This window comes from Myotis lucifugus, unplaced genomic scaffold (assembly GCF_000147115.1).
Source record: "Myotis lucifugus unplaced genomic scaffold, Myoluc2.0 scaffold_204, whole genome shotgun sequence".
Taxonomy (NCBI): Eukaryota; Metazoa; Chordata; class Mammalia; order Chiroptera; family Vespertilionidae; genus Myotis; species Myotis lucifugus.
The window spans coordinates 1,849,183-1,921,271 of record NW_005871252.1 but is presented as its reverse complement, the minus strand read 5'-3'; the positions used below and the strand labels follow the sequence as shown (position 1 = coordinate 1,921,271).

Genomic DNA, 72,089 nt, shown 5'->3' with positions numbered 1-72,089 from the left:
TTTAAATTTTTCCATTGTTTAACGTATTATAGATAGTAGTACATGTCTCCTTTTTTTGCCTCCCCCCCCAACCTTTTTTTACTTTTTTTTTTACTCTATTTTGTTTATTTCTGCACTGGTCTTTATTATTTTCTTTTTTCTATTTACTTTGGGCTTTGTTTGTTACTATGCTTAAATTTTAATTCATTGCAAGCAAACAAACCAACAAAAACAGTAGTGATTTTCACACAATCCAGAATAAATGGAGTTGTGAAATATATAGCTGATTTAATATACTGTCATGTTTAATGTTGTAACATATGCCACAGTAATGAAAATTTGCCCCCTATAACACCAAGGACTAGGCATATAACATGGAGGACTCCTGCCTGACTCTCCCAGGCCTTGGGAGAAAGTGTGTGTGTGTGTGTGTGTGTGTGTGTGTGTGTGTGTACACTGCAGGATTCTATACTTTTCCTAAAAGGTGAATTCTGTCTAAAACATTTGCTCCTTAGATTCTCTCCTGTCTTAAGAGTTTTCTATCTTCAAGGCCAAAGTCGACGCTCTCTAACCAATGCCCCTTCCTTCATAAATTCCCTCCTGAAGGGACTTTACTGTCTTTGTCTTTTGTGGGTGTACGTGCGCGCGCGCACACACACACACACACACACACACAGCAGTTCCTCTCCTGTGCTATAGACAAAACAAAATCTTTGTAGTTCTCTTTAGTCAGCAGCTGATAACATCTGGTTGGGCAGAAAGATGGGTGAGTAAAAACAATACATGGAGGTTATGAAAAGACCTCAGTGACTGGAGCCAGAGTTCTCAAAGCTTGCTTCCATAGCACTCCTGTTCCACAAACTGAACAGAAATATTGGGCTAATGAAAAAAATAAATGGTGACTTTCAACATATGGTGCTGGAGCAATTGAATGTTCATATATGAAAAAGATGAACCTAGACACAGACATTACACCTTAAACAAAACTTAACTCAGAATGCGTGGTAATCCTAAATGTAAAATGGAAAACAATAAAAATTTCTTGAAGAAAACAGAAAATCTGTATGACCTTGGTTTTGTTGATGAGCTTTAAAATGCAACACTAATAGCATCATCTGTGAAAGAAAAAGTAAGTTGGTAAGTTGGACTTCATTAAAATTAAAAGGTTTGCTTTGTGAAAGACACTGTTAAGAGAATGAAAAGACAAGGCACAGACTAAAAGAAAATACAGGATGGGGCAAAATTAGGTTTATAGTTGTTTGTATGGAAAATATTACAATAATTAATAAGTAATAATACAAAAATAAACTCTGTGTTTCATGTTCTCACAACTGTAAACCTACGTTTACCCCACCCTGTGTTTACAGAATACATATCTGATAAAGGACTTACATATAAAATATGAGAGAACCCGTTAGTGGAGTGATCATGTTATAAGGTATATAAATGTCTAATCGCTATGTTATACATATTTTATGTCAACTGTAATTGATAAATAAATTTATAATGAACACACAAAAAAGAACTATTAAAAGTCAACAATAAAAACACACAAACAGAATACCAAGGGAGCAAAAGATCTGAATAGACATCTCACCAAATCAGATATACAGATGGCAAAGAAGTATATGAAAAGCTCAACATCATTTGTCATTAGAGAACTACAAATGAAAACAACAATGAGATACTACTATACAACTGTGAGAATGACTACATTCAGAAAAACTGACACCAAATGCTGGCACGGATGCAGAGTAGTGGGAGCATTCATTCATTGCTAATGGGAATGCAAAATGGTACAGCCACTTTGAAAGACAGTTTGGCAGTTTCTTACAAAACTAAACAGTCTTACCATATGACTCAGCAATTGTACTCCTCTGTATTTATCCAAATGAGCTGCAACTTATGTCCCCAAAAAATCTGCAGAGACTTTTATAACAGTTTTATTCATAGTTGCCAAAACTAGGAGCAGCCAGCATGTCCTTTAATGGTGAATGGATAAACAAACTGGTTCATCCAGAAAATGGAACACTACCCAGTGACAAAAAGAAACAAGCTATCCAGCCAGTGAAAGACATGGATGAATATTAAATGCATATTGTTAAATGAAAGATGCCAGTCTGCAAAAGCTGCCTACTGTGTGGTTCCAATTATTAACATTCTGGAAAGGCAAAACTGTAAAGCTGACAAACAAATCAGCGGTTGCCAGGAGTTAGGGGGATGGGGTTGAGTAGGTGAAGTGCAATGGATTTGGGGATGGAGAAACTATTCTGTATGATACTGTAAATTATATATATCACACATATCAGAATGGCTATCATCAATAAAAATATGTGTGTGTGTGTGTGTGTGTGTGTGTGTGTGTGTGGAAAGGGGATCCTAGGAAGGCATACAAAATATGACAACCCAACTGTATTACAAATAGTATATGGAAGGCAGTGGGTGAAAATGGTGCTGATCTAAGCATCTCTCACACCAAAGGGAAAATGAACTGCTTGTAGTGTAGAACTCGAGTTGATAAGTTTGCTTCCTTGGGGATACAGGTTAGCACGGGTATTGCTATACATGTGTACTGGAATTGAGCAAGTAAGCAATGGGTGGCAAATGGAAGGACCCAGGTTTCTCACTGTTGGAGTGGGAATTCACAGATAAACAGGGGAGGAGGCTAGAGTGACCCAATAATGGATAGAGTTGGAGATCTCAGTATGAACTCATGTTTAACTTAATATAGACATAGGTGGTTACATAGGGACAATTTTATAGATATGTGTACACACACAGGTTAGCATACACATACATATGTACCTGTTCCTCCAGCTGATAGGACCTAGAAGCAATGACATCCCAGCAGCAAGGAGCAGATTTTTAATGCTGTCCTCCAGGGAAAGGAATTCAGGCTTCTTGGAGAAATGTCAGGTTCAAAGACTGGGACAGGAGATATACAAGATGAACTTGGAGCATCTTGTAGCACCAGGAAGTAGGGATGTACTAAAAATATATACATCTAAGTTGATGCATCAAAGGGACACAGGAGCCAACTGAAAGAGCTCCCAGTGGCTGGGACAAATTGTGTAACAAAATAAAATGGTGCAGGCATAAACACAGACATGTAGATCAATGGGACAGAATAGAGAGCCCAGAAATAAGCCCACTGCTTTACAGTCAATATTTGACAAAGGAGGCAGAAACATACAATGGGCTAAAGATAGTCTATTCAATAGATGGTGTTGGGAAAATTGGACAGTTACATGCAAAAAAAGAAAGAAAGAAAGAAATTAGACCATCTTTTTACACTGCACACAAGAATAAACTCAAAATGGTTTAAATGTTAGACTCAAAACCATAAAAATCCTAGAAGAAAACATAGGCAGTAAAATCTCAGTATTTTTTTCTGATATATCTCCTTGGGCAAGGGAAACAAAAGAAAAAAATAAACTAATGGGACTACATCAAACTAAAAAGTTTTTGCACAGCAGGGGAAACCATCAACAAAGTGAAAAGACAACCCGCTGAATGGGAGAACATATTTGCCTATACACCTGATAAGGGGTTAATATCCAAAATTTATAAAGAGCTTATAAAAGGCAACATAAAAACAATCCAATTTATAAATGGACATAGGACCTGAATAGACACTTCTCCAGAGGACATACAGATGGCCAATAGACATTAGAAAAGATTCTCAACATCACTAATCATCAGAGAAATGCAAATTGAAATCACAATGAGTTATCACCTCACACATGTCAGAATGGCTATCATCAATAAATCAACAAATAACAAATGTTGGTGAGGGTGTGGAGAAAAGGGAGCCCTTGTACACTGTTGGTGGGAATGCAGATTGGTGCAGCCAGTATGGAGTTACCTCAAAAAATTACAAATGGAACTGCCTTATGACCCAGTGATTCCACTTCTGGGAATATATCGCCAGAAACACTGATTTGAAAGAATATATGCACCCCTGTGTTCATTGCAGTGTTATTTACAATAGCCAAGATTTGGAAGCAGCCCAAGTATCCATCAATAGATGAGTGGATAAAAAAGCCATGGTAGAAAGCCCATTGCATGGGAGAACATATTTGCCAATGTTATCACTGATAAGTGTTTAATCTCCAACATTTACAGGGAACACATACAACTTAACAAAAGAAAGATAAACAACCCAATCAAAAAATGGGCAATGGACCTAAATATGTACTTTTTGAAAGAAGACAGAAGGAAGGCCAAGAGACATATGAAAACATGCTCAAAGTCACTAATCATCCGAGAGATGCAAATCAAAATGACAATGCGGTACCATCTCACACCTGTCAGAATGGCTATCATCAACAAATCAACAAACGACAAGTGCTGGCGAGGATGCAGAGAAAAAGGAACCCTCGTGCAGTGCTAGTGGGAATGCAGACTGGTTCAGCCACTATGGAAGGCAGTATGGAGTTTCCTCAAAAAGTTAAAAATGGAACTCCCATTTGACCCAGTGATCCCACTTCTAGGAATATATCCCAAGAAACCAGAAACACCAATCAGAAAGGATATATGCATCCAGCACAGTTCATACCAGCACAATTTACCATAGCTAAGATCTGGAAACAACCCAAGTGCCCATCAACAGATGAATGGATTAGAAAACAGTGGTACATCTACATAATGGAATACTATGCTGCTGTAAAAAAAGAAGGAATTCTTACCATTTGAAACAGCATGGATGGAACTGGAGAGCATTATGCTAAGTGAAATAAGCCAGTCAATGAAAGAAAAATACCACATGATCTCACTCATTTATGGATAATAAAGACCATTATAAACTGATGAGCAAAAATAGATATAGAGGCAGAGCAGCATCAAACAGACTGTCAAACTACAGTGAGAAGGCTGGGGAGGGTTGATGGGGAGGGTAAGAGATCAACCAAAGGACTTGAATGCATGCATATAAGCATAACCAATGGACACAAGACAATGGGGGGTAGGAGAGGCCAGGGGAAGGTCAAGGGGGAAAAAAAAGGAGACATATGTACTACTCTTTGTAATATTTTAAGCAATAAAACAAAACAAAAGGCTCAACTGGGTGTGGGGAATATAGGAACTCTCTGTACCAAATTCACAATGATTTTGTAAATCTAAAAACTATTATAAAATTAAACTAAACTGTTTAAGGGATGTTGATAGTCTTTTACCAGTTCACATACACACAATTGATGGACACATTTTTCTTCCATTTTTTTAATTAAAATTCTGATGCTGAACCAGTAGAGTGAGCTGATTGTCAACAAAGGTGTTGGAGTAAGATATATGGGTTCTGCCCCTTACTAGCTGTGTGACTTTGGGAAGGTGCTTAACCTGGCTGAGCCTCAGTTCTCTCATCAGTCAAATGGGCTCATGATACCTACTTCCTAGGTATGCCTTCATAGGTAATACTTCATAGGAATTAAACATCATAATGTGTGTCAGGCATTTAACACAGTGCCCATACTAGCTAGAATGTTATTTCATAGTTAGTATGGACTGATTGACAAAGCAAATGTCCTGGTAGTAAATAGATTTAAGGAGAAAAACTCAGAATCTATAAAATCTCTACCTTGAGTCCTTTATTGTAGATGAAAGAATGATAAAGTCTTAATCTTAACCCATCAAGCACCAACATCAATTCCAGAAAAATATTCACACAGATATTTACTACAGATTCAACCGATACATTATAACTAACAGAAAGCCTTTCTAGTTGGAGAAATTTGGGGTTTCTTCTCTAATCTGCTCAATTTGACTCCTGGGCTCAGCCCATACAAATGAGACTTTAGTCCCTGGCTCTGGGTGCACCCTGGAAAAGGTGCTATCTCTCCCTTCTCCCCACCCTACCCCTTTGCTTCTTTCTCTCTGCCTTTTTTTTTTTTTGCTCCTTCACTGCCCCCGCTCCCCAAACCCTCCATGCCTCTCCCCTTTATTATGCATGGAGTGGGCATTCTCTGCTAATCTCTGCTCTGTCTTCAACTCCTAAAAATAGAGAAGATGGAGAAGACTAAAAGACCACCAAACCTTATGCCCAGAATAGGTTAACTCCCACCAGCAAACCTCCTTATGTTACTAGAGGCCCGGTGCACAAAATTCGTGCACTTGGGGGGGTCCCTCAGCCCTGCCTGCACCCTCTCACAGTCCGAGACCCCTTGGGGAATGTCGGACTGCTGTGGAGGTGGGAGAGGGTCCTGCCACCGCGGCTGTGCTCGCCAGCTGTGAGCCAGGCTTCTGGCTGAGCAGTGCTCCCCCTGTGGGAAGGCACTGACCACCAAGAGGCAGCTCCTGTGTTGAGCATCTGCCCCCTGGTGGTCAGTACGCATTATAGTGACCAGTCATTCTGTTTGGTCAATTTGCATAATAGCCTTTTATTATATAGGATTAGGCTAACAGGGGAGTCTCACCCACTCAGCAAGGGCCAGTCTCCAGGAAAGGAGGTGAGGAGAGGTGCAAAAAGGATCAGCACTATACATGTCATTTCCTAGACATATTTTTTGCATATGTTTTTGAGGCATGGAGGCTGTACTTGTATGATTATAAAATTTGCCATCAATAAAACTGCTCCTGGCTTATACCGTAAATATAAAATGGATCATTATTCTGAGATGTCTCTTGCAGGGACTTGGCTACAGGACCAAGGGTGAGAAGCACTACCTACTAGTAAGTCTCACCATGTTGGTTTAACATGTCCAAAAGGCTTCCTGGCCTTTCCCATATTTTCTGATCTCTTGGGACCAAAACTCCTCTGAATCTAGGCAGCTTGGTATTTCCTACAGTTTTTACTACCATCATTTCATTGCAGTAATTGTCACACAGTTCCAGGAAGTGAGCCATTAACTCTTCTCCCTAAAGTAACTGGTCTCTGTTAGGTCATCAAATTAAACAATTGGCCTGGCTGGATGGCTCAGTTTGTTGGAGCATCGTCCCATATACCAAAAGGTCATGGGTTCAAGTCCCAGCCAGGGCATATACCTAGGTTTCAGGTTTGATCCCTGATCCCTGGACTCGTGCAGAAGGCAACCAATCAATGTTTCTCTCTCACATCTCTCTCTCACATCTCTCTCTCTCTCTCTCTCTCTCTCTCTCTCCCTCTCCCTCTAAAAATCAGTAAAAACACATCCTCAATTGAGGATTAAAAAATGTAAACAATTTTCAAGAACAGGAGGGAATGCCATCCATCATGAAACATTATTTCCTACCCATAATAAAAATATCCTGTTTCACAGCCAAGAAGATGAATGACATCAGCTGTGAAATAAAATCAAGGACACCCACACTAAGAACCAAACCCTGTATGTTTCCCTCATGGGCCTACAAAGTCAGGTCCTGTGATCCACTGACAGACAGGAAGGAGTGGGAGGCACCTCCCAGGTTATTGAGAACTAAGCCAAGAGAACCAAGGAGGCCAATTCCCAAATGGAAGCAGGCCATAGAAGGACAAGCTACATGGGGCTCTTGAGACTACTGTCCACTACCCTCTACAAACACCACACAGTGGGAACGGTGTCTCCTTGGTCCCTGAGGGCCAGCTTTCTAATGCTACTATACAATATTACTTACTTACATATTATCTATCAGATTACATATGGAATATATTTATTTGATGTATCAAGTGTTGCCATTATACTAAGGACTGTGCTAGAGACATTACATGAATTATCTCTTTTAATCCTCACAACAATGTTATCCTGTATAATAAAAGGTTAATATGAAAATCGACCGAACAGTGGAACGACCGGTCGCTATGATGCGTACTGACCACCAGGGGGCAGACGCTCAATGCAGGAGCTGCCCCCTGGTTGTAAGTGGGCTCCCCCAGGGGGACTGGGGCCTAAGCCCTCAGTTGGACATCCCCCAAGGGCTCCCCGACTAGGAGAGGGCACAGGCTGGGCTGAGGGACCCTTCCCACCCACCCCCCCACCCTCCCAGTGCACGAATCTCATGCACCAGGCCTCTAGTAAGATAAATAATATTATTCCCAGGGCACACTGACTGGGGAGACTCTAGGCAAAAAATTCAACCTAAGTGGAACTTGCAGGCTGGCAGTGGGGTTCAAGGGAAACCAACCGGTGCTGGGGTGAGCCCATCATCCTCACTGTCCCATGGCCCTCTCACCTTGCAGCCGCACAGCTGGACCCCCACACAGGCAAACCCCTGGGCACCCTCAAATCTGTATTCTTTATTTGGGGGAGAATGGGGAATGACTGAGTGAGGTCACTCCTCTCTGAGCAGGAGCCCTCACACACTCCTGATACCTGCGCCAGAGTTCCATTAGAAAAGACATCAAAACTCCTAGCATAGGAGGGACCCATCTGACCTGGCCCCTCCTGACCCATGTGATCTTATCCTCAGTTTCCAGTTATGCTGCGCGTTTTTGTTAGCCTCACACCCCACTCAAACCTTCTGGCCCAGCTGCAGGGGCAACGAGCGTGAGCGTGCAGGGCGAGAAAGGGGGCTGAGCCTCCTGTAGGCTGGGTGTGCGGGCTCCACTGCACCCTCCCTGGCCTTCAGGGTGGTGGTGGCTGGGCTCCCTGAGGAGGGGTGCGGAGGAGGGAGCCAGCATCCCGCTTACTGCCTGCCTGCCTCCGTCGGCTTCCTCAAACCAGGATATGAGACCCTGCACTCAGAATATCCTGAGCACTGAGTGCCTATAAGCCCCACTTCCCCGGAGAAGACTGAAACCCAGAGACCCCGCATCAGCCGGAGCGGGAAACCTGTGCTCGGCCTCAGCCAAAGCCCGCCTAACAGCTTAGCAGGAGGGTGGCGGAGCTGAAACCCTCCTTCCGGTCCTCCCCTCTCCCCCCAACCCCCAGAAGTGCCAAGCACGCGCGTCCAGGTGCGAGGTCCTATCTCCTGCACAGCTCGGCCCTGCTGGATGCTCCGGAGGCCCTCTGAGGCCTGCACCAGCCTCCTGCACCACACACGGGTCCCGGGAAGAAGCCGCACAGCTGACATGCGCTCCCACTTTAAAGAAGCAATGCACGTCACTGCCTGTGGCAGGGAACAGGAGGCAAGGTCCTGGTCTACTGCGAGCCGGGATCTCCCGTTGCCAGCCAACCAGCTGCATGAAGACCGAGCAGTTCTGAGGGAGGCCTTGCAGCGGAGGAGCTGTGTGATCTCGCCCGGCTGTGGCTTCCGGGTCGGCCCCTACAGTGTGAATTGCAGATCCTGCCTCCCAGCCCACCCCTGGGCTCCCTCCTGCCAGGAGGAGGCAGCCAGCTCTGCCTTTCCCACCCATCTCAGACACTGAACCCTGGTGCACAGGGTTCCTGCTGCACATTCCCGACCTGGGCGCGGGCACCGGTGCCCACCCACCCCAAGGTCTCAGAGCTCAGCAGGCAGAGCTCGCTGCTTCCCAGAGCAGTACAGAGCCCATCAGCGCCCAGGAGCAGTGGGAGACACGCTGGTTAAATATTCCATGCTCAGGCCAGCGTCAGTCTGAAGCCAGGGCCAGGCCAGGCCTGAATTTCCAGGCAGGGATTTGGGGGCCTCACCCAAGGGGAGAAACAAAGGATCCAGAGTTTAGGAATAAGACTGGCATATCTGTATACCTTGCTCTGTATCTGTTCATTTTAGAAGCCAGATGTTAACTCCAAGGAAACCTCCTATTAAAACAGAGCTAGCAGTTATCCCACTGGAGAGCTGAAAAGTTTTGATTCTGCCTCTTCCGTTTTGTCTATGTTCTGAAATCATTTTGTTTGTTATTTCTTTGTGTTGCCCGCAACTTGGAATACAATATCAGGAGGGCATCCTTCATTTTCCTCCTCCTGTTTTATGACTCTAAACTGTTTTCCCTGCTGATACACAAAGTTTAGCTAACTTAGACTTCTTCAAAGCAGAGTTAGATCTAAAGCTCTGAGGTGTTCTGGAATACTTATTATTATAATGTATCTGGGATAGATTTTATATATCATAAAATGTCAAAAAGTAAAATAAATCAGTAGGTAAACATAAAAATATTCCCTCCTAGCCATTCATGGTGGGACAGGGGCTGTTCTGGTGATGGGGGAAGAAGTGGTATAGAATCAGGTCAGGGTTGGGAATTAGGTTTTAACATTGGCAAAGCCTCATTCCCCATTCACCACGCCCAGTCACCACGTTGTTCCCAGAGGTAGGCGACGCTGCTGTGGGCAGTTTTTTATCCCCTGCAAGCGCCCAGAGTTTCCCATCAAAGGACACTCAGGCACTTCGTGGAGGCGGGGCACTGGCCCCATCACCTGGGCACTGCCCGCTCGGTCCCTGGAAACCCAGCTGCCCCACGGATAGGTGACCTGCTTCTATAGAGCCCTCCTTTTTGGCGCATGCATGCAGGAGGCCTTCTTCTTGGACCAGACTTTGAAAAATCAAAAGCCACTTACCTCTTCTGTGGGGCAAAGGAAGCCTGACTTTTACCGCCTAACGCTCGGCCTGTCCTCTTGAGGAGGGGGAGGGAAACCCGCCTCTCGCTCTTCCCTGATGAGCTCACTCCAAGGAAACAAGGGCTAATTCTCAAACAGGTCAACCTGCCAACGTGCTAACCGTGATTGGTTTTGGTTGGCGTTCCAGATGATTCAGATTTTCTTCTTTATACTTTATTGCATTTTTCTACCAATGATTATTCCTCTTGCACGTCAGAAAAAATACAACAAATAAAAATCTTGCTTTAAGTATTGCCTCTCCCAGAAACCTTCCAGATGCTTCACCCTGGGTGAGAATCGCCTACTCTGCACCCTGAAGCGCCTCACCTGTGCCTTCCTCAATCTCAGCCCTTATCTTTCTTCAGTGTTGCCTTGTTCTTTGAATCCCCAGTAGTTCAGGGGCCAGCAGAGTAGGCCTGTCCACTGATAAATTAGTACATCAGTGAATGAATAAGAGAATGACTGAGGTGCTATATTACCTGCTCAACTCCAGATTTTAAAATTTTTCCTAGTCATACATGAGTTCATATCTCTTAGGACAAAGGTCATCCATTAAGACCAAGGTGCTTCCTCAAAGCTCAAGAATCCATGGTTAAATTTGAAATCTGGCACCGTCCCTGACATAGAAACCTAAACCTTACTTGAAACATTTCTCTACTCCTGATTCAATTAATTAATCTTTAGAAATGATAGCCTTGGGCTACAATGGATTATAGCTGGGGAAGTCCTGATTTGTTCTCACCTAGTGTTTAAAAATAACAGCCCTAGACAGTTTGGCTCAGTGGATAGAGCATCAGCCTGCAGACTAAAGGGTCCCAGGTTCAATTCCAGCCAAGGGAACATGCCCAAGTTACAGGCTCAACTCCCAACCCCCCCCCAACGCCCCTGAGTAGGGGGCATGCAGGAGGCAGCCAATCAATGATTCTCTCTCATCATTGATGTTTCTATCTATCTCTCTCCCTTCCTCTCTGAAATCAATTAAAAATATATTTTAAAAAATAACAGGCATCCCCACAGCCAGGTTCCATTGACATATGGCTTTTCTGGTTCATTGCCTAATAGAAAGCTGATGGTTCAACTATACAGAACAGCAAAGGGGAGGATCCTCTTGTTCATCAGGATGCCCTCCTGATATTGCAATGGGTAGGCTGGTGATCATCTTAAAAACTTAGCTCATTTCTTTATGGTGATTTCAGGGGTCCAAGAAAGCCCTCTTGTGCCCCAACCATTCTCCATTTCCTCAGTCCCAATTTTGCTCAGAGCTCACCTAGCTTTCAGACCAAACACAGGCTATTTAAAGTTGGAATTGCTGGGTTTGGATTTCCGTAAGGCCTAAATAAAGTGGCTTCTGATTCACTCTCCCCTTACCCTCCTCTGTGGAGAACAAGACTGAGCAGCCTGATTAGGGACGCAGAGCTAGGAACAGCACAAATGCAAAAGAGGACTTGCAAAGGGGGAAAGTGTGCTTTTCTGTTTTCGAAAACCTGCTGACATAGGGAATGCTTCTGTTTTTCTGCAGAAATGCTGCCTTCCATGGACAAAATTCAGCCACAATCAAGCTAATTGAATGCACAAATGTAATATTTTTTTTCCAGGGCACCTCCAATTTAATGCTTGATGAAATTGTGTCTTTCGCATATATTTACAAAAGCTTTTCTTCATCCAGAAATGTCTGTTAAAATTGCTTATAGATGCTGAGATAGCAAATCACTCTTCTAATGTAATGAGATAAGTCATCTCTATAAACTTTGCTTGCTCAAATGTACTCGCATAAAAGAAATCAGGCTACAGGCTTTCTTCAATAAATAGAATGAACAACTAAAACTTGATGGCTATAGCATGTTCTGCCTCATTGCTATGAGATGTTTAAAATTGCTCCCTCTCTCTCCCGCAGCGGAGCTTTCATTTTGGTAGTTGATGGAAAAAGGAGGTCAAATAAACGGATGTGGATAAGAAGCCAAAGCCGTTTGTCAAAATGTGGGGAGAGGCCTGGAGTCATTTAAACACTAAAAATTGATTTAAAAGATTTCTGTCCTCAAATCATTTTTCTTGCTAAATGTAGCCACTTTGTGAACCTGGCTTTCCCTGCCTTAGCTATCTTTACTAATAGTTTATACCATAGGAGCACCGCATACTGGGTAGACTCCTACGCATAGCCATTTGTACACAGCCCCCAAAAATGGGCCCAAAGATCACGAGTCCATGGAAAAGATGAGGCCTTGTGAGGTTTATCCATCTGTTCCCAAGTAAGACTTGTCTTCCAGCTTCAATCTAGAAGCCTACTCTGTGACAAAATGCCTAACAGGCCATCTCACACACGCACAGGGTCACCATACGGGCCCTCACGCATGGCTGCTCAGGTTGTGCACGGTCCAACTCCAAGGGAGACACCATTCCCAGAGACTACAGTGTGGAGGGGACCATTTGGAATTAGTGCAAGGTGACAGCCCCGCCCAGCACCACCACACAGATGGCAGGGGGCGGGGGTGGTGGTGGGGGTGTCCTCTTGTTCAGTCATGGTTCAGTAAACTTTCATGGCTCTACTGCATGCATTGCCTACCTACCTCCTCAAAGAATAAAATCACAGTTCATTAGCGGACAAAATGTGTGTCCCGTTCCTTTCCTTTCCAAAGTAAAATTGTTTGGGAGAATACTCCAACCTCCAGATGGTTCTTCAAGAAAAGGTTTGGACAGCTTGACTGAGGAAGCCTGGCTGGAATCCAGGAGAGTATGAGACCAAATTGCACGTGCCCTTTCTGTCAGTTTTGGAAAACACCAACCATTGCTCTGCAGGCGGGGTGGGGGGCTGGGGGAGGGGGAGACAGCAGGCAACATTGGGAACGGTTCTCCAGGAGCCTCTCTTGGGCCAGCCTGCCTTTTGGACTTTGCCTCATGCCTGCTGGAGGGTCCACATCGGCCAGACCAGAGGCCGGGCTGTGCTGGGCCAGCAGGAGCAGAAGCCTGCCCTCATGCCGGCTGCATAGCCCTGCCTTCTCCTCCACCACCTTTCCTCTGCCGCCTGAAGCACACTGCATGGTGGGAGCAAACAAAGCCTAGATCCTCCCTGATCTGAAACACTGCTCCTGACAGCCTCTGCCCAGCGCTAGCAAAGCTGAGTTCAATTCAACCATTTGGGTTAAACAAAGGTCTTGCTTTTTACGCAGTTCCTTGAACTCTGCCCCACGCACATGGAAAAGTACATTTTGGGATTTGAGGCACCGACTCTAATATGCATAGGAGGGTACATTTGAAAAAACATCCTATTTTTGCATCATCTGCTTTTTAAAGACTTAGACACCATGGGCCACTAGGGGCTCAGGAGCCATGCTCCACCGGAGTTCCTATCTACAGCTTGCCAAAGGATCAAAAGAGCAAATCAATCAGCCCAGTTACGTTTGGTCAACACGGTATCACTTTAATTGAATTTGAATGTTTGAAGTGGGGCAGGCATCTTCCATTTCTCCAGACTTCCTAGTTCTGTCCAACCAGCCCATTTCACACATTTATTTGTATCACCTGCCTAGCCCCTGCCCTAGAATTTATTGGAATTTGCCAAGAAAGGTACAGGCGAACTGCTCGGGGTCTAGAGTCACTGATTCTCACCCAGGATCAGCCAGGTGTCAAGAATTAGCGGTTGATACAGCACCCTCTAATGAGGAGAAGATGCAGTGTAATGGTGTGGGACAGGCAACTCAACCAAACCCCCCTGTCTCCCCCCTATCCCTGCACCTTCACCCAGCCGTACACCCTGCTCAGGGGAAGTACCTGTATAAGCAAGCTGTCTGCAGTACCTGTATAAGCACTGTCCTAGGCTGGCAAGTCTATGAACACCACCTTTACATAATGAACATAGATACATAAGTAATACACACATACTTGTTGTGCAGTCTATCCATGAAAGGACAATAAACCATGTGTCTAGGGAAGGCCCCTGGCTGGTAGGAGAGCGTGGGAGACATAATTTTCACTGTATATAATCTTTGTGTCTTTTGAAATGCATACCAGTTGTATGAATTGCCTTTTCTCCATTATCAGAGCCCTAAGACTCTGTGTGGAGAGCTCCCTCTCAGCTATAAAACTTCACCTTACACTTCAGGGCACAGCTCAAATCTTTCCTTCCCCTCTGGGTCATCTTTCTTCCTAGCCAAAGCAATGACGTTCTCTGTGATTTGGTCCTGATCCGGGAACTTCCGTTAGACGTCCTTTACAAGAATGCTGTGGCCTGGCTCACTGAAGGTGGCCTGGGAGGTTGGGGCAGGATGTTACTTATTTCTATAAATCTAAGGGCTTGAAAAATATTTGCTAAACAGAACCCACCAACCCCTCTCCTCTTCCTAGTTTGAGGCCACCACCGATGCTTATTTTCACCTTATTTCGCTGTAGAAAGATGAGCAGATGAGGGGTAACTCTGGGCTATTCCCCATAGGCAGCATCATCTCCTGGGCATGGAGAGCTGCCCAGTAGAACTTTCTATTATAATGGGCACATTCTCTCCCTCGCTGTGCAGCCACTAGCTGCTCACCACACGTGGTACTGAGCATCTGAAATGTGGATAGCATGACTGAGGACATAAATTTGTTTTCTTTCATTTTGTTTTATTTCATTAGTCACATCTGTATAGTGGCCATTATATCGGACTGCTCAGTTCTAGAGGCTTCAGTCTCTAGGGCAGCGGTTCTCAACCTGTGGGTCGCGACCCCTTTGGGGGTCAAACGACCCTTTCACATGGGTCGCCTAAGACCATTGGAAAACACATATATAATTACATATTGTTTTTGTGATTAATCACTATGCTTTAATTATGTTCAATTTGTAACAATGAAATTGGGGGTCACCACAACATGAGGAACTGTATTACAGGGTCGTGGCATTAGGAAGGTTGAGAACCACTGCTCTAGGTACAGGCTTACCAGCTGAACCACACGGCCCTCAGGGATGTTTGATTTTTAAACAATTAAATTAAAAGCAAGGTCAACAAAGTGATTGGTTCTAAAGTAAAAATTCAGTTTATTCATCTGTTTACGACACAGTACACAAGAGGCAAAGTGTTTCACATCATAGATTTCACTTCCAACTCTTGGAATGTTCATTTCTTTGGCTAAAAGGAGAGATCAAATGGGAAAGCCAGGCAATGCTTAGGCAACTGAGATAAGGTGAGGCAGAAGCAATGCTAACGGCATCCTCACAGGGACGGGCACAGGGACGGGCACTAGCCGCAAGCAGATTTCCTAGAACTGTTAGCTAGAAGCATAGGAGCACCACTCCTGGATGCATGGGCCCCCGCGGGCTCAGTCATCCCCACCACACAGGTACAGCAGCGCTTTCTGGTAGTCACCCTTGGTGTCTTGCTGCAAATGGTCAAAGAGAAAAAGGAAATTCAGTATTAAAAAAAGATCCAAACTTCGCCATAATATACAGGCAGAGCCAGTGCACACAGAGCTTCTCCCAAATTAACAGAGAAGACTCTGCAGGACCTGCCTAGATACAAAGGCCCGGAAGGCCACACCCAAACCATCATCACCACCACGACCACCGCCATCATCATCATCACCATCACCATTACCACCACCACCACCATCATCATCATCACCGGAGGACCCTCAGGGAATGTGGCCTGGGGGAGACTTTCAAGTCACATTATTACCACAAGGGTTGAGCAAATGTGAGGTACTGGGGGCTCATATGGTACGTGACTGCTCTAACTGCCCTGACACCACCACTTTCTCCCTGGTCCTCCCCCTTCCAGAGAAGGTGGCGTCCTTTCCTGCCTCATAGTACTGTTTCCTAAATTCTTAAGGTCACACGGAAATAAGCTGGTGAAGTAAAGAAACAATGACTAGGAGTCTAACTGGGACCTAAACTTTTACACATATGCCCTAATACACCTGGGCACAGCTAACCCACTTCTAAATTCATCCTTGTAACCAGACCTGCCTCTGGAAACGTCAGGATCTAAAAAGGGATTGCAATGCCTGTCTGTACTACACACAGTGGGACCACTGTGAAGGCCATTACTGGTTACATATGAATTCTCCATCTCTCCAAAACAGAGACTAAACTGGCGGGAGAGATGGGCGTTCTGGGTCAATGCCCCAGGCCAATCACAGAGGATTTTCCAAGAAATGGAAATATAATAAATGTAAAATGTAATTGATCTAAATCTCTTGAGGATGTCAGCAGCTCTTACAGGGTCATCATCAGGAACACCAATTACATTGTAGAATAACACATGTGGGAAACACAAAACATCTGCCTGTTCTATAGGATTCCAGGACAAATGGCACTTTCAAAATAAATCCCTGATATTTGGTGACTATCTCTTCCCCAGTGAATTAGCAAACACAGACCCTCCCCGGGGTCCCGGGCCCCCCAAGGGCAGTGGGGGCGACGCGGCACCGTGGGCTCACCTGGATGTAATAGTACAGGGACTTGCCGTACTTCCTCTTGAATTCAGACCTGATCTTCAACATGTCCACTTCACTGCGGGAGATCATGATTCTGATCAGGACCTTGTCGCGTGTCCCCTTGCCCTGAAAGTCAAGGCAACATTCCAAGTTACATTCCCTGAGAGCAATGCTAACCACAAACCGATCAGCACGTTTTCTTGCCCCTGGAACTGATCTGGATTCCTGATGCCGCTCCCTAAGAGATCACAAATGGAGCAGTGTGACTATTCCCTGAAGAGAAAATGAGCATGAAACACAGCAGGGTGATGTCAGCACGGACTCCCACGTGTGCATTCACTGAACGCGGGCTGAGCACTAAGCACTGCAAGGCTTGGCTCAACGAGTGCGAGTTTGCACATGTAACAAATAGGTTCTGGCTCTCCGGGGCTCAGAGAGGCCACACTGTCACGTTTCCATCGTTGCCCTGTGCCAGGGTGCATGGCATGAGCAGAAAGACCACTGAGTTTACTGGCAGAGCCTCAGACCATGGGCGCCAAGGTAAGGGTCATATTTTACATGAGCCTGAGGAGAGAGGGGGAGAGGCAGTTTGGACAAGGGGGTGAGCCAGGAAGAAGTGGGTGGGCCTGGAAGATGGAAAGAACCGGGCACATGTGAGGCATGGACAATGGGATGGGACTGTGGGAAGAGATGCTTCATTCAAGGGACAGTGGCTGGGCTGGCTTTGGAGTCCGTAGACCCAAGTTCTAATCTGGCTATGGAACCTCCCGCAAGCTGAAGCTCTCTGAGCTCCAGCCTCCTCACCTATAAAGAAAATAATAACAATAAAACAATAAGCCTCAGGCTCTTTGGTAATTATTTAAGTTCATGTAAGTTACACAATGTCTATCACATCGTGGTTGCTTAACAGTCTCTCCCTCCCTTGCTGGTTTTCTCTCAGAGGTGATAGGAGGGAATCACTGAGAAACCTGAGCAGGAGTCAGGCGCAACCATCCCCTGGCTCTCTCTCTCCCAGGTGCTTTGTTTTCTGCCTGTACACAAACACGTGTTCGAGTGGTTGGAGAGTGAGAAGATGGATTGGTGGCTTCCTCGCCTGTCGAATGCAGCCACAGCTGGCTGGTGCGCTTTGCACCGAGACCTCGGGGCTCCTCCCTCCATCACTAGGCAGGGGACTTAGTTTGGGGACATGGAAGAAGAGCCTGGTGTGGAAACCTAGACCTCTCAGCCCGCTGCCCTTACCTTCATGGAGTCGTACAGTCGGTCAGCAAAATACAGGGGCTTGTTCTGGACACACTGGACTGTGGGGAGAAGCAAAGGGGTCAGTTACTCCTCTGTCCACTAGGGGGGAATTAGGCTCTGACCTGGGCACACACCAGACGACCTGAATGGGCTGCAAAACGGGAGGGTCTGAGAAACATCAGGGACCCTGTGCGGCACTCAGCCCCCTGAGGGAACACCGGGGACCCTGTGGGCACTCAGCCCCCTGAGGGAACACTGGGACCCTGTGGGCACTCAGCCCCCTGAGGGAACACCGGGGACCCTGTGGGGCACTCAGCCCCCTGAGGGAACACCGGGGACCCTGTGCGGCACTCAGCCCCCTGAGGGAACACCGGGGACCCTGTGCGGCACTCAGCCCCCTGAGGGAACACCGGGGACCCTGTGCGGCACTCAGCCCCCTGAGGGAACACCGGGGACCCTGTGTGGCACTCAGCCCCCTGAGGGAACACCGGGACCCTGTGGGCACTCAGCCCCCTGAGGGAACACCGGGACCCTGTGGGCACTCAGCCCCCTGAGGGAACACCGGGGACCCTGTGCAGCACTCAGCTCCCTGAGGCTGTATACTGGGGACCCTGTGTGGCACTCAGCCCCCTGAGGGAACACCGGGGACCCTGTGTGGCACTCAGCCCCCTGAGGGAACACCGGGGACCCTGTGTGGCACTCAGCCCCCTGAGGGAACACCGGGACCCTGTGGGCACTCAGCCCCCTGAGGGAACACCGGGACCCTGTGTGGCACTCAGCTCCCTGAGGCTGTACACTGGGGACCCTGTGTGGCACTCAGCCCCTGAGGCTGTACACTGGGGACTCTGAGGCCACAGAAACCCAGGGACAATGAGAACGTCTCCAACAGAGCCCTTTCTCTTGTTACTTTTGCGTCAGCAGTTTACTGAGAGCAGATGTCCACCGGGGATGGGGGACCAACCACACTTACTCACCCAGGTTCAGGAAAGCATTTTCCAGGTCTCCCTTGACCTCCTTCTTGATGCTCTCCAACATGTCATAAGGGCTGTAGCTCTTGTACCTGTCAAATACTAAGGAAAAGCAACAAGTAATTACTAAAACGGAGCCACCAAAGCTGTCAATGAGCACCCACATGGTTATATACCACAATTGAAAAAAAACAAAAAAGAAAATAATCATCGCAGCATCCTAAGGGCTAAGGGGTTACCATGGTAACCAGAGCTGACATTGTACCAGTTGCCCTGGGACAACTATCCCGGGCACGTGGCCTGAATGGCACGGCCTGGGCCATGTTTGAACATCTCCATCTCCCCTGAGTGGAACCCATTCTATCTGGAAGCCACAGGAAGTAATAGGTAGCACCCAGCCAAGTCCATTACTTCAACACACGTAGCAGAACAGAAGGATCCTCAGACAAGAAGGGGCAGCAAGCTAAAGCACCGGACCATGGGAACTACTTAGGGGAAACACGGATCCACAATGGGAGAGAAGGGCAAATGGATCTGGGGAGGGAAACAGGGGGTGCCATGTGGAGAGTGGACTTGGCTCTGGCAGATGTGAGCCCCAACACCGACACCCGGGGCTCCCGGAGCGCACAGCACCCACCTTTCTGGAGGTGGAACACACTGCGCTCGGTCATGATGCTGATCCACTTGGGAACATCAGTTCCTTTCCTCTTCACTCCAGCATCATAGAGATCCTACGAGCACAACCCACCAGGAAAGGTAACTACAGGATCCACAGCCAGTCATAGAAACGTCATGTGAAAACACTAAAACCTATACATTCAAAACGCCAAGTGAGAAAGGATGACTGTGCTACAGACGTGGGGAAAAGGATGAAAAGGGCGGAAGTTTTCATCAAGAGCAGGCTTCCCTAGACACAGACAGATCGTCATGAGACTAGATTGTTCGTGAGGCCAGCACTGCCCAAATCTCCTTCCTTGAACACTGGAAGGACTGAGGGCTTCTATGCACATAGAGAAGGACACACAAGCATTCCTAGCACACCCAGCCCTCCTTCCCTGTTGGCACCATAACAGCAAGTAAGCCAGTGGCCAAATACTGAAGGTCCAGTGCCCACACCTGAGTTTCTTAGAGACTCCGGAAATGACGGAGCTGAGAAAGGAGCCAGGCCAACCTTATCTTCAGCTTCTGGAAAATTTAAAGGCTATCAATAACACGAACAATGGTGGGGAGGGTGGGGGAGAGGCGTATGCAAGGGTAGATACTCATTCCGTGACCATTCATTATCCGGAAATCGTAAAACCCACCTTCTATTACTTTATTTAAAAACCTTCTCCACCACTTGCTAAAAGTACAGTGTAAAATATATTGAAATTTAAAACTAAAATGAATCTAAATAAATTTTGTTCTGCAGCTCTTCTGAATGTTCTGAGATAGCTATTGACACCCGGGAAAGGCACATAGCTCAGAGCGATGTGAATCAGCTTCACAAGTCGTTCGCGGGGAATATGCGACTAGAACCAGAAAGAGTTCTGCTGGGCTCCCCCTTTTGGCCCAGCTGTGCCTCCCCCATCTCCTTCGGCTTTCCTTATCATTTACTCTGCTGGCGTTCACTGTAGCAAATGCACACCAGTGCGCACAGCTCACCACACCCTGCAGAAACTGGCACATACACACATACACACACACACACACACACACACACACACACACACACACAAAGCCTAAAGGAGCATGTGAGTCAGGTATGGATCCTGTAATTACCACCAGTGGTGTAAGGGGATGCCCGTTAACCAGTGCTCCCAGAAAGTGTAAATGAAGCCCACAAACTCTCTGACATTCCACCCTTCCCCTCCCTCGGACTGTGGACCGGACAGTGACTCACTTCCAGTGAACAGAGCAGGACAGAAGTGACTGTGTGACTCCTGAGATCAGACCACAGAGCATGTGGATTCCTCCTTGCTTCTCCCATGATCACTCAATCAGGGAAAGCTGGCTGCCATGTTGTGAGGACACTCAAGCAGCCATGCAGAGTCCATGTGGAGAGATGCCAAGGCCTCTGCCAAGAGTCCTGTGGGTGGCCCTCAGGTGCCAGCAGCCCTGGTCAACATTTTGTGTGGCCCTGAGCCAGAACCACCCAGCCAGGCCACTCACTAATTCCTGACCCGAGAGGCAATAAATGGTTACCGTTTTCAGCCACTCTGATTGGAGGTAATCTGTTACACATCGTAGATAATTATTATACAAACTTTCCAGAGGCTTCCCAGAAAACAGAAACCCACAACAGCACTCAGGCACCTACCCGGGCATCTTGGTCAATCAGCTCATAATCGATGACAGATCCGTCCTCTGCTCTTCTACCCTACAGAGGAAAAGTTAACAACATCAAATATACTCCTTTGCACATTTTAATGCTATTTTTCTCTCCAAGTCATGTAAGCCATTATTTAATTCACTGAACAAATACCCACTTAAAATTTTTCTTCACTTTGAAGTCTAGACCAGACCAAGGATGGATAAAATAGTTGAGGAAGTGGAGTGGGGGCTGTGTTTCTCAGTACCCAGTCCTGGGCTAAGCCCCTTACAGAACATCCCCTCTCGAAAAAGAAAAAGAAGCTAACGATCCTGAGTTTCTCCCCTCAGAGCGTAGAGTCCAGATGGAAAACAAGCATGGCCCACATGAAAAAGCACAGCAATCTCTGGCTCTAAGATGTGAAATGCCAAGTGAGGGAGGATCTGTCAGGGAGTAGAGCCAGCAAGGTCTGCGGACAGTGGGGACGGCGGAGGTGAGCCTGGAAGGATGGCAGCCGGGCTCGTGAAGGGCAGGGGAGAAAGCCACTGGGAGCAGCACCAGCAGGGAGGCTGAGACCCAGCGGCACGGGGGAGGGAGGTGATGCCGGCTGCAGCAGGTGAGAGGAGGGAATCCCAGGAAGATCAAGTAGGGAGAACCAGGGTGCAGGGGACTCTTTTAAAAAGCAGAAAGCCTGGATTTGATGCCGCTGAAATGGTTTTTGATCAGGGGAATAAAATGGTGAAAATGAATTGCAAAAAAGACCAGTGGATGGCGGCAGGCAGGGCGGTGGAAGGGAGCAGAGCCAGGGAGGCGGCTCGGAGCTGCCCCAGGGATGGAGATGCGAGTGGGCAGGAGGCAGCATCCAATCGGTCACTTGTCCTCAGCTTCCTGGGGAAAAGAATTTCTCTTCCCTCCCTGGCACGTAGGCTTTAAACTGCATACGGGTCAGAACTCAGATTCAGAAAGGAAATGCCTTTCACCCTCATTAATGTGTTAACATTAGCAAACAAACAAAGGCCTCCAAACCCCGCTCCAGGCAAAAGACTACACAGGCCAATCCTCTCATCAGAAGTGAGAGCAGGTGAAAGAAACAACAGGGTCGCTTCCACTGGGTCCTAGGTGACCACAGAGAGAGGCAAAGCGACCTTCCTCAAGTCACGTGGCAAGAGCTGGCACATAAGTCCAGGCCAGGACGTGAGAGCCGCCCATCCCTCCTCTGGCCCACAAGTCCACCTGACCACGCCGTTTTGCTGGATAAAAATCCCATCACAAAAGAATGACAACTCTGCAGGGACAGGGCAAACCCACTGTCGGAAATGCAGCTGCCGTTTCTGGTGCGGGCACAGAGGACTGAGTTAATTCACTCTCAAGTATAAAATGAGGTATGGGACTTGCCTTGGGAAGAAGCAAGAACAAAGAAATAAACCGGAAACCAACCTTCGCGAGGGCAACCATCAGCTTGCGGAAGTCGCCAGATGTGTCGGAAATAATGTCCTTCTCCAGATCAGTCTTGTACACTTGGAAAGCAACACACGTGGGTTACGCTTCCTGCCTGTGCAGCCAGCCAGCCACTCCACCCACCCCTGCCCAGAGCCTCTGAAAAGCAGAGATGCCTGGGCAGCACGGCTGTACCTGCCCAAGTGTAAGTGGATTTCCTAGAATGAACAGAACCCTCATCAACCCAGAGCCAGTGTTCTTTCTTATCAGTAACAAGGGGCAGACCGAGTTGGATCATAGATCAGATCATGCTCAAGCTCACCTTTGATCAGTGACCCCTTCTGTAACTGAAATATTGGTTCCCACCCTGCTTGACTAGGAATACTCATTCTGAACATAAAAAAAATTGAAGGGCTACACACACACACACACACACACACACACACACACACGTGCTTTATTATCCACTGAGCAAGAAAATGCACAATGGCAGAAACTAGTAAGATTCAAGTAGTACTTGTGAGTTAATTTCCATTATTCAAAATAGCATCTATATTGAAAAACAGAACACATACCCATGTAAGCTGCATCATTTATCCTACCCACAGCCTCCTATACTGCTCAGTGCACACAGGTCCCCCTGTCTCTCACAACAATCTCTGGGTCCACAGGTGGGAACCCCTGATCGGAGGCTGGGTGGCACCCAATAAATGAAAACCATGTGTACCTTCCACTTCTCCCCATCTCACCTTTTCAATAGATTTTGATTTCTCTCCTGCCTGTCCTTCTGTAGAAGTTCTAGTGGAAGGTAATAATCAAAACCCTGGCCATAAGCAGATGGAGGAGAGGGACCCGGACCACGGCAAACCCCTGGGCAAAGGGTAGGCACTTCTGCATCCGTAACCAGGCCTCCTACACTGAACAATGGCCCAGAGAGCTATGATGGGGGCTAGAGAAGCTGGGCTGAGAGGAGGTATCACAGAAGCAGGGCTACTCACTTTCCTTGTAGACTCTGTTAATTTCCTGCAGCTCCTGGTTGGTCCTGGAGCAGATGATCTCAATGAGAGAGTCCTCATCCGTGCCCAGCCCCTGTGAACCAGGCAGGACAAATGTCAGCAGGCAAGTCCTCCTGGCCATTAGCTTTCCCTGATCTCAACCAGGTAAACTGCAGACATGACCAGGTCGCATGCTCCCTTCTGCATCCTACTGAGGGATCTGTACTGTATTCCTCAGCACAAGCTAATGTTATTTTCTATTCTTTTAAAAAATGCTTCACCTGAATACAAGATGGTATGACATATTTGAGTTCAACTATATTAAATATATTTTTTATAGCGAATAGGGGGAGACAGCAAAATGTTAAAAGTGGTTGCCTTTTGGTGATTGGTTTATAAAATGGGTAACTGTTTCTTATTCCCATTTTTCTTTATTTTTCGATTTCTATAATCACCCACTATTTTAATAGATGGGAAAATAACTTTCTTTACTAAACAATTCTGGTCAGTAATTTAAAATAAAGAAATGTAGAGATTTCATGTTATCATTTCCAGCCAACATCGTCAGATTTAAATTAAGTCTTTTTTTTTTTAACCAGAAATAGGTAGAGATAAGATGAAATTTCTAGCTTCGCCTCTTTGAAATGTAAAATTGGGTTAATGTTAAAAATTTCATTCTTGTATTTCCATTTTTGCTTGATTACTATGCACTCTTCGGGCATTTTAGGGAAGCAAAAGGAAATAATGAAGTGCCAAATAAACCTAGACATCAACACTTTATTAAGGAATAAGAATTTGCTGGGTGATGTATTCAAATTTAATATATACACTTTTGAGCGAGCCAGACAGCTTGAAAGGACGCAATGAAACATGTATTTCAAAGCTAGCTTCATGATCAAAGTCAAGATTTAATAATCAGGACTCTCTAATACTTGTCTTTCTGAATATGGAAATATCACTTTGAACTAAGTGGAATTACAACTGTTTAAAATGTAAATCAATTATAAGGTGTTACTACAATAAGAAACTTCCTGATCCACATGAAAAGTATGTCAGCTATTAATTAACTTATTAGAGTTTATATGCCCCTGAAAAGTGGTTTGTGTAATATAAACTAAGCCTCAGGTTAATGGTTAATTTTGAATTTTATTCTTAATCTAATCTGTGAGCCAATGCCTCTTCCTCCAGAGTTTTTCATCACAATTCATAGAGGTTCCAAGCAAAGTCAAAATTTATTTTCTTCTTAGCCAAGGGTCTACAAAGCATTCTATGCAAGTGCTACAGAATGACTACCAAACATCTTCAAATATTGCAGAGGGCAGTTTTTCCATCTAACAATAACTCATGCATTGGAGGAAATGCATGCAGACATGCAACGTAAGGTGTGTTTTCCTCCACCACTGAGATACCAGTGCTAACATCTGGACATTCCAATAGTGGTTTTATCTCTATATTTAAAGGTGACCTTGGCAATTTCTAAAACTGGGCCCAGCTTTCCCCTGACTGTCCACAGTTCCTATCACAAGGACAACTTCTCCTGTAACACATGGCAGTATCGCCACTGGTATCGCCAGAAGTCAAAACAAAATTTTTTTAAAAGCACAGTTCAGCTGATGTCACTTCAAGCTTTATGGATTTCAGAGGGGTACTCGGCTGTGAGGGCTAATGGAAGAGCTGGCACCAGGTCAAAGAGTTAGAAGTCAAAGCACCTTTCATTGGGCCCAATCACAAGATTACCACGGTGACTGACAGCTCAAACAGGTCCGTCTCATGTCACTAATCCTGGTAATAGATACTAGTGAAACGGCATGAGTCACAGCTAATGAGTTCCTGATGAAAATAAGATACACGGATGTGCAGTGATGATGGTCAGAAGACACCTCGGAGAGGCCAACTCATCGATGGCTCCAAAGGTCCCTGGCTTGGTTTTCAGGGAGAGTTCTTTTTATCCAGCGGGATCATGGCGTGTTGTTGACTTTTATCATTCTTAATCAGATCTTCCCTGCAATATAGCCGACTTAGGAAACTCAGGGCAAGACTGCTCAGATAAACTAGAGAAGGAAGGAAGATCTCACCACAAACCTTTCAGCAGCCTGGAGCCACCTATCGAGTTCACCACCCTGGACATGCCCGGGTGGGAAGCTGCCTCCCTCGAGAGGGGCTCTCTGGGGAAAGGGATGACAACCGAACTGTGACATCAGCTCTGGTGACAGGCTCGGTCTCTTCATAGTTCAGGGACAGTGACACCGTAGAAAACGCACTCTGACTTAGAATAAAAAATCAGAACTACAGCTTTCTCCCTAAGGGGAGGCTTTCCCCAGGTCTGTCAGCAGAGGGCAGTATCTGATTACTCAAAGTGTTGCAGCCCCACACTATGAAAGGGTCGTTTTGTGCTTTGCAGGAACATGCATTTATGTGTATGCATCTGTTACATCTGTATACTGCTTGATGTTTTAGGTGCACACCAAATTCAGGGTGTTTCCAAACTGGGATTCTGACGCTGTAACTTAAACTAAACTTCCATGTTCAAAAATATCTTCGAAAAGAAAAACAAGAGGAAATATGTGCTACAATACTTTGAAAGAAACGCAGGTACCACTCACGATCTGAAATCACTCTTTCTATGCACTGTGATGTTCTGATTTTGCCCGAATTTGAATTAAACAATAGGATTGACAAGGAGGTCAGGAAAAGAAACACCCAAGAACATGGGCAGAATTTGCAAGCATCACTGAACAAAAGCTCTGAGTTTTACTTTTGCCTCAAATATCAAAACAAATCTTTTCCAAGGAGGAAGTGCAATCAAGGAAGTAGTTTTTCCAAATGGTACTTCAATTGCCCAGGTGCCAAGCAGTAGCAGCTGGTAACTGACTTCTCAGCATCATGAAATTTCTTTACAAGCTTAAAAAAAAGTAATTGAAATATTTTTGGTACAAATCTTAAGACTTATCGCTTCAGTTCATTAAAAAAAAAAAAAGATGGTTCCAAATGAGAATTCAACAAAACCGAAAATCACCCACTTATACTCAGAAAGCTGTAATTCACAAATATTAACGGCAGACTCAGCTGAGATTACACCCCACACGTGCCTACCTTCATGGAGGCCTTCAGCTCGGAAGCATCGTACTGAGCAGGTGTTTTCAAGAGGCCCAGAATCACGGTCTCCAGGTGGCCGGACAAGGCTGACTTGAGTGCTGACGCAAGTTCCTTCAGGGAAAAAACATGGAAATCATGGTTGGTAACCAATATTCAGAGAGGGGTGTGTATTTGGGAAGCAGGTTGTGATTCTGTGACTATTCAGGGTCTTGGATCAAACTATCCCTCAGCCGCAGGCCCTTCAACAGATGCAGGTGTCAGAAACCAAAGGCTCAGACCTTCCCCTGACAAAACCCCTTCAAACCCAAGCTGATGGTGCCTCCTCGCCCAGGCATTACAAGGAAACCAGAGCAGGATGCAATTCCTCAGGAAGCGACAAGTGGGAGGGCAGTGTCCAATACACCCGCACGTGGCCGGAGCCGGCGGAAGACGGGCACTTTCTGGGGTCAGGGCCTCTGCCAAGAAGGAGCTGGTTTGCGTGGAGAGCAGGGACGTCGTGACCTACAGATACCGTCCTGTGAAAGGTGTTGGTACAGCTGTGCCAAAGGTGGCTCCTGAACGTATCCAGAAGGGACCGTGGCTGGAAGGGGCTCATGAAGCCTTCCTATGCAGAACACCTCACCCAAGACCGAGAAAATGCCGCTTTGTTCATGCCACGTTGGGATGGGCTGGTAGTGACGATGGAGACTAAAGCCCCCCGATGACCTCTCTGATGTCCCCACTGCATGCTATTTCTCAAGGGTTCCACTGTCACATTAACACAGATTTTAACTCATGAGTCGGTGGCACCCATGGATGCAGACAGATACCCCAAAATTCAATGCTGCTCTTAAGGATGCTTCCTCGGGATTACGTTGCCTACAAATCATGAGCACTGGGTGACAATGCACTCTGCTGTTTTAATTATTTTCTCCTCCTTTCCCTTTCCCCCTCCTCTTCTCTCCCTTCTTCCTTTCTCTCCTGCTTGCCAACAGCACCCCATGGCATCTACAGTGTCCAGACCCTAGAGGTGCTTGTGGGCGCTAAGAGGTGATGAGAGAATCTTCTCACGTCATTCACAGAGGTTGAAAACTGAGATGGATCATCCTAGAAGTGATCCGGCCCAACCTTTCCAACACCGACTTTCTCCCGCTTCCCGCCAGCCTAGTTACACACGGCACGTAGGAGGGGACATTAAAAGCAACACCTTCCAATTATAGCACCAATTTTCCAACTTGGAACTTTGAGGTTAGGTAATTCCAAACTTAGCCTACCCTGGCCACTCCCCTCTCTCTACCTGTTCTCTGTTCAAACCTCAAATAGCATTTGTGGTCCTACTGACGTCTTCCGCTTCTATTATAAACACCCATGAGCGCTCAGCTTCCTCTGCTCCTAATGTCTAGCACAAGGCTCTGCAATAACAGAAACTCCAGATATGTCTGATAAATAAAACATAATCTCTCCCTATACGGAGAAACCTGGCAGCTGGATCTGCTTGAGCGAGAAAGCAACACAAAACCAGCCCTCTCTCCCAGCTGCTGTTCACTCCTACCAGCTCTGACCATGCTGCTCAAATTTATCACCTCAGCAGCCTCAGCCCCTAGCCCTAACGTCATCTGCAAGACAGGGCTTTCTCCTTTCTTATGCAAACAACTCCTTCAAAGCCATGAGGTTCTGCATCCAGGGTTTCCTTCAGAAACTACAAGCAGTTTATGCATCTTTCTGTAAAAGATGGGCATTCTTGCCTTAACCGGTTTGGCTCAGTGGATAGAGCATCGGCCTGCGGACTCAAGGGTCCCGGGTTCGATTCTGGTCAAGGGCATGTACCTTGGTTGCAGGCACATCTCCAGTAGGGAGTGTGCAGGAGGCAGCTGATCAATGTTTCTCTCTCACTGATGTTTCTAACTCTCTATCCCTCTCCCTTCCTCTCTGTAAAAAATCAATAAAATATATTAAAAAAAAAAAAAGATGGGCATTCTTCTTAGCCCAGGGCTGAGAAGCACCAAGAAGCAGCAGGACAGCGAGCTGTCTCCAGCACACAGCAAAGCTGGGGAGGCCACTGAACCCATCATGATTCTGGTCATCTCTTCCCTCCAACAGGGTATGAAGAGCTTTGTCCTCCATCTAACTTAAAATTAAGACCAAGGCTTCTATATTTCCGTGCACCCCTATGTGTGTTCCAAGACCCCACCCTGTGGGTGACAGCTGAGGAGCAATTATAGGCACACTGTCCAAAGAGGTGGGCCTTCTATGCCAACCGAAACTCATTCCAGCTCACAGATCCCGTTGGGAAACTGGAGAAATGATACGCTCCCCTCGTGCCTCAGTGCAAAAGATCACTATAAGTCTATTGGGAGAAGAATGTTAAAGCACGAGATGAAAGAAGCGATACCTTCCTGTGTATGTCTTTTCCGACTGGTTCAGGAGGTGGGGGTTGAAGCAGTAACTTGGCTTGACCTGCACCTCCCGGAACCCTGGTGGTCATGTCAACCCCGAGGGCAGAAATGTCTCCCAGAATGCACCCGGCTCAGCTCCACTTGGCCTCGAGTGAAAGCCATAAGTCAAACAGGAGCCGCAGGAAGCCACGCTTACTGCACCATCCCAGAATAAATCAAAAGCTTTTAATAGCAAGAAGTTAAAAATAAAGCAGCCCATCCTTAAAAATAAAGTTTCCTAACACTGTGACAAAATAAAGGATGAATAAGTCCGGGCTGTTCTTTAATCACTAGTGGGCAAGCAGGAGAGAAAGCACACAAAGACCTTTACAGAGTGGGAACATGGCATGCTGAAGATAGCCTGGGACACCGACTGAACCACGAAGCCCGTTCATTGCAAAGCTCTTAGAATGCAAGTGTTGTTGTTTTTAAAACACAAGAGGAACGGCTCAGGATCAATGCTTGGTGGAGGCTAGTGTCCAAAGATAAATTAAAAAACATCTTATCAAGAGCCCACAGAAGTCATAAAGATGAAACGAGTTGCTGCTATATGTGGAGAACGACATGCCTGGCGCGACAGAGGCATTCAGTAAGTGGCACCTGTTATGGTTACTCCTTATGCTTTCTAACTTTCTATTCCCGGAGCGGCCCCCTCCCCACACCCTGGGTAAAGGCTCCACGCACTCCAGGGCCACATGTATGCAAGTTGTGACTCTTACAAGGATGTAAGAGGGAAACCTTGGATCCCCAAGGGTTCCAGAAGGCTCTTGCTGGTACAAGCCAGAATTCATGAAAAGAAAAAGCAATGGCTGCAAACATGATTTTAAAAAGAAATTCAATAAGGAATGCCCTCCATCCCCCAAACTGTCCGTACCTTTTTGGTCCTTCTCTGGTAGGCGAAGGCAATATCCTGTCTCTGCTCATTGCTGCGGTTGGTCAAAATGTTGACGATGGTGACCTCATCCACCCCTATGGAAATACAAGTTATGAAGAGTTAACAACATACTCTAGTCCCCTGGGCTTATAGAGAAGCTTTTAAATAGAGTTTTTAAAATAAAAACTTACATCCTCTTTTCCAAACAAAAATGCCAGGACATCAAAATTTGTTCTCTTTTTGCCAGCACCCTCCACCCAATATGTATACCCCCTTTTCTTTTTTTTCCTGACTACTTCAAACCTCAAGCCTAAATGGACCATTTAAATATTTTTATTTTTTAAAAAACGGTTTAATTCATAAATAGGTTTCTGGAATCAACAGTAGGAGGTGCATTTGTGGGGTTTGGGCAGTCAGATGGAACACAAAGATGTAGGAGGATTTTAAATGAAGGTCCCCAAATTGCCATTTAAATGAGGACTTAATAGACAGTAACTGGGAACCGAATTAATAGAGACAATTATTTATATTTATTGCGGGAGTATGACTATATAATCAGCTAGGTATAATTTCTATAATTATAGGAACTGTCATGACAAATGAGTCATATTTAATATGGCAGTTGTATTTTAATAGCATAATTGATTAATACAATCATACTTATTGAAGACTAAATTGTTTTGTAAGGAAAATAAATGTTCCACTGCTTTTCATCTTCAACAGGCAATTTTAATAATCAATTTTATAACTTTATTAAAAAGAATAAGTGTTTTAATCTAAATTAAATCTAAATTGGGAGTTCTGAAGTGCCACCAAAATATTTTAGCGCCTATTTTAATTGGAACATGTGTATTTACACAGATAAGCAATGCCTTCTGGTGTCTGAAAGTTTCCTATTCAATGTCAGAAATACTCCTAACAGGCCATTTACCTTCAGAAAGCCCAATTTTAAGAATTCAGAGAGTGAAAGGTCTCTCTCTTAACTGAATATGAACTTTGTTTAATGGAGTCTTTGCCATAACTGCACAGGTACTTCTTGGGTGAGAGAGCAGAGCAGCTATGCCTACAAGGTCACATGGCAACTGCAAGCAGCCTGGCCTAGAGGTAGCCAGGAGTCCCAAAGCCACAGGAAGGTCAGAACTGGGATGCTCTGAGGCAGTCCATGAGCAGACTGACAGAGGTCCCCTCAACTCTCAAGCATGTTAGAATGGTCAAAAAGCAGAAAGTTAGAATTTCTGGGAATAAAAATAAAAGTGAGCTCATACCAATAAGTGAGTCAGTATGTTAACTGCAGCATCTATTACTTTAGCTCTGGTTTTTTGGAGTATCCAGTGTCAACATAGAAACCCAACTGCTGTATGGGAGGTTCAGTTCCAAAGATGCTTACTTCAGCATTGTGTATAATACCAAAAAATCAAAGGAGGAAAAACCTATGTCCATTAAGAGACAGATTAAGTAAATGTTTTTTTGATCATATAATGGGGTACTACATAGTCAATTAAAATGATGCCATAAAATATTAATGAGCCCTAGCTGGTTTGGCTCAGTGGATAGAGCACCGGCCTGTGGACTAAAGGGTCCCAGGTTCAATTCTAGCCAAGAGCACATGAGAGGGTTGCGGGCTCGAACCCCAGTGTGGGGTATGCAGGAGGCAACCAATCAATGATTCTCTCTCATCATTGATGTTTCTATCTTTCTATCCCTCTCCCTTCCTCTCTGAAATCAATAAAAATATTTTAAAAATAAATAAAATAAAATGTTTATTGACATGGGAAAATACTCACAATATATTGTGAAGTATAAAATGAAAAAACAGGTTGTAAAACAGTATACCCAGTATAACCTAATTTTAGTAAGATACATATTGCATGTATAAGAAAATACCTAAAAGCTTTTATACCGAAATTTTAATAGTGTCATGTGAGTGATGGAATTATGGATAAAGTTCTCTTTCTTTTCATTACTTCAAAGTTCACCATAATGACCATAAAAGGTTTTTTTTTAATATACTGTGAGTGACATGCATTCATTGTTCTAACACCAACTCGTGATTTCACTTCAACAGACTCCTGGAATGGTTCAAAATACATTAATTAATAAAATACGATGTGCAAAATAATTAGGAGCCCGATCTATGTAATTCTCTCTGGTTTCTAAAACATCCTAACAACTGTCTTATGTAATCACCCAGTGGGGAGAGCTATTTCTCTTCCTAGTCGATAGATGAATACAGCGAACTCAGATTGAGGCCCAGCTGTGCACATGTCACCTGTATGAACATCTGCCCTCTGTGGGTCTCACACCTGCACAGGTAAGGGGCTTAAACAATGACCTCCAGTTCTGCTTCCACGAAACACTAACAGACAGAATCGAGCTTCCATATATTTAGTTTCAATTAGGTATGGGCAGGGTAGAGTTATCCAAAGACTCGTTGAAGTCAGGACCTACTTTAGTGATATGTGTCTGGGCATGTGCACCTGCATGCATGCCTAACCACACATGTGTGCTCCCTGGCCAGCGGGCTCTCTCTGTCTCTATTCTGTGGTTCTAACTCTAAATTAGGAAAACCACTTATTATGTACATGTTTGTTTGTTTTTTGCTTTATACTTAACTTTCTTACCCAAGTCTGAAAATGCAGAACAACAGCAAAATACAGTTGTATCCTCTAACCTCAATTCTAATAGCTCCTGAAATCAATTTGGGGCTGCTGAACTGAACACATACCAACAACACAGATCCATAAAAAACGATCCTCCCTTGGGAACAAATGCAGTTAGGTTTGTGTCAGAATGTGGCCCGGCCCACTTGAATTAGGATCACCGGGAGCACCTATTAAAAACACAGTGTCCCGGGCCCCACCTGAGATCTACTGACTAAAGGCTCTCTGGGACTCTGGACCCAGGAAGCAGCATTTCAACCACCTCCCTGGGGATTATTTAAGAATCACCACGGGAGACGGCTGAGCATCGGGCGCAGACTGGAAGCTCTTTAGAAATCTGCCCATGTACAAGACTCGCAAGTACGCTTCCACCATCCGCTTCTGTCAGGTTCGGGGTCACCTACAATTTTAGGGAAAGAAATGTTTACCTCTGTCCCAACAACCCAGGGAAGAAATAACACCTGAAAAGAGTCTACCACACAGACCGCAGCGCAGTCATGCTCTTAAGTCAACCAGATTTTTGCTTTTCAGTTCATAGCACCGGCTCAGTGAGTCAGAATTCAATCCAATTACTGGAAATCCCCATGAAGAGCCTGGGTAGTTAACCTGAGTCTCACCTAGGAGGCAGCCGCTGCTGTGGTCTGAAGAAATCTAAATGCATTTTACCTAAATTATTTACCAAGCACACCGCCTGCTGCGATGCAGCTTCCGACAAGCAGGGACGCCTTACCAGGGAACACTCCAACGCTTGACAAAAATGCTAATGCAGAGGAATTAAACGGAAGATATTTCTCCAAGTGGAAGCCCACTCCCCCTTCTGAGCACCTCACCTACGTCAGCTATTTCTGCCATACCACTGTCTGCACGTTTCAAATTGAGCTGGAAGGATGAAAGAACCATGGAGCCCATGATCAATTGCCCACTCGAAGCCACTCCAGGCATGTCCTGGGTCAGGACACCAGAATACGCATATCTGTTTGTGGAACTTAAGCATCTTATCTTCAGAGGACTGCTGCTTCCTCCTGACCTGCCATCATGATGGGTGAGGCAGTTTATTCCTGTGGAAAACAGTCCAGTCCAGGTGGAAGCTGCAAGGGTCATCCGGTTACTCACCATTCCTGCCCAGGATGCAGCTGAAGGATGAGGACTGAACACTCCGCTCCCTACACCAGCACAATCATCGTCCACAATGGACAGAGTGCAGTCCGCAGGGAAAGCTTTGACTAATGTAACCCGGGCACAGATGCCCGGGGGACGAGGCGCGGCCTCTCTGCATTTGTACTTTTTATTTTGATGGCTCACGTTCCAGTGTGTAGGGAAGTGTTTGCTGGCTGGAAGGGCCCAGGATCTAAACAAAACTGTGTGGCTCGGGCAAAAACATAGGGAAAAAACAACAAACCCGGATAATGTTTCTTTCCTATCCCACTGTACTTGTGTTTGATGTGGACAGTCACAAAGTACTCTAAGCAAAGGCGCACACTGGGAAACAGTGAGTTGCGGGGGGGGGGGGGGGGGACCCTACAGAACGTGGGTGAGAACACAGAAATCCTGTGATCCAGGCAGATTTTTAGAAACTGATTTTCAAAACTAATAGAGGTTAAGAGTTTCACGATTGGTGAGGACCTAAGGCAAACTTTCTTGGCTCCTCATGGGAAATAGTACCATGAAGTCTGTAAGCATTTATCCCTTGAATGAAAACGGTCGGCTGTCCTCATCGGTTAACTAAGCTGTTTCCAACCCTCTGAGCTGGGCATCAGAAAGGCCAGTCACTGTCCCAAGGGCCAGTCAACCTCAATCAAGTGAGGCCACAGGGAGGTGCTGCGGACGGCCGGGCCCGAGCAGAGGAGCCTGGGGCGGTGGGTTCCTTAAACCACCGCTGTATTTTTAAAACATAAAGGACACTTGCAGCCTAAAATAATGGTTGAATCCCAAACCACAAAATCAGCCTCCCGGAGCTTCCTCCTCCTCTCTGCGGGTGGAACCCCAAGTCAGCTCGGCATCTGGCACCCATGGAAAATGTCTTTATTGTCCATGGGCAAGGATCCAAGAGGCCGTTCTGAACAGGATGCTGACTCACATCTGCCAAGACACACTGACTGCACACAGAAAATGGATCTCGTTTGTTTGATGAAGGGCTCGGAGACTCTCAGGGGAGGACTGACTGATTAGGAACTGAGGGAAAACTGCCCAGATCCTCTCCTTATCTAGATCCCGGCGAAAACTTGGCCTAGATGACTGGGCATATCGGTATCAAACCTCAGAAGAAATCATCTTTACAACAGGTCGCAGGCAGGCCACAGAGAGAGGAGAGGGCCACATCTACATAGGTGTGGACACATTTTATTTATTATCGTATCAAACCATTCACTGAGTACCTACAATGTGCCAGGCATTTTGCTAGGTGCTTTACGTAATTCTGTCATGTGATTTCACCACATCCAGGCGAGGTGGGCGATAATGTCAATCCCATTTTACCCAGGGGGAAAGCAACGCTCAGAGAAGGCAGGGGCTCCCCAAGGTCACACAGCACAGCTGGGATTCAAAGCTGGGTTAAAGACCCAGGCTCACTGAATTGGGCTATCTTGCCTCCTGTTACAGAAAATTATCCAAACTTGGAAGTAAGGCAAGAGGAAGACAGCAAGTCCTCCCAGTGTGGCCAAGAGGCCCATTCAAGCCTCCGCAGGTGCGTGCTCCCACCCACTTGCCCTGCAGGACGTGAATGGTCTTGTATCCAGCCCAGCAATCTTCCTCCAACATTCTTTACTCCACACCTATAAACACCCAGCCTCTCAAGTTCCCCGTGAACCAGCCTTATGTGAGTTAAATAAATATTTGACATGTGATCATCATCCTATATTTATGAATCCTGTTTGTACCTTTAAAAAGATTTTTTTTCATTGATTTTAGAGAAAGAGGAAAGGAGAGGGAGAGAGAAACATGGATTGGCTGCCTCCTGCATACCTCCTACTAGGGAATTGAGCCCACAACCTGGACATGTGCCCTAACTGGAATCGAACCGGTGACCTCCTGGTGCACAGGAAGATGCCCAACCAACTGAGCCAGGGCATGTTTGTACCTCTTAAAAATTATACTGATACTTCTTTATACCACACTCCTCCCCAGCCCCCCCACAGTTCCTAAAAAGGATTTGGGATAGTAATGTGTCTATATATCTACAGAACTGAACTTATTTGAACATAAAAATGAGCACATTTAGTAATCAGTAGACAGTGATTTGCCCCACTAAGTAACCATGCACGCCACCGAAGAGACCACCCAGCTGGGTTGTTTTCTTTTTCAACAGAAAGAGCTAGAAGACTTTCTTCTGAAGATAGTCATTAATAACTCAGTGGGAAAGGGGCAACAAATCACACACATACACACACACACACACACACACACTGTTGCCCAAAAGTATCCTCCCGGCCATCAGCCAGCTGTCTGGCCAGAATTCCTGCTCTCAAAGTCACCTCTTGGGATCACTCAGCAGAAGTGAGCATTCTCTCTCCAGAGAGGCTCACCAGGAGCCAGACATCCAGGTGGGCAACAGATGAAAAGGGGCGGCATCTATGTACATGGAGGCAGCAGATGTTGTGCTCTGGTAGTGAGGTGGGACTCAGAACTTACGGTCTCAGAACTCCCTATGCCTCAGTTTCTCACCCTGAGATCACGAGAAATTTTAATCCATGGGGATGCAGCAAGGACCCGCTGAGTTAATGACTGGGAGCGTGTCTACTGCCTTCTCCACTCAGCTTCTTGACTGCAGGCCTGGCTCCTGCGTGTATTCAGTTTTGGTCTATGAAAAACTAGGACAGAGAGTCCAGTTTCATGATAACTCTGGCAGTTGCCTGAGAGATGGGACAGAAAACAAGCACTGCACAGGGTGGGAGGAGACCAGGACGCTCGGCCCCTCTCCCAAGTCCGGCACAGCCAGGGGACCTGGTCCCACTCAGGGAAAGCGTCATTTAGCTAAGTCCCCAAGAAGGCTTAGGCCAGAAATCAGATTTCTATTTCCATTCTACTCTGGTCTCTCCTCATTTGAGTCCCTTAGAAAGATTTAAATACTTAGATTTGGTAATCCCACTGGATACTTAATCTAGACCCCTGTCTGCTTTCCATGCAAAATAGTATGTCTGAAATACTCTACAGCAAGCATGTCAAAATTGCGGCCCACGGGCCACATGCCTCGTTTATTTGGCCGTGTTAGCCTTGGAGTTTGACATGCTTGCTCTACAGGACCAGGGGAAAAAGACAAAGGATTCAAATCAAATAGAATCGCAAATGAAGGGCTATACGTACAGTGCCAGCACCATTCTGTGCCTGCTACTCTGCCAGCCTCTGGGGACAGAAAATTAAAAATCTGGACAGATGCAAGGGGGCCTAACATCCCTACCCTGAACTCACCCCACAGTGAACTGACTGTTTATTGACTTAGCACTGACACCAGGTAAGAATCTGGGGCCCCTGGGAGCTCAACCCATAAGCGGAACACTTCAACCCATTACACAATATCCTAGAAATATTGTCCAGACTCTACAGACTCCCCAAAAGTTAACATAAAAAAGCTCTCCTCCTAGGCTGACCGATCGGGCAAGCTCCCTGACTCTGTCCCTTCTTTCATTCTTTTCCCCATGTTCCGGATTATAGAAAGAAAGAAAGAGAAAGAAAGAAAGAAAAGAAAGAAAGAAAAGAAAAGAAAAGAAAAGAAAAGAAAAGAAAAGAAAAGAAAAGAAAAGAAAAGAAAAGAAAAGAAAAGGAAAGGAAAGGAAAGAGAGAGAGAGAGAGAGAGAGAGAGAGAGAGAGAGAGAGAGAAAGAAAGAAAGAAAGAAAGAAAGAAAGAAAGAAAGAAAGAAAGAAAGAAAGAAAGAAAGAAAGAAAGAAAGGATGGATCTGGATCCGCCCATCATCCTTGGGTGACGTGGTATTTGGATTTCCTCAGGGAGAGGCAGGCAACAATCCTTGAGAACTACCACTTAGGAAGGGAGCACAGATCCTCCAGCCATGTTTACCAGCGTCTTAGCTCCGCTTGGGCCTCTGCACCCCACCCCCATCCTCTATAGACAGAACTCAGAAAACCTGTGCTCTAAGGTGGCTGTGACTCAGCACTGGCCCTCTTTGTTCCCAGCAGTGTTGTAAGAGCAGAACTCCATGGAAAGTAAATTCGTACAAGGCAAGGCCTCGGCTGCAGGAATGCTCCCTCCTGGAGCGTGAGACACCCTGGGCCACGCGAGTCACAAGGCCTTTCTCACAAGGACACTCTCACTCTGACGTAGGGGGTCTTGCTGGTCTGGGGCCTCACCTCCTACCCCCCTCTGAGAGGAGAGAAGCTACTTTTCAGAGCCACTCAGCCCCCTGGCATCTTCTAGAGAGAGTACCGGCCCAATAGCTCTCTCAACTCAATGCATATGCCTCGGTGCGCTGGTGAGCCCGAGAGCACGTGCCCTGTCTTGCTCTCCACTGGCACGGGCTGCTGGTGCTTTGGCCACGCCGGAAATAAATCTTAAATGGTTCCACTTTTCAAACGTAAGAAAAAATGTGCAGAAACTTGCTGCAGTTACGCTTCTATACTTATGCCTTTGAGAAGGGGGAAGAACAGACCCGCTTTTGCATTCCTTCCGGAGAACACAAATACTGCTGAAATCAAAACTGGCAATAATAATAGGGCAACTCATTACCCCCTTCCAGAGAGAGAGAGACCCAAGCTGTACCAGTTTATTGGCACTTACACTAACTCCGGGGTTGTGCTGCCTCTAATTACAATCTATTTGATGTAGTCTAGATTCATCCTTTTCTCATTTAGCTGACTTTCCTTTCTAGTTATTTGGACCCATATGGTAAACCATTCACAGCTGTGTTGTACACGCCACAGTATATATTTAACCCAAGGCCAATCTAGACCACGAGACTCCTACAGATTTAAGTCTCTGAAACCTCTTGTTAATTAAGCAATATTACTACTTATGCACAGCTTTATTTGGTTTCTAACTAGACATTGAATTAAGGTAAGTAATTGTACAGTCTACCTCAAGCCAGAGCATAACACCAAGTAACCGAGCAGCGGGTGTAGGTAACATACCCAAGCACTACTGAGACCCCATCAAACTAGAAACAAAGCAGGTTTAGGAGAGTGAGCTAAATTCACTTTGTGAAAACAGATCAGGGGACTGGTACCCTCGTCGGATGCTGTCCGGATTCTGAAACTGTTCTTTGCTAGCCATGTGCCCCGCTCCCTGCACTCACTGTGTGCTCTGTGTCTGTGTGCACTAGACTATTCCGGTGAAATGTATACCTTCTCACACAGTCCCGAGGGCTGTGTAAATAAGATTAAATACAATTAGTGAAATAAAGTCCTTGCCCTCAAGGAGCTGACATTCTGGTGGGAGAGATAAATCCATATGTAAGTAATTACAACACGATGTGACAGGAGCTGTGTATGAGCATAGAAAATATTATGAGACAGACCAAGAAATGATGGATTCTGCCTCCTCCTCAAAGACAGCTTGGAGAAGAGGCTGTGTGTCAGCTGGGGCTGAGGGGTGAGGGGGAGCCAGCTGGATGTCGGGAGTGGGCTAATGCTCCCTCTAGAACAGCGGTTTTTAATTGGGGTGCCAAGGCATGCTGGTGCGCCACAAGGATTTTTAAAACATGCAAAACCTGACTATTTAGTCAGGGACATGGACCTCTTTTCCCTTAGATGGTCAAATAAGAAAATGACAATAGCTGTCCAGTGTGAGTGAATCAAAATTATACTTTTAAAGTCAGACTGGCAAAAATGTTTTTGTGGCATGCTGCAGAATTGTAGTAATTACTTCATGTGTGCCAGGAGTTGAGAAAGGTTGACAATCGCTGCTCTAGAAGGGGTGGCTCACTCCTATCAGAGCAAAGGCTCTGTTTGGGGCACCGAGCAACCTAGAAATGAAGACAGGAACAAATCTGCAATGGGTGAGGCAAGGAGGCTCATTAAAGGGGCAGATGCCACACCAGGCCAGGCGAGAGATGAGAAAGGTGGAGGGGGAGAGATGGGGAAGAGCTACTTTGGGACCTTCTGACCAGTCCGGGCCGTGCCAGCCCACAGATCTCACCCAGGCCGACTCCTCCTGGTAATCCTCCCCACTCCAGGCCTGCTCAGGGTTTGCAGTCCTTGTGTTTAACAGCAACTGATTAACCTCCGCCACAGGTGATTGCTCACACAACAAGGAAGTAGACTTTGTGTCAGATGGAGCAGGCTCCTCCCAGCATGCTCTGCACTTGGCACACACGTGTGCACACACACTTACGGCACCCTTTCTAGGAGAGAAGGCCCTCATAGTCATCTTTCCTTTTCACGATCCTCTGGCTTTTGTTTGTATCAGCATTTGAGGTTTACCCTTCGTTTCATGTCAAGGAAACACCAATTACTTAGCATGGTGTCCTCCCCGTAAAGCGTTTGAGGAGGGAGTGGGGGCAAGGTGTGGCGCAGCTTCTTAATTACACTGAAGGGAGAAGGCATTCTAAAAGGGAGGGTCAAGATCTTAATTAGCTCATTCGTTAAGTGGTGTTAGTTATCTAAAAATATCAAAGGGAAGGAAAAGGAACAAAAGGAATTTTACCCTTCTGAAGAATAACTTCATTTTAGCTCGTAATTATATGTATTGCCTTCCATTATGACGGTAAATATGTCATCATAGACAATTTTAAAAATACAGAATATATTGAAAGCACAAGGAAGGAAAAGGATCAATTACCCATAACTCCATATATCAGTTAATAATGCCTTTTTTCCTTTTTGACATAAAAAAAAGTGGTGGTGTAATCATACTGTACATACTCTCTTCTGTCCTTTTTTAATGCAACGGTCACAGTTATGGTGAATTCATATTAAAATGAGTGTTGGAAAATTATGGTGATGACTGTACAAGTCCATGAATACACGAAAAAATAGTGAATTGTACATTTCACATAGGCAAGTTGTATGGCATGTGAACTACATCAAATAAAAATGTTAAAAATTGTTCAGAAACTTTATTTTCTGGTCTCTAATATTCTACAGACATTCTATGTCATGTAGCATGAGTTACCACCATTTACTAAGTCACCCCCCAGCTAGAAGCTATCTGGGTTTTTCACTATCATAACCAATACTGACACTCACATGATTGGTACACTGAGCTCTATATGCATATCATAGTCTTCCTTCTCAATAGTTGCCTAGACGGATTTCATATTTTAAAGGACCAACTGACAACTCAAGAAAATTTAATTACGCTGTAAAATCATTAGGCACCAAAAAAAAAAAAAAAATTAGTTCCTAAAAGAACTCATTGGGCTTTACCTCTTAAAGAGAAGAAGAGAGGAACCTAAAGCAGGACCACAAACATGACAGGAGTCTGATAACAATAGAATCCCGTGTTCTGTGGCTGACATTCCCTCAGCAAAAGTCCTGGCAGGTTGGTGTCGCGTCGGGATGCTCAGGCACACAGCCTGGGGCTGGCAGAACTCTGTTCAAACCCTTTGAACCAAGGCCGAGAGACCTGGAGCATGTTAATCCTCAATGTCCCCGTGGACTGGGAGGATGGTGCACTACATCAGAGGGTGAATCTGAAGTCCACCTACGATGAGAGTTCTGAAAGTGCTTGGTGCAATGCGTGCCCATAAGGAGCATCAATAAACTCAATAAATAGCTGTAACTGGGATAATGATGATGTCAGCTGCTTGTGACCAAGCGAGAAAGCAGGAATCCAAATCTCAGCCTTGCAGACGTTTCTGCTTAGAAACTACAGTCTTTTTCTACTGACTTAGAAAGGGCCTGAAGGTATTTTTATTGCCATGGGAGTTTCAGCTGTTACCAGAGCTCCTTTGCGCAATCTTAACATTCCAGTGTGCGAAAAGCTTTCTCACGCAGGGATAAAAGCCGTCTTTGTCTCCAGCTGGTGAAAGGCACCATCTTCGTCAGATGAGTTTAACTGTTGAACCTGGAGTGTGTTCCCACGATGGCATGATGGGAAGCCCCAGGAATGTAGACACACCCAAATACTAACGAGACAGGCTGAGTTTTAGGAAAGTGGAGTGTGTGTGTGTGTGTGTGTGTGTGTGTGTGTGTGTGTGTGTGTGTTAAGGGAAACTATTTTGAGCAATGTGAAAACGCCCGGCACTAAGCAAAGATGCTAAGTGGTACTTCACAATAGCCCTGTGAGGTGGGAGCTTTGATGAGTCCTACTTACTAGTGAAAAAACTGAGGCTTAAGGAAGTTAAGTAATTTTCCAGTCACATAGCTAGTGAATTAGTGGCAGAGCCGAGATCTGAACCCATGATCACACACACTCTCATCCACTACACTCCACTGAGTAGTACTGACTGTACTGAGATAAGCCCTGCAGATTTTAGTTTATTTTCTGATTAGTGACTTCCTGGCTTCCCAACCTGGCCTTTGACAAGTACGGTCATTTACAAACACCAAAAAAAGAAGACTTTTTAAAGGTCAAATCCAGACGCTTCCTTATTCTCCCTTCCGTGATCCAGGCAGCCATTCTGGGAAGTGCCCACGGCGGCCCCCGGAACGCAAGGCTGCTGTGAGGCAGATGAAACAAAGCCGTAGGTCCTGTTAACAGGGGTGGGGAACCTTTTATCTGCCAAGAGCCATTTGGATATTTATAACGTCATTCTTGGGCCATAAAAAATTATTAACTTAAACATTAACCTGCTACAATTGGTCACACATTTAATTAATGCATTGGAAGGGCCAGACCAAATGATTTTGCAAGCCTTATTGGGCTGGATGTTCCCCACCCTGTGTTAAAACCACGGCACATAAAGAATCCTCACAGTGAAGAGGAAGTCCAGAAGGGGAAACAAGTGGTGAAATCACAGCATCACCACAGTGATCACCATGGTTCCCGGGATTCCGGGGATGGGGAAACCCCAAAGATACGTGCTTCATTAACATGAGCCCAAAAGTCGGAACTTTTACTCCCGTGGACACAGAGAACAGCGTGATGACTTGAACACGCTCTTGCTCAATTCTATCCAATCCAGGGCTTTATCTGCGGGAGTTAGATAGGGAGGCTTTTAGCCTCCTGGTCCTCTTACTCATCCCGAAACTCGAGGAAACATACTCATTCCAACAATTCTTCCAATTCCAGCTCCAGGCCTAAGGAGTGGCGTGACTTGTAGAGTCACCAAAAATAAAAAAGAGTCTGAATTTTTCTCTCATTAGATCAATCTAAGAGCAAAGCAGTAAAATTTCCCCAGCATTTTGCCAACAAACATAATGAAATTCAAGGGGAATCAGGACAAAAAGAAAGGCCCTTAGGGATCACCATGACCAACTTCTTCCTTGACAGGAGAGGCACTGCAGCCTCAGAGGGAAGGGCGGGGCCCCAAGCGCACACCCGGGGGCCAGGTCCTGGCTGCTCTCAGCCTGGGCCGATTTCCATGTTGCTATGCTATTTGGTTAAACTATGTTCTCATGTTTTAGATCTTCTTCTCTCCAAATTGAGGAGGGAAGAGGCGGAAAAGGAGGGGGGGATGAAAACAAGCAGGTGTGGGGTAAGGTAGGGTTGAATCTGCTCCATTAAGACAATTGCGAATGCCCAATGTATGGAGATTCGAGGCAGGATGAAGAGACAACTACAAATGCCTACCTTTGGTCTTGATGGCCGTTTCGATGTTCAAAGCATCCCGGTCAGCATCGAAGTTGGGGTAGGCTTTGACCGACCCGTATGCACTTACGGGTGTGGAATGCTATGGGCAAAAGACAAACAGGCAACCACATCATGCACACTGAAGATCCTCTCGTTGAAACATCGATTTCTACAATAGATTTATTTTTCCTATTGTTTCTTTTAACAATTCCAATCATTCGTAGACTAGAGAACCACTTAAGTATGAACAAGCCACCAAATATAAGATAAGGAACTGCACTATTTCCTGTGAGAATTCTTCCTCAAAGGCCCGGTGAGTTTAGAATATGCTGTCTATATGTCCACTTTTCTTAATTTAGTGCACGCTCAAAAGCAGGCAACACAAAGCTGGGCATTCGAAAGCACCTGTGGATTTGGGGAGGTTTGAAAGAGCATTCACATTAGGCTGGCAACAATTCAAAACAAACGGAGAATGTGAAAATGCCTGAATAGCAAGTGTGTTCTGCCAAGTTTTTGTGACAGGCCCACGAATTTCCACTTGGGCCTGTTGGCTGAGCTCATGATGCGTTTAAAAGCAAATGCAAAACGCCGGCCTGCTTGCCTCTTAAAGTGAGGAAGCTCCTTCCACTTGGGCCACCGCTGTGACACCAAGGTGGTCAGGCCACGTGGCTACATCCTCCTTCATGTGGGCCCAGTTCCTCCTGCTCTTCCCTCTCCTCTCTGTCCCCTCCCTCTGCTGTATTATCACTATCTCCCCCTGCCTACCACTCTAACTAGTATTTTTTTCCTTATTGCCTTTTTTTTAAAACATCCATCTTTTTTTAAATTTTATTTTTATTGATTTCAGAGAGAGAGGAAAGGAAGGGGGGAAGAGAGAGAGAGAAAGAGAAAAGAGAGAGAGAGAGAGAGAGAGAAACATCAATGATGAGAGAGAATCATTGATCAGCTGCCTCCTGCATGACCCCTACTGGGGATGGAGCCCACAACCTGGGCATGTGCCCTGACCAGGAATCAAACCGAGACCTCCTGGTTCATAGGTCAATGACAATCACTGAGCTACGTGGGGTAATGGGCTTTGAAAAACATTTCAAAGGAAGAGGGTATGGTCGCAATGTTTTTCAAAGCCCATCAGCCTTCCTGATGGGATGGACCAACCCCACCCCACCTGAGACCGAGGTGAGGGCAACAACCTGCTCCTTCCCACAGGGTCAGCTCGCCTCCCCTTGAAGCTCCTGCAGCTCTCCTCCTCCCTGCTCCCTCCCCCAACACAAAGGACAGACAAGAGGACGGACAATGTGGTTTTGGTTGGCTGACGGCCGGCACAGCCACCCACAACTGTCCCACTTTCAGTGCCAGGGTTCCCCATCCTGAACCACCCCCGCCTCCCCCAGTACATAAAACCCATCATAATATGCGACTCTGTGTTGGCTCGGTTCCTGGAAAGAGGCAGAGACTAAGGCGCCCTGACTGACCTCTCCACCCACAGACATTACGTTATGGGCACCAGCTCCCTCTCCCACCACTTGGTTGTGTTAGCAGGGAGCTTATACAGGGAAGCAACTAAGAGTCCATCCCCTTGAATGCGTGTCCCAGGACAAGCCAGAAATCTAAGTTCAGAACTGGACACAACGTCTCACAAGGCGCCTGTAACTCTCCTGGCCAAGCAGGAAGTCCAGTTCATATGTATAACTCAGGAACACAATGAGCTACCCAGGTGCTTTCCACCTCACTTCACACCTTAAACTTTCCAGTAAGATGAACTCAATGGGAACCGAGCACACACTCAGGGAAAGGTAAGAACAACGTGCTCTTTTGAAAAGCTCTCTCTGCCATGGTGGCTGCAAAGTGTGGGTGGAAATCAAAGGAAAAATATCTCCCTATGTAATGGCAGTGCCATCCATGATTTACAAAGCAGATGGTCTGGTCACTGAGCCACATCATGTGTGGCTTCTGTTACAAAGTGCTCTCTCATCCTACTCCCAAACATGAGAAGGGCAACGTTTGGCATAATTTTATAGTATCCATGGGAACAAAATTAAATGGATAACTAAACCTGTTACCTGTAAATCCACTCATCTGAAAATCAAATTATTGAGGCAAAAGTGATCCTCCCTCAAAACGCTAGAGAAAACATGGCATTTTCTATTGCAGGCCCATCTCCCCAGACGGAGAAACGCATCACACTGGAGTGCAGCGACCTCAGAGGCTGCTCGAAAAGCCCTGTCAGGAAGCCTGATTCTAAAGACGATATAATGATCGGGTCCATTAAAGAAAGAAATCACTCAGCTCCTGGACCTGCCTGGACCTCAACGTGCAGCTTGTACTGTTGCCAACAGCAGTGGGCACCAGTTCCAAAAGGAAAGATTAGAAGTACGTATAGGCTCTCCACACCGTAACACCTGTGCTTGCATGGACACCGTCCATCTGAACATTTTGATGTCAAGCACCACAGACAATAGAGGGTTCTGTACCCACATGCTCCAAGCTGCGGTCAACCCACGGCGAGCGCTTCTTGGTACTTTAATTTAATTGAGAGCATATCATGAAAATTCTCCCAAGACATGCCTACAACCGGTGTCACTCACAGCTGAGTTTTTGTAAAGCCATTTCAGTCAAGATGACCTAAAAGATGTAAGATGGCCCTAGCCGGTTTGGCTCAGTGGATAGAGCGTCCGCCTGCGAACTCAAGGGTCCCAGGATCGATTCTGGTCAAGGGCATGTACCTTGGTTGCAGGCACATACCCAGTAGAGAGTGTGCAGGAGGCGGCTGATCGATGTTTCTCTCTTATCTATGTTTCTAACTCTCTATCCCTCTCCCTTCCTCTCTGTAAAAAAATCAATAAAATATATATATTTTTTAAAAAGATGTATGATGTTCTTAGATACGTTACATTTTCATAATTTATATTCTACTTGATCCTAAAAGTATTTGCAATGATATAATCTCACATGTAGTGTGACAAATTTTAACATAAAACAGAGAAGCAAATGCACCAGAATTATAGGTTCACATATTTCCTGGGAAAGACAATTAAAAATAATTCTGAGCTCCGTGATAGTCAAAGCAAAAAGGAAACATGATGAATCACAGTAGGCTCATTATTTCATTTTTTTAAACAAAAAAAAAGAACAAACATCCTAGCTTTTTAGGAGAAAAGCTTTCCCAGGTACTAAAATAATTTTTTTTTAAAGAAGTAAGTTCTTGTGTGGAATAACTTCCTGGACACTTACAAGCCCCGAACCCTCAGGATCTTTTTTGTTGTTGTTAATCCTCACCCGAGGATATTTTCTCCAGTGATTTTTAGAAAGAGTAGAAGGAAGGGATAGGGGGAGGGAGGGAGGGACGGAAGGAGGGAGGGAAAGGGAAAGAGAGAAAGAGAGAGAGAGAGAGAGAGAGAGAGAGAGAGAGAGAGGCATTGACATGAGAGAGACACATAGATTGATTGCCTCCCTCACTGGGGAAGCAACCAATGGATTGGGGGAGAACGGAGAACCAGGAGGGGGAGTGATTGTCTAAATTTTATCCCATTTTCTTAGTTGCAGAAGAAAAGGGAATAGTATTATCCAGAGAGATGTACAATTGGCAAAAATGACACCAAGTGAAAATGATATACTTACCTCCCCCTCCAAGCTGAGCTTGCACAGAATTTCGTGAACAGTAGACATTTTGAAAGAAGCTGGAAAAAAAAATACAAGAAGTCTTTAGGAAGAGTCTTTCCTTCCCCGAAGCACAGCGATTCATTACACTAATCTCTACTTCTCGGACCATTTCATCTGAGGATATTAGAGTAATTTTTACCAATATATGCAATTTCCATCTCATGATTGGGAAAATTAAAGCTTGGCGAAGGTTTGCTGAGGTTTGGGATGGGCTGCTGAGTTGGCCAGTCTCCACCCCGCCCCCCACCCTTGCCCTGTGTGAACAGACCCTGGGGAGACGGATTTGTGAACACGAAACCAAAATGCCCCCCTAGGCTAATGCAACTTGTTCCAACAGGATAACACTGAGTCTCCCACTTCTCGCACAAAGTGATAAGCTTGTCAAACCAGCCACAACTTCTGTTATTTCTCACCAGTAATCTGACCTATTGAAAGGGACCTGAAAACTAGGGGTGTGGACTGAAATCAGTAGCATTTCTAGGCTGACCCCTTCCTAAATGGAAGCCTTTACTACGATCCCTAATGACTTTCTTAGCTCACCGATGCTTAGGAGATATCAAACTGTTAATGAGAAAGACAGTGGGTAGATTTTCTGGCATTATCTCATTCCATAAAAGACTGATCCTTGCATTTAACATTCAAAATGGCTGAAATGAAGTCATCTTCCAGTTAATACATTTAATGGGGCTATGCACTATCGTCTGATGGATTGCTTTCCAGCTTTGCAATCACACAGTTCTCGGAATCGATACGCCAACCTCTGCCAATAAAAAGTGCTTGGCGGGCATTAAATTTACCTCAACTGAGCCAAGGCAGCAGCATCCCCCAAATAAAGGAAATAGAGCAGAGCTGCATCCGAAATAGTGGGAATGACATCTGGATTGCAGCATCTCCTGCTTTGGTATTTTTTCTTCTTCTTAATATTCTTTGACCAAGGAAATTGTGTCCATGCAAATTCAGCTTTCTATTCTCTTCCAACAGTTTGCTTAGTCTAAATATTTTCATAAAACTGGCTTGAGGGAGTACTGACATAGATACTTGCTAACTTATCAGAAGGCTTTGAACTAAGCCAATTCCAGGCTCCCTGTGGGGTGGAGGCAAGGGAGTGTAAGAGGAGAGGATTCTCCATTATTTGCGGTTATGGGTATATTTCTGCAAGGTTTTCTTTTTAAAAAAATATTTTTTAATTGATTCCAGAGAGGACGGAAGAGGGAGAAAGAGATAAAAACACCAATGACGAGAGAGAATCATTGATAAGCTACTTCCTATAGGCCCCACACTGGGGATCAAGCCCGAAACCCAGGCGTATGCCCTGACCTGGAACCGAACCGTGACCTTCTGGTTCATAGGTGGACGCTCAACCACTGAGCCACGCCGGCTGGGCTTCTGCAAGGTTTTCATCCCAATCTCGCTCCTAGACCACTCCTCTCTCTTCTGAATCTCACAGACAATTTTTAAGCACAGCAAAAAAGAAAAGCACAGCTATTCTACTCCCTCCCACTCCCATAACTCTCAGACACCCACCCCCCAAATATCCCAGAGCTGGGGTATAATCCTGATTTGCAATAAGTCTTCCTCTATAAATAAACTGTGGCACATGCAGACAATGAGTAATATTCAGGGCTGAAAAAAGAGGAGCTATCAAGTTAGGAACAGGCATGGAGAAACCTTAAATGCACATTATTAAGCAAGAGAAACCAATCTGAAAAGGCTACATATGATATGATTCCAACTCTATGACATTTTGGAAAAAGCAACACTATGGAGACAATAAAAGGATCAGCAGCAGTCAAGGATTAGAGGGGAAGGAAGGAGGGATGTATAGGCAGAGCAAAGAGGATTTTAGGGCCATACAACTATTGTGTGTGTCACGGGAATGGTGGGTACACATCATCATACTCCTGCCCACACCCATCGAATGTGTAGCACCAAGAATGAGCCCTCAGGTGAACTCTGGACTGTGACCGGTAGTGATGTGTCAGTGCAGGCTCATCAGCGGTAGCCAATGCACCCCTCAGGCGGGGCTGTTGGTAGTGGGGAGGTTGCGCATGTGTGAGGCTGGGAATATATGGGAGCTCTGACTTTCCACTCAGTTTTTCTGGGAACCTTACACTGCCCTGAAAAAGAAAGTCTCTTTTTTCTTCTTCTTCTCAAAAGGTCTTGCTCTGTAGGTGGACTTTCCAATCAGTAGCCACCGGCCACCTGTGGCTGCCAAGCACCTGGCAAGTGTCCAGTGCAAAGGGAGAGGTGCTCTAAGCGCCGAGTGCACACCAGCTTCGGGAGACTCGGTATGAGGAAAAGAATGTAACAATCTCTCAATAATTTACATTGATTAGATATTATAGTTATGAAGTGGTGGGTATACTGGGTTAAATAAAAAAAAAACGATTTAAATTCCATTTTACCTATTTCTTTTTTTAAATATATTTTTATGGATCTCAGAGAGGAAAAGAGAGGGAGAGAGCTAGAAACATCAAAGGTAGGAATCACTGATCAGCTGCCTCCTTCATGTCCCCTACTGGGGATGGTGTTCCCAAAACGAGCATGTGCGCTGGCCGGGAATCGAACAGTGTCCTCCTCGTTACAGTGCAATGAAACTTTGTGGCCCGTGCGCAGAAGTCCGTATTTTGTGGAAGAGCCACACTCAAGGGCCAAAGAGCCGCATGTGACTTTCGAGCTGCAGTTTGCCGAGCCTCAGTTTGCCGACCACTGGTCTAGAGGGTCCTGCACTGCCCAAAACCTTTGGAGTGGCTGGGTCAGTTAAAGACTAAGTTTGAGATTCCTCGTAAGACAAACGAGTTTGAGTCTGCTCAAGAAATCTCCAATTCCAACTTGGGCCAAGAAATGTTCCACAGGGTCCCATCAGTATCCTTCCACCTGAGAATCACCCCAGGACACTGCATCTCTCCGGCAGGCCATGGCTATCCCCCCCGGGGCTCCACCAGAAGAGGACTAGGTCTACAGCGACGTCTACAGCGACGGGTCGGCTCCTGCCACCAGTCCCCACTGTATACACCTAAGAAATAAAAATGCCAAACACACCGGGAACCATTAAGTCAGAGATGAAAACAGAGCTGCTTCTGCTTACAGGGAAGTGGGGACTAAATCCCATTTATTCATTAAACCAGGCACCTCCCGTTGGCTCTATTGTTTCAGAAATCTCCACCACAGAGGCACAGTGCATTTTTACGGAGCCCTGGCTTTGCAGGCAGCTGCTTAGCCATGTTCTGCCTGGGGCCCCCTCAGGACTGTACAAATCAAAGACAGGCTGGTATACACTCTCCACTCAGGTCCACTCTCCTCCCACAGCCACGACACACTGAGGAGAGACAGAAAACAGGGATGTTTAAAAGCCCCACAAACTTCCTTCCTGTTTTACTGTGCACAAGCTGTGCTGCCCTTCCCTCCGATCAGCCCTCCGTGCCACTGCCCATTCAGGCCCTCTAGTTGATCGTGTTCCTAACCCATCCTTCGGTGGCGGCCTCTCACTCTAGCTCAGTTTAGCCCTCAAAGATTCATACGGGTCCCTTTTGCGGCCACCGTAGCAGTGCCAGTGGGAAGATTACATCTTCTCTTTCCCAAGAGCTGAGAAGCAGTGTTCCATGCATGCCCATCCGAAAGGATGATGACGTTCAGGTTGTCCGAGGACATGACAAAGGGCAGCAAATTGGCAAAGTAGTGCAGGTTTACAGGAAGAAATACGTCACTGACACTGAACGAGTGCAGCGGGAGGAAGCTAAGGGTGCAACTGCGCATGTGGGCGTTCACCCCAGCGAGGTGGTCATCACCAGACTGAAGCTGGACAAAGATCGCAAAAAGGTCCTTGGATGTAAAACCAAATCTCACCAAGTAGGAAAGAAAAAGGCAAATACAAGGAAAAAAAAATTGAGAAGATGCAGGAATAAAGTAATAGTATATACAACTCTCATTAAAAACTTAACATGAAAAAAAAAAAGACTGGCACGGGAACCCAGCCTCAGCGCCCTCTGTCTACTCCCCAGCAAAAGTGGACTTGCTTCTCAGCAGACACACTGTGCTCCTTTAATCCACAGCGCCTCGATGCCTGTTCCCCCCATCGCCTTACTCGCAGCTGCTCTAGTTAGAGAGCCTGCCCATTCCTCAGGCCGCCGCTGCCCTGGCCTCTGCTCTAACGGGGCAGCTGCAGCCCCCATTCCACAGTGCTCTCTCCCTCCTTTCAGTGCCAGGAGCACTTACTGATGCCGCTAGAGTCATCCACTGACCACAAGTGTCCTGAGTTCCTGCCACGTACCAAGTATTCAAACGGCAAATGCTGACGTCCAGTTCAGTGCAGCAGGCAATATGCTTTATCTAGTCTCCCTGGGAGTCTCAGTTTCCCCACACATTAGGTGCTAAATAAACGTTTTGAAACAGTGAGCTGCTATTTTGCATAATTAATCATTTGCACGTATATTATTTATAATCATTCTGCAGAAAAAGCAAATATGTCAATAACCACGAAGTAATGTCCATGAAACTGGCTATTACTCCATGCATGTCTTTTGTAGCTATGTAACTATTTCCTATTTCCTGCAAGCTTCATGGCAAACTTTATCTTCACCGTAGAAATAAACTATGGCCCCTGTTTCTTTATTGCATCCAATTCCCCTGGCAAAGCCAAGTCATTCCGTGCATGATTGATTGGTCGCTAGAAGAAAGAGTTGGCTTTCCCACTCGTGTTTGTTAAAACATTAGCTTAATATAGTACAGGTGATTAATGAGACCGTGTCAGTGTGCTGCTACTCTTGAAAGCGGAAAAAGACAGTCTTGGCAGTGTTACTGTAGGTTACAAACACTGGGAACATTCAAATAATCTATGAACAGAGTCCTAACGAGTACACACTCGCCCGCACAGCATTAAGGCTGAGTACACACTCGCCCGCACAGTAAAATTCACCAGCGCACTGACAACCAACGATGAAATGCAGACCCCACCCTGCAGGGCCGTCTGCTCTCTTCCCTCCTCGCCCCAGTGAGACACCTGAGAGATTAGATTAGCCAGGTCACCTGGCTGATGAGTAGGGAGACAGGGCCGATCCCAGGCTCTCTGACTCTTAGGTCTTTGCCCTTTCAACTTCACCACAGCTGTTCTTCGTTCTAAGGCAGTGACGGCAAACCTTTTGAGCTCGGCGTGTCAGCATTTTGAAAAACCCTAACTTAACTCTGGTGCCGTGTCACATATAGAAACTTTTTGATATTTGCAACTATAGTAAAACAAAGACTTATATTTTTGGTATTTATTTTATATATTTAAATGCCATTTAACAAAGAAAAATCAACCAAAAAAATGAGTTCGTGTGTCACCTCTGACATGCGTGTAATAGGTTCGCCATCACTGTTCTAAGGGATGAAGACACCAAGAGGATGATAAAAGCAATAGGAGTGAGGTCACCTGAGAGCCTAAAGCAGTGGTTCTCAACCTTCTGGCCCTTTAAATACAGTTCCTCATGTTGTGACCCAACCATAAAATTATTTTCGCTGCTACTTCATAACTGTAATGTTGCTACTGTTATGAATCGTAATTTAAATATCTGATATGCAGGATGGTCTTAGGCGACCCCTGTGAAAGGGTCGTTTGACCGCCAAAAGGGTCGCAACCCACAGGTTGAGAACCGCTGGCCTAAAGGGTGAGGTAGTGAAAGATTCGAGCTGGAGAAACGTGGGGAGAGCCTGGCAGATGGACGGGAATGTCCCTGGGTGTCAGAAGAACAAGAAGACAGGCTTAAACCAGCCATGCCTATTGTGGGTCCTCGCGGGGCCCTAAATACACATTTCTGAATGGTACACATGGAAGCTTGGGAACACTGGAGGGCCAGAAAGCCAACGTGATTCGTTCCCAATACGCATAGTCTCTGTTCACAGCACTTGCTCTGGAGGCTGAATTTTCTTACTGAAAACAATAGCTCTGCCTTTGTGCACCTGTTGTTCTAAATGAGAATAAAATCAAGTCTATGCGCCAGGAGGCGATTCCGTTCCCACCAACTCCTGAGCACAGTAAAATTCACCAGCGCGCTGACAGCAGAACCCCGCCTTTCTGCACACCGCTCCACAGGGCAGTCTGCAGCTCTCCTCCCAGCACTCCACCGCACCCGGATCCCCAACTGGTTTGGACTTGCAAAAAGAAAAAAAAAATCAGTAAATTCAATCTGTTGGTGAGAATCTCTACATACCAGTACCTTCCATTCCCAGAGAAGGGCTGGGCTACCAGACAAGATCATTAGCACCTTTATCAGGGAAAGTTTTTCCTTTAAGAAAATAGACTTACTGAAAAGCCACACCCGCTTCAAACTGGTTTGAAATTATTCGCCACTGGGGTAAGAACAGACTCACTCAACTCCACCCTAACGCAGGGAACAGAGCGGACTCCTCTACCTTGAAAATATTAATAAAGGAGACTGTTAACTGCCTGACTAAAGTAGCTCTTACTGGAGTGAAAAGCTAGACATTAATGAAACACTGTCGAAAACCAAATGATTTACAGTTAGCATGAGGTCTAGCTTAAAGATAATTTAAAGGGTCTGTCCTTTTTTAAAACCCGACAGATTGTTTTGTACATTATTGTTTCACTTCAAACAGAGTTAGAACAAAAAAACAGTTACAATGAAACGGCTTTACCTTCTCCCCACAAAAGAAAAATAACAGTTTGCAAACAAGTGGAAACAAACAAAAAAAGAGTAAGCCTAAAAGTAAACACTTGAGATAGTAAAAACAAGTTATAGGAAATGAATTAAGAGTCAGCTCCAGAAAGACCAAATATGAATTCCCACAAACAAACAAACAAACAAACAAACAAAAACATGTTGCAACAGGGCTGGTCTGCAGAGCGAACCTGACAACCATCCAACAGTTTCGCTGACACACCCACTTTAGAGTTTCACAGTGGAGTGTTGATGCGTAACCACAAAACACAGCCCTAGCAACCATGCTGAATCAATCAGGGACTGGATGACACAAAAGAGAATTTCTAAACCAAAAAAATCCACGGGGGTGGGTGTGGCGGTGGGGAGTTTGTTTTTTTGGGGTGTGGGGGGGGGGAGTGTGGAGGTTTGGGCTTCCCCACCAAAGCCCTTACTGTGCAAAATGCTGGGTCTAAAGGACCAGCCACAATTTTAAAGGAACGGGGGAGTGGGGGGGGGGGAAGAACCCATTCGTGGGGGTGGGCAGGGAGTGCCACTGTACTCCACTCTCCACCCCTCCCCCAAGCATTTTTATTTAACAGAAACTTCCTGAAAGCACACACTTTTCTCCTTGGTTTTATGGTCTTGATTAAGCCTGAGTCACAGGGCCAAGTCATTCTCCAGAAATCCTGGAATTCGCCCTCCAGCCTTGATAGTACTGGGCGGGAAGGACAGGGCACCACTTGCGCCTGCTTGTCCCTTTTGTTGCTGGATCTGAGTCAATATTTGTTTGCTACCTACAGGCAGGTTGCAGCCTCCTGCTCTCAGAGCCTCTCCTACTCAGCCTCCTGATAAGGGATGGAGTGGGTGGAAAGAGACCAGCAGGAAGAATGAGGTCAGTTGGCAGGAAGCACTCTCAGAGCTCAGAAATCAAGGCCTTCACAACGACAGCTCCATTTCAGTGTTTTATGGCCTGCATGTTGTATTTCCAATGGGGCCTGCTGCCAACAGAAAGAAAGTCTAAACTCAGCCTTCAAGATCTTCCGCACTCTGGACTTTACAGATTGATTCATAAATATCTCTTACACACTCGCGCGCACGCGCACACACACACACACACACACACACACACACACGCACATACACACACATGCACACACATACACACGCATGCACACACACCAGCATTGAAATCGAATGCCAATGGTATCGTTCTCCAAACACACTTAGCGCTGTCCTGCTACCTCTAGGCCCAGGTCCTCCAAGTTCCCTCCACTGTGCTCTCTCAATCATGGTCCGCTAACATCCTCATAAGACCTCAGGACACAAAAAATACTGTTACCTTTTCTCCTGCACCTCTTCCTGCTCTGGGCTGTGGCTCTCCAGTGTGTCTGAAATTTCAGAGCAGAGAGTCTATAGGCGAGCTCCCATTCCATCCGCCCACAGGGTTTCTGTCTTACTCATGCATTTCCTCATGGGTCTGAGCACAGTGCCTAGCCCAGCACACACTAGGCGTTCAGCCACATTTTTGGAGGATTTACACACACCGGGTCTTTCCTTATTCTGTCTTTTTTTTTCTTCCCTCTTCTTTTCCAATGTACCCACCTTCCTCAATTTTCTTTGCCTCCCACAGACTATCTCCAATGGGTTTCCAGTTCCACTCATTCAGAGCTGGAGGCTTCAATTCCCAGCTTCCATGCAAATCTTTGCCAAAGCCTGGCAACTTCTTTCTCCTCATAAAATGCAGCCCATTCCCAGCCCAGCTCGGCACCCCACCTCTCCTAGCTCTGTCCACTGGTCCACGTGGACATGGAACCCACATCTCCTATGGCAGGAAAGGAAAGGAAGGAGGTGGGAAGGAGAAAGGATCCGGAGAGGCCTCGGGCCTCTGATTTCCCGTGCGCTGTGCGGGTGTAGACTGGGCGTGGCAAGGAGACAAAGGGCAAGGATCCCAGTCACCGCCACTCCTGGAAGTCAGGACTTCCCACAGCAGCCTGGGATTCGGCTATGTGGATGCTTATTGACCTCTGACAAGATGGAGCTCAGGTGGTTGAAAAGCTTCAGGTTGTACCCTGAAAAGGAGATCCGGAGGTAATCTCTGAAGCCTGGGTATCTGCTGACTCCTCCTGCTGACCTGCTCCCCAACAAAGGAGATGGGGACTGCCTCTGGCAATAGGAGAAGGACAAATATACCAGACAGAGAATGGGCGGAAATAATTTTTTTTTTTAAGGACTGGAATTTCCTCTGAGTTAGCCTAAAACTAGAATAGGGTGTGGCACCAGGGAAAATGAGGGTGGATTCCCATATTTTAAAAAAAGCATTCTATTTCAATCAGAACATTCCAATTCTATCAGATTCTCACAATCAAATCCAAGAGACAGGTTAAACCACAATAACTTTCAGAACAGTTTCCCTGCGGTTAAATGTGATGCTCAGGTCTGTGGAGCAGCTGGAATAAAGGGGCAAGGAGCCCCAGTCAACTTGGAAACTAACCGATTTGGGGATACGGAACATTCAAAATCCAATTACTGCCTGTACAATGCACTTACTTTGTCTATTTTTCTGTCTGTTTGGTTCACTGCTGTGTCTCCAATGCCTATAACTGTGAACAGAACAGAGCAGTGGTTAGTAAGTATTGTGGAACCAATGATGTTGAAAGCAGCCCAGCAGAGCCCGGGACTCCTTTGTGACACACCCACGCTCAATTAATGAAAAATGCCTCCGTAGGCCCAGAGCCTGCACAAGCCAAGAGGGAGAACAAAGGCCCAGGACAGGGTGTTCGTGCCCGAGCCTCCTGCCAATGGTGCAGGAAGAGCCTACAAACCTCAAAATCAATAGCAAGTACAGAAAGATGTCTATCTTGCCAGCAAAACTACTTAAATTAGAAATTAGTCAGGAAACTAATGGCCAGGTCTACTGGCCTAAAGACAATCAATGAAGTAGTTTAATAGCTCAGGCACAGGATCTTAAAGATTGAGACGCCAACCCAAGACCAAGCTCCTGATCAAAGCCAGTGAGTCAGCAATATTTCCTGGGCATGTACCCCAGGCAGGCCACTTGGCACTGCAGGAAATTACAAAATCCAAGCGGTCTCTAAATCATAAACCCCTAACTGAAAAAATGCATATTGATGGGCACACCCTTCTACTGCAGATGCTGGATCCTTCTGGAGAAACCCTTGAAGCTTTTAGAGAACAAAGGGACTTAGGAGAGGGGAGGAAATTGCTAAGCGGGAATGTCTTCACACCACTGGCCACAGGGGACACCTCTCCGAACTTGGCCTCAACTAAAATCGTTCTTCACAATGCCTGAATGTTACGTGGCTCCTTGATTCCATAGCTTCCACTTCTATGAATTACAGGTGTGTTTGGGTAACGAGGTTTTCTTGTGGGTTTGTTGTGTGTTTTTTTCATAACACAACTCCCCTGGGGTGTTGAAGATTAGGACCACCAACCACTCCCAATACTGAATATTAATCTCTAATCTCTAGCTAGGTGTTAAGGCCAATGGAATGGGAAGGAGGGGGGGATGCAGAAGTGGATAGGCCTGGATGACTTTGATCAGATGTCAATCAAGAAAGAGGGTCTCGAAGGAGGCAGGAGGAAGGCAGAGAAAAGTGGAGGGGGAGGGGGGCAAAGACATATTTTTCAAATTAAGGTAATTTAATCTGTGTCAACCTTAAAACTAATAAAAGTTCCAGAAAAAATATTTCTGTGGTTTATTCTTCCTACACATATCCTCCCTCACCTTTCCACCCCCACCCCCCCCCCCCCCCGGCCACAGCAGGCATGTACTGTCCGTGCACTTAAGCAGGTGTTTCTGAGCTACCCTGGGAACCAAGGCGCCTCCCCTGACATTGTGTCAGTGGGAAGGTGCATCCCGTGTTTCAAACCTCCAAGTTTGAAACACGCAGGCACAGTAGCACACACTTCCGAACAACATCTGTCTGAACGCAGGGGCCCGATTCCTGGACTCCAGAACTTAAAGTGCTTGGTAAAGACCCAACGTGCACCCTTAAGTACACTGCTCTTTTACACACCAATTCGGAATACCCATAGCTTCAAAATGACAAATCCTAACACAAAAATGGCGCTCTAGAATTGTATGGCACAATGTTTTCGGTATGCTTTACATATTTATTTTTGAATGAACATTTTTTTTGGAATGTTCAATAACCTCATGTGAGTGGAGGTAAAAATGGATATCCTTAACCCACATTCATAGATAAGAAAATTGATGTTCATCTCGCAGGTTCTCAACAGCCAGGTGGTGGAATCCAGCCCCCCACACCAGGCGGGACCCACCCCACAGGGCTGCAGGAGAGGCCCAGGGGCCCCACCCTTTTCTGTACTCAGTCCCTGACTCACTGTGGCATCATGGTGGCACCCCTCCCCACAGAACCCCGGGGACACTTCCTCCCTGACTCAAAAGTGGTCAGCCAAGTGGGAAACGCTCCAGATCTACGGAAATCAGAAGCTGCCTCTCTTACAGAATAATCTAGACAAAGGAGAATGAGCTGAGGTTTTTTTCTTTTCATTTTGCTTTGTTTTATTGGGGAGAGGGGTTTGCTACTAGAAATTCCCACCCCTCATCCTGCCCCCACGGCTTCCCTCCCACTGGTCGGTTCAAGTTCCACAAATGCGCGTTTGTTTCAGTAAAGTAACTTGGAACAGAGGGGGACTACTTTCTAGATGGCCGGAAAGCTTCCATTAAACGCGGAGGTAAATGCCCCGCTGACTGCTCCGCTGGGACCTGCGGCTCCCCGGGCGGCCACACCCTAACCCCCACCTTGCCCGGAACGCGGGGCCTCCCTCGCACCCCTCCCCTGCGCTGCCTCCCCGGGCTTCCTGAGAGCCTTCGGGGGTGAATGCACGACCCGGTCCCTCTGCCCGTACCCCCAACGCCAGGGCACACCCGGCCCCTCACTCCAGCCCGGACCCCCTGGCCACTGCGCCCCGCTCTCCGCAGAAACCCCGTGCGGACCGTCCCCCAGCCCCTCCGCCGGATGGCCTACAAGGTCCCCGTCGCCCGAGCCTCTGCAAGGCCGTCTCTCCCGGCCTCTCCGCGCCCCGCTAGTGCTGCGGGCCCCGGGCCATAGCGGACGGGCAGGGCGCGCCCCGCTTACCTGGGCCGGGCGCCGAGAGCTGTGAGTGTCCCCAGATGCCGAGCGCGGCCGTCTGGCCTGGGTGGGGCATTTATAGCCGCCACATCCTCACTCTGCAGGCGAGGCCCGCCCCGCCCGCCTGCCCCGCCCCGCCCCGCCTCCCCCTTCCCCGTCCGCTCCCACCCGGAGCCAGGCTGACTCACCCTCCCCGACCCGCCCGCCAGGAGGGCAGCCTCGCCCTGGAACGCTCCCCGCGCTGCGCCCGAGCGCCCCCCGCCATGGCCCTGCCCTCCAGCCAGGCGCCCCGGAGGCTTCCTCGACGGCCATGGTGTTCCCCCCTTCCCCATTCCAGTTCTCGAGCGCCACGCGGCGTCCTCCGCCCTGGTTTTGATTAATAAATTCACAAGACTTTAGTAGACTCTGAGCTTAGTTAAGCAACTTTTTTCTTTTTTGGCGTCAATGCAATGGAAGGAAAAATTGTTCCAAGAAACATAAGTCGTGATTCCCCTGAGCTGGGGCCCTTGGCATCCAGCTCCCCGTTACCGTCTGCAAACATGTTAGCTTAACCTCTGGCCAGCAGTTCCCGGGAGGAGCGGGGAGGGCGAGCCTGCGGCTCCCGCCCTGCCAAGACTCCGAGGCCAGAGCAGGGACGGGGGGCGTGGGAGGGGGTGCAGAAGCCGGGAGCCGGGATCCCAGCCCCTCCCGCCCCCGGGAGGCGCCTTTTCCCTGGGAGAGCTCTGCTCTGCGCTCCCAGCCTGTGGGGCCCCCGACTCAGCCCCCCGAGCGCCAGGCAGCTCCGCGCGTCCTCCTGGCAGGCCTTCCCGGGCTGGGTGGGGCCGGGGCTTCGGACCTGGATTTCCAACAAAGGAGGTTCCTCCGCTCCTTTTTTCAGAATTGTCTGTTTTTCACAGCCACTTCGGCAGCTCCCTCACTTAGTGCTGAGCAGTTTCTCTCGCTTTTCTTCTCTGCGGCTTTGCTTCCACGGGCCACAGGGGCAACACTAAGCAAACATGGTTTTGTGTGACTGCGCAAACACTGGACTCAAACAAGCAGAAATGTTAACGCTAAGAATCCCTGCCTCTTTGGATTCCCTCCTTCCACACTCACTCATGCAGCTCTTTCTCCTAGTCTTAATGCGTTTGTGTTTTAATCTCCCACCTACCTTTAAAAAAAAATGTTTCAATTGATATTAGAGAGAGAGGAAGTGGGAGGGAGAAATGGAAAAATCAATGATAAAGAATCATGGATTGGCTGCCTCCTGCAGGCCCCCTACTGAGGATAGATCTCACAACCCAGCACACGCCCTACCTGGGAATTAAACAGCGACCTCCTAGTTCATGGGTCAATGCCCAGCCACTGAGCCACACCAGCCGGGCTCTCCCATCTATCTTAACATTCATTTTTACTTTCCAGTTGAGCATCATTTCACTCCTGGGAATCAAAAGCGATAGCAAGGCCAAAAGACATTATTGTCATGCCACTTAGCTGCCAAGTCCAGACTGCAAATGGGGTCTCGGGCCACTCAGCCCAGAGCTCATGGCAACCCTGTTCTTCCACTTGGAATGATCCATGATAAGCCCTATCAGGAGGACAAACAGAAAGTAATTTTGATACAATTTCTGATTTACATTTATAGCTCTTCAATTTAGGCCAAACGCCTTCCAGGGCAGAAACTGCCTACTTCTACTATAAACATTCCGGGACAGACAGTAATGGTTGGACAGGATTCTACCACCTTTCTCTACTCCTCTAGGCAGATTCCACAGTCTCTTACTCCAAATTGTGCCATGGGTGATAGGTCCTCTACAGAAGATAAGATCTGAGTCCAATCATGTGGAATACATGAAAGCCACCAAGTACACACAAAAATGTTTCTGTTTATCTTAGGCACCCAGCAAATCCAAACAGCTCTTTGCAGTAGCCAGACTTTGCTTCATGCTACAGAATATACACTGATGTTATTATAAAAATGAAGCAATTAGAAGTCATGGTTTAGCAATAACTGAGGCATGTGGGCCAATTATGCTAATGTAAAAGAATTTGGCCTGGCCGGTATAGCTAAGTAGATAGAGCACAGGATCCTGGACTGAAGGGTCATGGGTTTGATTCCAGTCAAGGGCATGGTCAAGGGCACATACCTTGGTTGCAGGATCCATCCCCAGCCTGGGGTGCATGTGGGAGGCAATCAGTCCAGTGGATGTGATGTGTCTCTCATATCCAGGTTTCTCTCTCTGTCTCTCCCACTCTCTTCCTCTCTCTCTAAAAATCAATGGAAAAAATATCCTCGGGTGAGGATTAACAAAAAAAAAAACAAAAAAAAAAACTTACAAATGTCTTAGTGCAAAGACTCTCTTTTTTTTTTCTTTCTTTTCTCCTATGGTGTGGGAGAGTGTTTACTACAACAGATCCCAGATTACATCTGCTGTTACACATGCTGTCCTCAAAGGCCAGAGTTGTTTTGTTCACACTCCCATCTCCTGCACCTCAACACCTCTAATAGTGACTTGCTAGCACTGATAGGCACTCACTAAAAGTTATAGGCTAGAATTATTCACCCAGTAATAGAATGTCACAGCAGAATGAAGCTTTAAGAGATTAATTTGCCCAATTCTAAATTTTTATAGATGAAGAAACTGGAGCCCAAATAAAGTTTCCTGCCCAGTCCAGAGATTAAATAATGCACCCAAGTTACTTGTTGCAATGTAACAAATTGCCACCAAAACTTAGTGGTTTAAACATAACCATATATTTGCTCTTGATTTTACAATTTGAACAGGACTCGGTGGGGATAGCTTGGCTCTGCGCCTCACGATGCTGAGCGGGGCAGCTCAATGGGTCTGGAGGATGGAAAGTGGCTTTGCTCCTTTGTCTGGTGCCTCAGCTTGGGTTCTTAGAATGGCTGAGAGCCAGCTGGATCTTTTTCTTCCCTGACCTCTCATCCTCTAGGTCCTCCTCTCTCTCTGTACCAGGTAGTTAGTAATGGCAGCTGGCTTTCCAGAAGCAAAAGCTATTAATGCTCTTCGCTTAGAGACCATACAAATATAGCCAACAGGCTGGGTTGGCGTTGTGGGCTCCAGTTTGCTGATCCTTGCTTTAATTCATTGTCTGATAAGATTTTGGCTTTGCCCTCTGGACTCTTGGCTCCACTCTCCGAGATAGTCTTACCTTTTCCTTACAACTGGCCCAGATTTGTAGCTGGGTAGCTCTCTGCTTCATGCCAATAGAAACTCAAAGATCCAGAAACCTTTTTAAATTTTGAACTTCTGTGTCCAAGATAGCAGTTCCTTAATTAATACAATTTTCTTTAAAACTATGTGGACTTTCTATAAATCTTATTAAGCTTCACTCCATGCTCTAAAATTCATATCCAATACAATTTTCTCAAAAATTGTGGATCTTCTGTAAATCTTATTGAGGTTTACCCCATGCTCAAAAGTCCACATTCATGAATCTTTCTGAAAACAGACCTCTCTCTCTATTTTGTACGTATTAGGCTGTAGTTGAACAATGCATGTAAGATTCGTAGAAGCCCTGAAATCATCTTCAAAGTAATATCAAATCTTTCTGAAATCTCAATAATAAAAAAAGTTTTGTGGCCACACATGATCTGATCTTTACCCTGAGGCTATACTTACTTTGTAAATTTCCACGTATTTTGTAAATCTTCCACTGGGTAGAATTCTGCTTGAAAACCAAGCATTTCTTTCTTTAGTGCATTTCTTTCTTGTTGTATTTTATCATAAGCAGCTAAAAGAAGACCATTGATACTTTCAACATTCTGAAAATCCCCTTGGCTAGCAGTTCATTGGGCACATTTTCTATTATTCATGTTACCATAGGCAACAATATTGTTAAACATCTGCCAATACATAGCCTAGGTTGCCTTTTACCCAACCTCCCATAGCAATTTCCTCATCACTCTTCCAACCTCCACCAACAGTCTTCTCTCTGTTATGACTGCCTGGCAGTAAAGTCAATGTCACATATTTTGGGGTTTTGTTACAGCAACACTCCACGTACTAATTTCTATTTCAGTTACCTATTCCCAGAAGCAAACCAGCTCCAAATCTTAAAGGCTTAGAACCACCATCAATTATTTGTTCACGACTTTACAAAGGGCAGAGTTCACTGGGTCAGCCCTTCTCTGGTCTAGTTAGCGTTGGCCAGGAAGACCCAGATGAGGCTGCAAGACCCAAAAGGGCCTCTCTCCAGCTGCCAGTTGCTCGTTTTCAAGAGTGAAAGTAGAAGCTGCAGACACAGAACTGGAACAGTGTCACTTCCACTGAAATTCATTGGTCAAAGCAAGTCATATAACCCAGGGAAGGGGAAACAGATGCCACCTCTTCATACAGGGAGTGACATGTGTGCATACTAGTGGAAGGAATTGTTGGCAACCACCTTTGTAGACAATCTACCACATTCCTTAAACTAGTATAGTAAGTGGTAGAGCTAAGGCTGTAGTATATTTTTCTGCCTTTCAGTACACTGCTTTTTCCATTACACCGTATTTCTCACATATCACCATTGCTTCAGTGAGACACAGTTGCCTCCAAGTCTTCTACCTTCTATGCTTTAGATTCTCACTAACCACCAAGCTGTTATTTCCTTGAGCCTTGTTATATGCAATCAGTATATAATAATGTCTTGTACTTGAAGTTGTGGCCAGAAGAGGAACAAAAAAATCCCTGGATAATCCAACAGCCAAATAATAGGCATTCTAGGAAAAAAGAATAGGCAAAATGGAGGGGGAGAAAATCATCACGAAATAATTAAAGACAATTTCTAGAACTCAAGGCCATGGGTTTTTAGATTGAAAAAGCCACAATAAATGGAAAACAGTCCCAAGGCAGATTATCATGAAAGTTTAGAATACTAGGTGAGGACAGGGGCAAGGTCCTGAAAGATTCCAGAGAGATGAAAAAATGGTCCTATATGCAGGGTAAGAAATAGGAATGATATTATACTCAATATTCAGATCCTGGTTTCTAAATGCCATTCCCCAGTAAATGAGTCAGTTCTCCTTGGAGAAACAGCTGGCTTCAGAGATCAGACAGAGAAAAGACATGGTGAGCTTTGTGCTAAACAACTGATGGGAACATGTGGAAAAGGCACAAAAGCCAATTTGAAGGGGCTCTCACTGGTTAAAATTTGGGATAATTTATCATCATATTGGATAATTATAGGAATTGATTATATCATACTGACTAGTCTAAACTGATAGTAAAAAAAAATACACAAAAAGATGGGATAGGGAAAGCTCTTATTCACAAAATAATGCCAACTTATACCTGTATCTGAAAAGATAATCATTACTTTGCAAGTAGATTCCATACCAAGAAAACTATAAACCAAGAATGCATACATAATAAACACGTCTCAAAGATGCTGTTTATGCCAGAATGCCCTGTATTCATTTCCTGGAGTTGCCATAACAAATGACCAAAAACCAGGTGGTTAAAAACAACAGAATTCATTCTCTCAGAGTCCGGAGGCCAGAAGTCTGAAATCAAGGTATCAACAGTGCCACACCGCTCTGGAGGCTCTAAGGGAGATTCATGCCTGGTCTCTTCCCGCTTCTCATGGCTGTTCCTTCACATCCCTCCAGTCTCTGCCTCCATCTTCACAGGGCCTTCTTCTCAGCTTCTGTGTCTTCCCACTTCTGTCTCTTACAAGAACACCTGTCACTGGATTTAGGAACAAACTAGATAATCAAGGATGGTCTCACCTTGAGACCCATAACTTCATTATATGTGCAAAGACCCTTTTTCCAGATACGGGTATAGTCGCAGATTCTGAGGTTTAGGATGTGGTCACATATTTGGGGGCCACCATTCATTCTAGTACACACCTTTTCCAAGAAGTACTGGATCTAGAAAATGGGATTACTGCAAAAATAAATGAGTAGAGCCGGGCCAGTGTGGCTCAGTGATTGAACATCAACCTATGAACCAGGAGGTCACAGTTCGATTCCCAATCAGGGCACATGTCCAGGTTGCAGGCTTGATCCCCAGTAGGGGGCATGCAGGAAGCAGTCCAGTAATGATTCTCTCTCTCCCTTCCTTTCTGAAATCAATAACAGTATATTTTATAAAAACATAAATTAGAATTTCCAGAATGATGGGGAGGAGAGAACTTGGACCCACAGCTGTTCAGGAGGTACACAGAGTGACCAATTTAGATTGGAGAAGAGAACTGAGGCTCTAACAAGGATACCCAAAAAAGAGTAGGAGGAAGCAATTACTCAATGAGTTTGAAGGTACTGAGAAGAAAGAAACAGCTTTATTGGCTGATTTTGGAATGAATAAGTAAGAGTGACAAGAAAAGTATCATATGAAAAGATCAAGGAAAACAAAAAATTATTGCAGAGTCCTCTACATTGAATGTGTGTGTCTTCCAAAAATTCACACCTGGAAACCTAATCCTCCCTGGGAGGGTATTTGAAGGTGGGGCCTTTGGGAGGTGATTAGGCCTCCTGTGGGATTAGTACCCTTAGAAGAGGCCCCAGATCATGCCCATGTGAAGTCCATGTGAAGTTACAGAGAGAAAACGGCTGTCCATGGACCAGGAAGTGGGTCTTCACCAGACCTTGATCTTGAAATTTCCATTCTCCAGAACTGTGAGAAATAAATTTATGTTGTTTATAAGCTATGCAATCTATGGTGGTTTATTGTAGCAGCCTGAACAGACTAAGACACAACGTATCACAGTCTCCAAAGATGACCATGGTAATATTTTCCATCTTGTATGCTCTTCTAGAATTTCTTCACTTCCCAGCAGGAGTGTATGCCCACTCCCCTTGAATTTCATGACCCGTTGTGAATTATTTGACCAACAGAATACGGCAGAAGTGACGCTGTGACTTCTGAGGCTAGATCATGGATGCATTTCTATCTTGTTTACTTGGGACATGTGCCTTGGAATCCAGCCACCATGCCATGAGGAAGCCCAAGCAGCCTATGGAGAGGAACCAAGGTCCTCAGCTGACAGCCAGGACCAACTTGCCAGCTATGTGAGCCACCTTGAAAGTGGATTGTCCAGCCTCCTCCTCCTGAGCCACCCTAGCTGAGGCTGCATGGAGCAGAGAAAAGCATCCCCCACTAAGCTCTAGCCAAACTGCACACTAGGAAGCAGAACACATTCTTATTGTTATAAGAAACTAAATTCCAAGTTGGTTAGTTATGCAGCAATATATAACTGAAACAGTTACTATGAGAGGGAAATATAAACATAGTGCATTAAAAGGCTCAGGTTATGTTTCTATAATCAAAATTCTGCAAAAATATTTAGACAAAAATGATGCAGCCATTTTTAGAGTATGTGGGTATGTATATAAAAAGATGTATTTTTCATAGTAGACAATAGATACTATTTAAAACTGAGAAATTAGAAAACACTGGCATGTTATTTAGAAATATATTGGTGAATCTCCATAAGAAATTAGCTACAAGTGTTGAAAATGTTTGGCTTTGGAGAGCAGAAATTGTGGGTATTGTGGATCAAGGTAACTGCTATCTGGGAGTGTGTGAGTGTGTGTGTGTGTGTGTGTGTGTGTGTGTGTAAGCTATGAAAGAAAGTATGAATTCCCCACTCAACATATATTTTTATTTTTTTCCTTAGCAACAAACACAGTGTTGTTTTTTCCCCCAGTGGCTAGCATGTACTAAGCTAAAAGATTACAGTCTTCAACTTCTTTTGGAATTAAATGTGTTGATTTAACTAAATTCTGGCCAAGAAGAAGCCAATGAAATTTATAAGGTACAGTTTCAATAAAACCACTTTAAAGAGAAAACAGTTGACATAGCTTCCCCCCCGCCCCTCATTTCCTCCTATTTCCTTTACCTACTACTTGATGTGATGGCTGGAGCTCTCTCCGTTACCATGGACCTTGAGGAAAACTAGAAGATGGAAAGTAGGCACAAAGGATGAAAAACCAAAAACTTGAGGATAAAAACAAAAGCACAGGAGGAAAGTTAGGAGGAGACCATTTCCCTGATGACTGTGAAATCATCAGTTCAACCCTGGACTGCTTCCCTTCAGATATCCTATATAATAAAAACGCAATATGCAAATCAACTGAACCACAGAACGACTGGTCACTATGACGCACACTGATCACCAGGGGGCAGACGCTCAATGCAGGAGCTGCCCCCTGGTTGTCAGTGCGCTCCCACAGGGGGAGCACCACTCAGCCAGAAGCCAGGCTCACGGCTGGCAAGTGCAGCTGTGGTGGTGGGAGCCTCTCCTGCCTCTGCTGCAGGCAGGTGGTAAGGAGCAAGGGTCCCAGACTGTGAGAGCCCTGGACTGTGAGAGGGATGTCTGACTGCTGGCTTAGGCAGACATCCCCCGAGGGGTCCCAGACTGCAAGAGGGCACAGGCTGGGCTGAGGGGACCCCCCCTTCACCCAGTGCACAAATCTTGTGCACTGGGCCTCTAGTGTTTTATATAAAAGAAAAACACATTTCTACCTTATTTAAATTACTTATTTCCAGTCTCTGTTACTAACAAATTTAACTCTAACTGATATACAACTATATAGACTTCTTATGTAAATATGTGGCTTTTAGAAATATTCACACATATAACTTGGCTAAAGATAAAAATTAAAAGAGGAAGGAAAGAAAGAAGGAAAGGAGGGAGGGAGGGGGGGAAAGATAATCAGAGAATGAGTGAACACACATGGGATTTGGACTGAGCTGGTCTCAGGTTCTCATTCTGTTTCTGCTTCTTCCTGGCCAGGTGGAGTTTCGAAAACCTGTTTTCTAATTTGTGGTATGGCACGACCATTGTAAAGATTAGACAAGGTATAAAAAGTGCCTGGTAGGTGTTGAAGAAATAGCAGTTATTTCATTAGTTTTTGGGTGTTTTCAGCATCTAGCCCTGCTGAACTCATGGTAAACTATTCAATAAACTATTGTTGAATTAAGATATCATGACCGAAATCCCACAAGGTGTTCTTGGTGTGGACAAACCACAATATCTATTTTCAGGGAAACAAGTGCAGTGGCTCCAACCTCTCTTTCCCAGCTGTACCTGATACTTTTGTTTCAATTCTTGCTCTACAGGCATCCAGAATTACCTTTCTAAAAAAATAGTTCTGATTATATGACTCTTCCCTGAAGCCCTTTCTATGGGGTCTGACCTACCTGGTGGTCTTATTTCCCACAGCTTTCCCCCTCACTCCCATCATGCACCACTGCCAAGCACATTCACGCTCCATGCCTTTCTCCATGCTGTTCCCCTGCCTGGAATGCCTTTCCCGTTTTCCTCAATGGTGAACCTTGCCTCATCTTCAGCCTTAGAGCAAATATTATTTTCTCATGAAGGAAAGCCTTTCCCAAGCCCTTCAGGCAGATGTGGCTCTAATCTGCTTCTCTTTGCAATTTTCATAAACCTCTCCTTTCTCAGTTGTCACCTTGCATCGTTGTACAGTGGGGCCCTGACTTACGAGTTTAATTCGTTCTGTGATGGAGCTCGTAACTCAAATTACTCGTCTGTCAAATCAAAAAGTGAACGAGTGAGACACGTGATGCTGGGCTGATGTTGTGGCGTTCACTGTGACGTTCGCTGTGCCAACTAGCGGTGGGGTATCTGAAGCTGGCTCGTAACCCGAATTTTAGCTCGCAACTCAAAGCAAAAAATCGGCCGAGAGACTGCTTGTATCTCGAAAAACTCGTTAGTGGGGACACTCGTAAGTCAAGGCCCCACTGTATTTTATTTATTGGTCTCTGTAACCAGGCAGGAGCTCCCTAAGGAGAGGCATTTGCTTGTTTCCTATTGTGCTGACATCGTCTTTCCAGTACCTGTTACTATTGAACTTCTCTCCACAAATGCACTACATTGCTCTCATTTCTCCTTATGCTCACCTGCCAAAAATTAAAAAGTTGATAGTATCCAGTGCCATTGGAAATGGGTGAGTTGGGAATTCTCACATGCTATGGTGGGAAGGCAATGCAGTAGTATCTATCAATGTTTAAGATGTCCATGTCCTTGAAATCAGTGACTTTGCTTCTAGAAAGCTATCCTGAAGAGTGTCAGACATGACCACAACAGTAATGTGTATAAGGATGTTTACTGCAGCCTTTTAAAGTTTACAGACCCTTAGTGCTCATGAGTGAGGCCAAATTAAAATTAATTATGGAAAAATGTGTATAGTACGATGGCCTGAAGCTGCTGAAGAGAATGGAATAGATCAATATGTTCCGACATGGACAGATTTAAAAAATACAGTGTTAAGTGGAAGGACAAGGAGAATGTGGGCTAGATTGTGTCTTGCTGGCATCGTGTGTGGCAAAGCTGATAAAAAACATTACGAAAATAAATTTGGCTAAAAATGCCCACTGCATCGTGATCATTCACATGTGCACTCGCTGGGATACTAGGATGCTTTCTGAGCCCTCAGCATCTGAGTTCTTACCTCAGCACATTGGATGCATTTTTTTTGGTTTGGCAAGGCGGAGGATGAACATTTCAAACTCTACCAGCCTCTATTATGTCTTTAAGCAGCATTTCCACATAATGTCGCACAAAAAATGTACAAATACTTAAGTGCTCAGTGTCTGCTATCAGTGGAAAAATTTGAATTCTGTAATGAAAGATACATATCCTAGTTATAAGCATTTTCTCAAAAGAGGACAGTATTTTTCATAAAATAAAATATGTAGTGTGAGTATAAAAATGCCCACACAAAGGTAGCTACACTTTGAATGTTTTCATTTTTATTAAGTAACCACTAAATATATGTGGAGTGTTTTGGATATTCTCTTATGTTGGCTGAGTTAATAAAAAATCAATTAGACTAATATGGCTATTTTGACTCTATTTATATTAATATTTATGTTATGTACATTTACATATGTGTGTTGGTGTATATATGTATATACACATATATGTAAATATTTGGAAGGATATACACCAAACTGATATTGGTTACTTTGGGGAAAGAAGAAAATGATATATTTGTGTAAAGGAGAATGTTCACCTTTTATTATATACACTTTTAAAAATATTATTTAAGCTTTGTTAACAATGAATACATATTACATCTATAATTTTAAACAGTTGAAAAAAGATATATAGCTAGTATAAAAAAGGCTTCCTTCTTAAAAATTAAGATTATGACAGTCCATGCCAGGCTTTAGGGAAAACTTAAATTTTCTGGATGACATTTTTCATATATATCCTATAATACACAGTTTAAAAACTATAGAGGACAAGTTGTATATCATAGCACCCTCTGCCAACAAAGAAAACACTAAATATAGTAAAATTTCATTTGGTTTTGATTCCTCTAATAATAATCTATGATAATGCAACCTAAGTGGGATCAAATCTTACATAGTTCACATAATGTTTGAAAGGGAAGGTTTGATAAGCAAATTAATATAATAAATATGATGGATTGTTGCATGAGGTGTAGGGGAAGGGTAAAAGGGGCTTCTTTGTTACTCATGTAACTTTGTCTTACCTGTAGTACATCCTTATCTCATGGCACTGTGACTGTTATTGTCAGGCTGCACCCTCGGACTGGGAGCTTTTGTTCATCTTTGCAACCCCAGCTCCTCACTCAGTATGAAGCCATAACAGGCTCTGCATCTTCAGAGACCTGACTGTTGGGTTGTGCTCTATTCCTGAGTCCTGTGCTAATAAACACAGATCTCAGGAGGCAGGGCTTCTGGTCCTATCCTAATTGGGTGTGCTCGGACAAATCACCTAGGCCAAGCATGTCAAACTCAAAGGCTAACACGGGCCAAATAAACAAGGTTTAAGTTTATGTGGGATGCAAAAAAACAAAAGCTTCAATTTTCATAGAAACGTAGGTTTATTTCGATAGAGACATGCTGAATACAAAGGGCTGAAATAAATGAGTAATTGTTAACATAAAATAATAGAACATCTTATAAAAATTAATATTTTTCTTGAACATTAACTTACCAGACACTGAATAACTGCACAAAGTAATAAGCATAACGCAAATAAACCTATTTTTCTTGTTCTCCGAAAGCGAAATAGTTCCTGTTGCGCACACCAAACAAGTCAGTCCAAGGCTAGTATTAGTGGAGAGAAATGGTGTGCCTAGGTGTAAGGCACGTAAGGGAAATGAATGCAACACGATTATTGTAATCAGTCACTAGTGAACGTTGTAGTTCGTTATTAATAATTATGCATAACAGGATAATGTAAAAGTTAAGTTATGAAATTTTTATTAAAACATTTCTTACATACCGTTATATTGGCTGGGCCGCAAAAATATTCATTGTGGGCTGCATGCGGGCTGTGGGCCGTGAGTTTGACATGCTTGACCTAGGCTCTCTGGGTAGGTTTCTTACCTGGAAAATGAGGGTGATATATATATTTAATTGATTTTGGAGATGAGGAGAGAGGGAGAGAGAGATGGAAACATCAATGATGAGAGAGAATCATTAATTGGTTGCCTCCTGCACACCCCCCAGTGGGGATCGAGCCCACAACCATGGCATATGCCCAGACCAGGAATGGAGCTGTGACCTCCTGGTTTATAGGTCGATGCTCAACCACTGAGCCATACGGGTGGGGCAAAAATGAGAAAAATCTTCAAGTTCCCTTCTAGCTGTAATACTCAGTCCTTAATATGCAAATGTAATAGATTTAGGTACACTAATTGGATACATGCACATGGATGTTACCAAACATAAACACGTTTTATCTATTCATTAAAAAAGGCCCAATGGGATTTCTAAATGGAATGACTTCGAATTACTAAATTATATCTCTTTACAAGTATATCAAGAAATAATTTTTATCAAATATGATTGACCTGATGTCTCTGTGTTCCATTTTTTTTTTTGTCCAAAATGGGACGAATATCCCTTGTAAAACTGAAAATATCCACATAAAATTGTTACTTTAATTTAGCCTCTTTGGATTATGGGATCTTAGCATGGTTTTAGTTCCTACATTATTCAAATGTAGAGCTGAGATCAAGAAATATCACTTTAAAGTAAAATGAGGCTGTCCAGAATATTATACAAATAAACCACAGCAACTATTGAATATCTCTAATATTGCAAAGGAACCTAGATTTCTAATAATGTGAACCTGTGATAACACTCAGGTCACGAGATACGGGGATTACTCTGGGGACACAAGAATGTAGATGCTATCACTAACCATGCAGCACAAACATCCCTTCTCACTGTAAGGGGGCACTGGCAAAAAGCAGGCAGCATCGTGCCAGTTTGACAACCCGAGAGGCTAGAGTTGGGGCAGGGATGCTATGAGAGGACATCGGAAGCTGGGGTAGAGCTCAGCTAAGTACCAAGGGAGGAGCTAAGG

At 45.4% G+C, this 72,089-nt stretch overlaps 1 protein-coding gene across 6 annotated transcripts; it reads right to left on the bottom strand.

Annotated features, from left to right (window-relative positions):
* Positions 1-15,365: 15,365 nt before the first annotated feature.
* Positions 15,366-58,902, bottom strand: ANXA2 (annexin A2). 6 transcript variants are annotated; one of them, XM_006097514.3, is made up of 14 exons: positions 58,800-58,876; positions 56,224-56,276; positions 46,997-47,055; positions 43,379-43,478; positions 30,100-30,194; positions 26,809-26,922; positions 23,719-23,809; positions 22,721-22,800; positions 21,293-21,352; positions 19,631-19,724; positions 19,000-19,095; positions 18,026-18,084; positions 16,790-16,912; positions 15,366-15,730 (listed from the first exon to the last, which is right to left on the bottom strand). In XM_006097514.3, exons 3-14 carry the CDS (start codon positions 47,042-47,044, stop codon positions 15,671-15,673), a joined length of 1,020 nt encoding a protein of 339 aa, XP_006097576.1. In that variant the 5' UTR covers positions 47,045-47,055; positions 56,224-56,276; positions 58,800-58,876; the 3' UTR covers positions 15,366-15,670. The 6 variants fall into 6 exon arrangements, with proteins under 6 accessions (XP_006097576.1, XP_006097575.1, XP_023617030.1 ...); XM_006097513.3 differs by lacking the exon at positions 56,224-56,276 and having other exon boundaries at positions 58,800-58,902; XM_023761262.1 differs by lacking the exons at positions 43,379-43,478; positions 56,224-56,276; positions 58,800-58,876 and adding exons at positions 55,016-55,064; positions 55,450-55,510.
* Between the last annotated feature and the right edge of the window lie 13,187 nt (positions 58,903-72,089).

What these genes read in the sequence shown, in the direction of transcription:
- ANXA2 (XM_023761260.1), bottom strand. Translation starts at nt 46,801, where the DNA reads ATGTCAATGCCTCTCTCTCTCTCTCTCTCTCTCTCTCTCTCTCTCTCT. An exon ending in AAATGCTTTCCTGAACCTGG is followed by an intron (nt 18,085 to 18,999) that starts GTGAGTAAGTGT and finishes TTCTCCCCACAG; the next exon opens with TCCAGTGTGTCCAGAACAAG. An exon ending in GACTGTACGACTCCATGAAG is followed by an intron (nt 16,913 to 18,025) that starts GTAAGGGCAGCG and finishes CTTGACTTTCAG; the next exon opens with GGCAAGGGGACACGCGACAA.